Source organism: Mya arenaria, chromosome 5, assembly GCF_026914265.1.
Source record: "Mya arenaria isolate MELC-2E11 chromosome 5, ASM2691426v1".
NCBI lineage: Eukaryota > Metazoa > Mollusca > Bivalvia > Myida > Myidae > Mya > Mya arenaria.
In genome coordinates, this window is record NC_069126.1 from 33815310 (window position 1) to 33887398 (window position 72089).

General features: G+C 34.7%; 5 protein-coding genes across 5 annotated transcripts; 1 reads left to right on the forward strand and 4 right to left on the reverse strand.

The window, feature by feature from the left end:
* Nucleotides 1–10041: 10041 nt before the first annotated feature.
* On the forward strand, nucleotides 10042–15809 carry LOC128234143 (uncharacterized). The gene is made up of 6 exons (XM_052948181.1): nucleotides 10042–10195; nucleotides 11026–11149; nucleotides 12434–12549; nucleotides 13530–13706; nucleotides 13924–14005; nucleotides 14467–15809. Exons 1-6 carry the CDS (start codon nucleotides 10078–10080, stop codon nucleotides 14963–14965), a joined length of 1116 nt encoding a protein of 371 aa, XP_052804141.1. The 5' UTR covers nucleotides 10042–10077; the 3' UTR covers nucleotides 14966–15809.
* Nucleotides 15810–18066: 2257 nt separating this feature from the next.
* On the reverse strand, nucleotides 18067–21213 carry LOC128234139 (toll-like receptor 4). Its single transcript, XM_052948178.1, has one exon. The coding sequence runs from the start codon at nucleotides 21148–21150 to the stop codon at nucleotides 18526–18528; it is 2625 nt and encodes an 874-aa protein (XP_052804138.1). The 5' UTR covers nucleotides 21151–21213; the 3' UTR covers nucleotides 18067–18525.
* Nucleotides 21214–24423: 3210 nt separating this feature from the next.
* On the reverse strand, nucleotides 24424–27384 carry LOC128234141 (toll-like receptor 4). The gene has a single exon (XM_052948179.1). The coding sequence runs from the start codon at nucleotides 27308–27310 to the stop codon at nucleotides 24686–24688; it is 2625 nt and encodes an 874-aa protein (XP_052804139.1). The 5' UTR covers nucleotides 27311–27384; the 3' UTR covers nucleotides 24424–24685.
* A 4391-nt stretch (nucleotides 27385–31775) lies between these two features.
* LOC128234144 (toll-like receptor 4) lies at nucleotides 31776–35518 on the reverse strand. Its single transcript, XM_052948183.1, has 2 exons — nucleotides 35409–35518; nucleotides 31776–32855 (listed from the first exon to the last, which is right to left on the reverse strand). Exons 1-2 carry the CDS (start codon nucleotides 35425–35427, stop codon nucleotides 32476–32478), a joined length of 399 nt encoding a protein of 132 aa, XP_052804143.1. The 5' UTR covers nucleotides 35428–35518; the 3' UTR covers nucleotides 31776–32475.
* On the reverse strand, nucleotides 33027–35277 carry LOC128234142 (toll-like receptor 4). Its single transcript, XM_052948180.1, has one exon. It carries the CDS (start codon nucleotides 35096–35098, stop codon nucleotides 33152–33154), a length of 1947 nt encoding a protein of 648 aa, XP_052804140.1. The 5' UTR covers nucleotides 35099–35277; the 3' UTR covers nucleotides 33027–33151.
* Nucleotides 35519–72089: the final 36571 nt, after the last annotated feature.

Genomic DNA, 72089 nt, shown 5'->3' on the forward strand with positions numbered 1-72089 from the left:
TGTTTAGACAACACAGCTCAAATGCAATCATATTTGTTTTAAAGGCTTTCTAAAGACAAGTCTCTATGAGTTTTTTTACCTCCTAAAGTATGCAAAAAGCTTTCTAAAATTGGTGTGTTGCTGTTTGTTAAAATTCTACCTCTGAATGCTTGTATACAACTTAAAGTTGTGTACATGAGGCAAATATTTTATATCTCACAAATGATGTTGCAATCATGAAATGTTATACATTTTTGCCGATTTTGTGATTTTTTAATCCACTTGTGGAATGGTGAGACCAACATTCACATGATCATTTAGAGTTTCAAGCTCTAGTTCCAATTTCCTCAAACCAGTTTGCACATATCTTCGAACTCTTCTGTTGCTCATAACATTGGTAGTTATATATATGATTTAAAGTGTAACGATATTCCTGGCTTGGTGATTTATTCATGTTATTTAACCTTTATCTTTTGTCCAGCTTAAATCCTCTCTTGCATTTCAGCCAGGAACTTTCAGCGTTTAACAGAGGAGAAAGGCCAACTCCTAAGAAAATGTCGAAGTGTTCAACATTACTATGAGACGGGAACTGAAGATGATAGACTGTATTAATTCAATCAAAAGCCACAAGTGTTTGAATTCTCTGAAGTGGAATTAAATAAAAAACACATTACACAGTTGGATAACGACAGATTGCACACTGAAACAATAATAAGTGTTCAAAGTGCTAGTACATCTTGTACATAGTGTCAAGGTGTCCAAGCATGTCTCTGTAAGCCAATGGTTCACTGCATATGAGGTTAATTTATATCTTACAGTGGATTGCAGCAAAAGGCCAGAGGAAAATATGTTTTGATACTCATCCGTATTTTGAAGAAGAAAAATGGGGCTGAATGGCATGTTTATTTTTTTATTTGACGGGCGGGCTGGGATGAGAATCTAAAATATTTTTTCTCTGGCTTAAGGCTTTATTCTAATATGTATCTATTATTTCATCATGATGAAGTCATCGTTACTATTCTACATTGTTAAAAATTAGATTCAATCATTTTTAGATTTCCGGAGGTTTTGAAGAGCATATTTTTAACAGCCAATGGGATCATAAGCACATTTCGAGTGTTACATGACCCAGCCTTTTTATCAAAAGTTGCTCAGAGTTCATTTTTGCGTGTCAGAGTAAAAGGCCTTGGAAACTTCAAAATGGCTGAAAAGGCTTGTCCAAGCACTTTATTTTCGCTTGCACTGTTTATCATCTAGGTTAATAAATATAATTTCAGTTGATTTGCAGAAAGTTTACCAGGATTAGAATTTGTCGATTGTTTCTATACAATAATAATTTCAATAAATTAACTTTATTTTCAAACAGTTTTGACACAATGACCACAATGAATTTATATTTTGTCACAACTAAAACTGGTACCAAGGTCTACTGCATTGTAAATGAAAAATAGAAGATATGTGTTGACATACGCTCGAACAACAATTTAACAAAATGGGTATGTCATGTACAACACTGATACAATGTTCTCAGTAGTGGTGACATTATGTCATAATAATTTTTGTCACAAATAGATTTTTAGAGTTGCCGATTGTTTTATTCAAACAGTAATTTCTCATTTAGAGTTGCCGATTGTTTTATTCAAACAGTAATTTCTCATTTGAATTTTATGGAGAAGTGTATTTTAATTATACACATTCACAGTTAATGTGTAATTTCATGGTGTCAGTCATTGGTTTGCAGTTCATGTTACTTTGTAGTTTCTCACTTGTATTTTGTGACATATTCTTGACATGTAAAGATGGCAAATGTATGTGATGAATGTGAGAGATTAACATTGTTCATTGCACAATGTATTCACATATGTGCTTGTTAACCTCGTTCACTATTTTATTTCCCTCTGCATGTAACCAAAAATGACTTGTATATAAAATGTCCATGATTTATTTAAAATTCCATAATCATGGCAACTCGACTCAGTCTCTGCAATATTCAAGTGTAGATCAAGGGGCAATCCCCTGGCATTATTAATTATTAAAATATTTAATTTTACTCGTTTTAATCTTCGAAAAAAGGTGAGGGCTCGCTCCACGGCGCTTCTTGTTTGTTTGTTTTTAGATTATTTTTGCTCTGAAGCAAAATGATGACCCCCAATTCTTTTGCTTATATTTTTTAATGAAATGTATAAAATACATGTACTTAAGCGTGAAATAAATTTGCCTTAAAAGGATGCTTTGTTTTACACTGATGGTGAACAAAAAGTTCCTTCACGGAGTTCCACCTACAGAATGGAATGTATACAATGTATTGAGCGATCTATATAATGGACTTGAGGAACAAAATACTACGTCATTATCTTGATGAAACCCTGAAGTGGCTTTAAGGGGGACAGGGAACCCGCTGCTGGGAATTGGCTCTTTGTGCTCTAAATGGTAGCCAAAAAGTTATACTATAAGCCAGTGGCCAACACAGTTCGGGTAACCGTTTAATATTGTGGTCAGTTTGAAACGTTACGTGTGAAATAATGAAGATTTACATTAACAAGAGGACACATTTCAAAACCAAAATAAATTTAGACGTTTTTATGAAGTATATATATTTACTCTAGCACCGCTTATTAGCAGCCAACCTACAAGTCCGAGTTTCCGAATGACAAATATGTCAAATTCTCTTACTCAGTTATTTCCCTTGACAATTATATCATATTTCTTTTGCATCATCGCTTTTAGATTTGACAGCCAACAAATTATACGCAATGTGAATAATAAGATGAAAATAAGCTCCATGGTTACACATAGGTATAAATAAAGGAAGAAACATAAACTTAGGCAAAACTATGCAGGTATCATTTTTAGTTTTAATTTTATTTCCGTCGACTGGGTTTGGTTAGAATAAGGCAAAGGCCGATCAAGGGTTAAGTACAAAGCTCGTCTTTTTTGTTAATTGTGATTAAGTTGATGAAAGAAACACCACTGGAACACGTGTTACATGTCTATCCGGTCTCCGGACAGGTGAACAGTTGGTTAAATCGAAGTCTCGATGTCAAAGTAGTCTGATAGTCCGCCGATACAAAAGAGAAAACGATTTTAGACTCCTGGCGTCTATCATGTACCATTCCAAATGACATTAATGGTGCCGCTTGTTTTTACAATTTGGTTACGAGGTTGTGCGTACGCAAACTAATTAAACCCCAGTAAAATTACATTTTGCTGACGTTCCAAAGTTTTAACCCAACAATCCTTGATAAACAGTTCCCTAGTATTATACATTATATATGTTGGTGTGTCGTTTGTGCATGTTTGTGTTGTTTTTCTGTGTTTCTGGCTTTAACCCTATGTCATTATGTTTTAACTTTCGACTACTGAACTTGTATCTGTACTTTCAAGTCAGTATTAAGATACATTAATGTAGAAATGTTTGCTATGCACCTTTTAAGTCTCAAAATGCGTTTGATATAAGAGCAATAATCAACGATATCACGGCATTGTTCCCAGGTTTGAAGTATTAGTTTAGTTTATTTACTTATTTTTTTTGCAACGATTGTGAAACAAAGTTGTTACGATTAATCACTCAAGTTGTTACGCGATAGTGTGGTGTTGTGTTGTGCGGGAAACCCGAGTGCCAAGAGAAATACCACTAAACCAGCTTGGTGACCACAAACTAAACCAACATGCGCCCAGGCTGGGAACCAAACCCGGGAGTGCGTTAACCGAACAACCTTAAAGGCCTAGTTTAAGCCTTCTATAAGTGCCCCCCCCCAAGTACCCAACTTCTGTTAATTGATCTTAATCTTAATGCCTAATTGGCTTATCAGATCTCCAATCTGAGTATCCTGTTGCGCAGTTTTCATTGTTTTATTATAAAAATTGACCCTAAATGGCCCTGAGCCAATAAACCAATGCACATGATATTGGCCCCTACTGTGGAACCAGTGTGATAAGCAGGAGATGCACAGCATGGGATTATCATGCCAAAGATTCCTTAAACTAGGCCTTTAAGAGCTAAAGAAAGCGGATTCTGACTGGCGCGGTTACACCGCCTCATACGACAGTAACTGGAACAAATCATACACCATGATTGAATTTTGACAAGTTTCCGTGACAGGAAACAAAACAACGCAGTCTGTTTAAATTTCATGGTGTGCGCTCTACCCACCCTCCGGGGCAAAACACGGATAGGTGCAAATATTTTTAGAGTCATCAAACAATTCTGAAAATAATGAAGCGGGAAGAAAAAAGCCGTGTACAATAATGTGTCAAATGCAGCATAATACTTGTTCAAAGTCGTTAATGCCACACACAAAATATACGAACGCAAAATGTTATGGTTAGATGACATGAAGTAAAATCTGTATGATAAGGAATGGGCGGAGCTTACGAATGCTAAATAAATAATAATAATAATAAGAAGAAGGAAACAAAAGGCCCAAGTGGGATAGATTGGGGTTTGCTCTGGAGGAAGAACACTTGAGGTAAAATCCTCCTAGGGGTTAAAACTTCATGATGAGTGCTAGTAAACTCGAGAATTAATGTATGATTTAACACAACGATATTTTACCTCGGTGAGTAAACACGTATTCACTGATCATCAACGTTATGAGTTAAAACAAGTATTCACTAATCATCAACATTATGAGGCAGTTGTGTGTAATATGCAAACGAGGAGATGACAGACACATGTCATACCATATATGGAGATGCCTCTAAATGATGTTGAAAAGTTGAAGAACAAACTATTGATGTTATTTGAATTCTCGACAGCAATTTACAATATATGCCCCATTTACGATATTAATTTGAAAGATGGTTGCTCTATCTTCAACAGAAAGGGCAGACCTCGGTACGTCGGTGTAGCTCTATATAACTCACAAGTATATATAAACGCGTATGTGTGTGTGTGTGTGTGTGTTTGGTAACATTTCACTGTTTTAATCAGTAAAATATCGTTTTTATTTCACTTAAAAACATGTATGAAACACTTAAATATATGAATTTTGTTTATATTAATTTTGAATTTCAGAAGCAGAGATATACTTAAACCGTTTTTTGACAGAAAATATTGAAAAGTCCAGTGTGCAGTCCCGTTCGTATGAAACTGATAAATCTGTTATGAAACTAGTTAAACGAAATGTTAACAATTTGTTATTAAAGTATTTGATACCCCCCAAAATATAGTGATTTTACCTGATTACATTGAGTCGTATTACTTTCAGTTACTGTTTCAAAAGCTTTGTACAGTGCATTTAGAGATGGGCTTCATGACATACAATATGAACATTATCATGAGCTCCCACAAATGTTTTTGTTTAATTGGAAACAATTAGTAATGTATAATCCTTTATGTTTGGGTAATTTATTACTTGTAACTTCTGATCACACCTTTTTCCAGTCACAACCAGTACCAGTACAATGCCAGACAGAATACCAAATGATGAAGTGTCTATGTTTATGTATCAATAACTTAGATAACAAAGACGTTTAACAAATAATAACCATGGCAGAATTCAAACACAACTTTATTTACATTTCACATATTATAAGTGCTGTTTATCTCCAATTAAGATTTTTTATCAAAAGAAGTACACCAGTATATTAAAATCACAAAGTCACATGGGCAAGTACAACAGTAAATGATGATTCACACAGTCACATCTGTAAGAATGTACTTAATGCAACCGCTTTTCTCAAAGTTTTTATACATATAAGGGAAATATTTGCTGACATGTAATTCATACATTTGTTCTTAATGTCTAGCATGTGTGGAAGCTCCTCCCGTAAAAAGGAAGATGGAGGTGAAACGGAAAGGTAGGTATTTTTGTTAGAAGTGTGATCAACCTATAATAATTAATTGCATTTTGTTAAGAATATAATTAACAAGAGCTGTCGTAAGACAGCGCGCTCGACTACGCCGCTTTGACATGAAATGAAATGAATACAATAATGATGTATTTGGTCTCTTTATGTCAAACCTTCCTAAATTTATTCGATACATAAGGTGACTTTGATGCTGCTCGCCCATCAGGCCGCCCGAACAATCACGCAAGTCATTCAAATAAATAGTTTTTTCCTTTTATGAAAATGTGGTTAAGAATATAAAAATATGCCTTTTAAAAGAAATAAAAAATCAAAAAAATCAAGGGCCATAATTTGTATTTAGGGTTAAAATGGAGTTATGTTTCTTGTAAGATGGTCGTAAATAATTTTGAATTTTATTAAGGGCATTGAATGAAAGGTATAAAAGTTTTTTTTATCAAAATCCCAACTTGCCCTAAAACTTTAACCTGGCCGAAAACTTTAACCTAAGCCAATCAGGGGCCATAACTTGTATTAAGGATAATATGGAGTTATGTTACCTCATTGTGTGATGGTCCTGAACCACTGTGTGAAGTATTAAGTAAAATGAACGAAGGTATAGAAGTTATTAATAAATATCCCAACCTGCACTAAAACTTTAACCTAAGTGCCATAGTCAATCAGGGGCCATAATCTGTGTAAATAATAATATTGAGTTATCTAACCTCATCATGTGATGGCCCTGAACAACTGTGTGAAGTATAATGTCAATAGAATGAAGGGTATTGGACTTATAAGTGAAAATCCTAACTTGCCCTAAAACTTTAACCGGACACCGACGCCGACGCTGGGGCGAGTTGTATAACCCTCCTTATTCTTCAAATAGTTGAGCTAAAAATCACCAAAACACTTATGTATCTTTGCATTATTATAAGAAGCTATTTATTTGGGTCCTAAAACATCGTTTTCCCACATTTTTAAAATAACCCGATTTGAAACTTTCTTTTACAGAGAATAACATGGTGAGAAAAAGGCAAAGAGGTATTTACTTTTAGATTATGTGGAATGTTGCATTTTAACTACTCATACAAGAACATCATTTGAATACCTTAAACAGTTTGTGAGTCATAGTCAGGGTTAAATTTTCGAACCATAACTTATTAAAAATGAACTTGTTCTGTAATCATCAGCATGCTTAGTTGTAATTCCATACTTAACTGTAATTACTGTTTGTAAGTCATTTCCAAATCTTGTGCACATAACAGGCAATTTGATTGTATGATTAAACACAGAGTCAAAAACCGTTTCATCTAGTGTGCATTTCTGTTTATTTGTAGCTGCATGTACCTGCAGTGCAGAACTTATGGATGTTGAGAGGGGTATCTTGCATGAGAGCAAGCAGAGAAATGAACTGCTCAAAGAATTGAACTCGAAAACGGACGCCATGCTGACAATGAAACAGGAGAAAATGAGAATTTTAAAGGAGTCACAATTGTTTACTAATGATGACTCTTTTGTTTACAAATAAACACTCAAACTTTTTCATGTTAGTCTGTCTCATTCAGGGTCCATATGCACCCATGTCTCAAGTTTAAAACTAATAAGGCTCTGAATGCTGATTATTCAAAATGACTGTTATGTAACACATTTAGAAAGAATATTTCTTTACAGTAGAACAGATTATCTTGTACAGATGCAATTTTTATCATTTCTTTTCTTGTTATAACATTATTACAACTGAATTTAAACAGAGTATTTAACTTACACTAAATTCCTTATTGAATATAGACCAAAACTCTATCAGTCTGTGATATATATTTGGCTGATGTAATTAAAAAGTTTATCTTTATGTACCTAGATGTTAATTATGTGTGTTTTCTTGTTTTTTATTGCAATTATTGTTAACATTTTATCAAAAAGTTGTCAACAGTTGTTCCTTCAGAAATGTTTGTTTTTGTAAAAATTTATATTTGAAATCAAAATTGACTGATGAACGTATGTATGTATATACAGTCCAATAAACTCCATTGTTTTTGTGAAAAAGTGAACAAAAGGTATAAAGCCTTCGAGTATCTATGTTAGTTAAGGTTGATAAACAACTAAGAAAATAAGCAAACTTTGAGATATATGAATGGTTTTGCTTTGTCCAACAAGGAGTAGCCTAATATGTTATAAGCAGTTAAGAAAGACATTGTTAAAAAAATGTTGACATTGTTAAAAAAATGTTATCTCAAGAAAGGTTGGGTGAGTTCATTTCTTGTATTCCTCCTCGCCCACATTCATGTATGAATTCACCAGGCGTTTGGCTGTCATCATTGTTTGTTGATATGTCCGGAAGAGGCAGCCCTCCTTCCAAGCACAGATTGTGCAGCTTGAAACAACACACTATTATATTTGCCGACTTCTCTGGGGCGAATGGCAGACACCGACTGCTCTTGCTGAGGCATCTGAAATGGCATTAGTTAATCGCTTATAAATGGAATTGTATTCAGGATGTTATGTCTTTATGGGGCTAAACTTTGACATATCAATCAGATTTCAATGTTCAAAGAGCAAAGCTGACGAAATTTAGATATAATGCCCGCTTATTAAATATGTACAAAAGAATGATCCTGTTGTCTGGAGTTCAAATATTAGTTGGTATACAATAACAATAGCGATATCATGACTGCGATAGTGTTACAAATTCGACCCATGCTACAATTAAGACTAATGTTGATGCAAAGATCCCTTTGAGTGAACTCGTCGCATTTTAATGTTTGACTTTCCCCACCAAATTTTCTATTTGGGAAGATCATTGGTCGCAATCTGGTGTCACTGGTAGCAGGCAAAACGTTTCATATATAGCAGTATATTATAAACTATGTACAAACACTAGAGGGGCCAAGGGAACTTTGCATCAAGCATCCTAGGAGCGATTTCGTACTGAGATATCCTAGTATTGCACTGTTTAAGAATATTCTTATGTATAAAATAGTTCATGAATCATTGATGAATCGGCACCTGAGAAATGTATTCCAGTTCTGGCAAAATTGCTAACAAACGTGTACTTTTCTCGTATGGTAAATATAACCACAAGACGATATGCTATCAAAATGCACAATCTTTTTCTTTCAAGTCCTTTTGGTTTCAAAAAAACATGAAAGAAGACAGATCTATGGAATCACAAACATGGAGAAGCATCACGTCGTCTCAAAAGTATATTAAGCGAATAAAAAAGGGCGCAAAAGTCGCTTCGACGTTAAAATAAGGGGTATACTAGCCGTTGCTGATATTTAAAAAAAATGCAGAATATGTGGGGAGTATCCGCAGAGTGTTACAGCATCGTCCGGGCAAGGTGATTTTTGATGTATTATTTAAACAAAACAATTATATTATTAAGCATAACCATTCCTTGCTGAAATATATGTGAACTTCTACATTCATTGTCATTTCACATATAAGTCCATTTGCAAATCCACCAGGCATTAAGGGCTGAGACACTTTGTACAACACCAGGGCCCGTAAACGTTTACGCCTTGAGTATGAGTTCGACTTTGACTTACATGTGAAAGAAAAATAGGCAAAGTACTTATGGTGATTCTTTCAGAATATGTTATACACACACATTGTTTGCTTAACTATTGTTTGATGACCCTTTGTCAATAGGAATTATACTCATAAAGTTTTGTTCAATTCAAAACAAAAAAAAATATTTCTAAGTTTCACACTCAATACGTTAGTAAATGTAAGCCCTGCTTGTTTCGTGCAAACTGTGTCATGCTTATATTTTGCATAGTGTATGATATTATTTCAGTATAATTTCTATTTTAAGGTTATGTAGAATTTAATACTAACCACAAGAGCATGGAACATGGTAGAGAATCACATCTAAGGAATTGTTTTAGTTCAAGAAACAAAGACAATGAATTTATACAAGCATTGACCGGACGGGTTCAATCTTAACCCTTTAATGTTAACACAATTATACATAATTATTTTTTTAATTTAACTACTGATATTGGCTGAAGTTAGAAAATTGCTTAATATGCTTTATGAATACATGTCATGAACATTATAAGAACATAAGCGAAACAATTGCCTTAAAAGCAAATCTTTAAAAGGACTTCACTAATTAAAAAGCAATTAAATATCGGACAAATATAGACCCATGCCGCGGAAAGGCAAAAGATGTCTCCTTTAACAACAAAGGCGTCCACAACAGTTTTAAGTGCCACCACTAGACAAGCTTCCTGCCTTTGTATGGCTTTGTTTTGATGGATTACGAGGTTTATGCGACGTTAATCATACTTACTAAAGTGACACATAATGAATAAGACATTAAGTGCAGTCGTAAATATTGAACACGGGATTTTTAGCTCTATGATGGCGTGTCCTGCTATCAAAATGTGGAAATTACTTTTACATCTTGCACAATTTATTGTTGGTAAGATTTTTTTTTCTTATTTTGAGGTTTGTAATTTATTCAATATAACAATTTGAGCTTTAATTGAAGAAATTGAAGTATACTAAACATTAACACAAACAAACTGACGAAACGATACATTGTATCCGTATTTAATATGTTATAACGAGATTATTTGCATAACCAGACGGTCTTCTCATAGAGGCATCCGGGTATTGATTCTCGGGCCGGTTTTGTGTTCATTTGGATGGTGCTAACCAAGCATGGGAGTTTTCTTCGGGTTCTCCGGTTTCCTCCACAAAACACGACATTACTCTAATTCAACAAAATTTTCACAATTGTTGTATAAAATATACTTCTTTGAATGTTAAAAACACCTTTAATATCTAGTGGGAGTAGAGGGCATATTTTAAGAACAAAGACATGCCTAACAAATTATACGTTCTTTATTGTTATCTGACTGGTAGGTTTTGAGTCTTCCTAACTGAAAACAACAGCAGTTTTCTGGGTCATAATAGAACAAAGAAAACTGCCCATATGAAGCTAAAACAATAGATAAAAAGATAGATAATTAATTTTTTAGTATGTAGGAATATGCAAATGTATAGTTTTTTTCTTTTAGTTTGACGCAGCTAATGTGAGGAAAGGGCAAGAATATAACCTTGGATGCATTTTTAAGTGTTTTTATCTGAACGGTGGCTATGAATCGTTTTCAATTTGCACCTAAAGCTTAACACGCACACTGTTTAGTATGTTTTTAACGCCAACAAAACAAAGAGATACCATAAGCAAATTAACAGTACTTAGTAAAATGATGATGAAGAATCTAAAAACTGAGTACTTTTTGTCAGTGGCTGGTTGTTCAGGTCGAGGCGTGGTGGTACAATGTGGGGATGGAGTCCACCAGTGGATGTTTTGTTCACCTCCGAACATCACCAAGACAGAACGGATCCTTACCGCACAACTAGACGTCAGGTGAGCACGCAGTTTAAGAAACAAAAAAGCTACAGTTTTATTAAATGTTAGGGTACGGCATACACCAGTGAATGTAGAGTGCTTCGCAAAAACTTCATCAAACATCAACATGACAGAACGTGTCCTGAATGCACACTTTGATGACAGGTGAGCATGGTAAAACGCTATGAATTTAAATAAAGCTATATAATGATTTAATGTGAGGATACGGCGTTAACCAGTGGATGAACGGTGTTGCGCCGAAACTCCACCAAACATGACCAAAACGGAGTAGGTCTTGGATGCAACTTGATTTCAGGTGAGTACGGTGACAACGCAATTAAAGATACATAAATATAGTGTGTTATGATATGCATGGGGACAGCGTCCACCAGTGTTTGTTCTGTTCTCCATCAAGCACCACTAATACGGAGCAGATATTGACCGTTCAACTTGAATTAAAGTGAATACTGTGGTAATACTATCAAAAATAAATGAAGCTATACTTTTATGCGGGAACAGGAAACAACCAATGACATCTTTCTGCTGCAACGCTTGTCACCAAGAAATAGCAGTAACTTTCTGTACACAATGATGTCAGGTACGAACCGAGTAAAGGCAGTTAGAGATATGCTAGCTTTACGTCGAAAAATTGAGCGACCATCAGTAGAAGTTTTGTGCTCTGCCAAACATCACCAAGAAAGCACAGAACTTTATGTGAGCATTTGACGACGATATTTAAGATAATTAAAGCTACACTTTCAAAACACGTGTAGGTTCGGCGTCCGCCACTGGATTGTCTGTCCTGTACGAATTATCACTAAAAAGGAGCAGGTATTGAACGTTCTATCAAACTTATAAGCGTGTTCTGAATGACTTTCGAAAATTGATAATGCATTTAATTTTTGACATCTGCAAATTATATTTTGGCTCATATGGCTCCTGATGACAGAATGATTATCTAAGTGCATGCTCTGAGCATTATTCGCTGCGTTATGTAACCCGAGCCTCTTTGACGCCCACATGGCTTAATAAACACCCATTTAACCTTGGCAGGCCCTTTTCTCCTCCTTGTAACAGAACCAGTTGTTTAGAGATACATCTTTCGTATAGGTATTATATCTCTTCCAATACCAAGTTTAACCCCCCGCCCGTCTGCTCTTTAATTCCTCTTTAACGTCACACGGATGGATTAAGTAGGGTTAGGCGGACTTCTAAAAATCAATTCTATATCCCGATAAGACAACAACATAACCAAGTCAAATGTGTAACTGCTTGTAGAAAAAAATTGGCGCATAATTTCAGGTTTGAGAATCGTTACTGCCAGCAGGATGGAGAGGCGACACATTTTGGACTAAAGGATAACGGAAAACAGATGTGGGCCAACAACTGGTGCTTTGGAACATTTTATCTCTGCATTGGTAAGACTTTCTTACCATGATCACACATTAAAAACAATAACATATTATCCAGTGAAGTGTGTTTAACAATATCCTATTAATCCAAGCCACAGTGCAAGGCTGGCTTAATTATTGAATGTATTTAGGATTGATGATGACCCCTCATTTACTAACATATAAATCAATTCAAATTTACAATTTATGTTCTGTTCGATACGTTTACATCTGCTTTGCTACCACGCGCTGTTAAAAGCATGTTTCATAATTTAATTCTATAAAAGAATAAAAAGTTAACATTTTGAAAAGCCACTTATCTTTAAATACTCATTGTCAAGAACCACTGCACTCGGGAGCATGCGAGTGCAAGCGGAAAAATAAGCTTAGTATTGTTTTATCAAGTACATCATAACTGTTAAGACTAAGTCGCTATTGCGAAATATGTGATACTATATAGGTACGTATGTATGTAGTCTAACTGGGTATATACAGAAGACTAAATAAAAAATGCTGGATAAAAAAAAGTTTTCGGGTCAGAAAATGACATAAACTCCAAAGACACAAGTAATCTAGTCTACGTTCATTGGAGGTGGTTATGGATGTTTATACATTGATCATGTACCTAAAGCTACTTTAATATATACGTAGTATTATGTAAAACGTAATGCCTAATACATTTTGCGAAAAAACAACAACAAAGTAAATACTCAGTCTGGCACATGTTAATAACCTTAAACACAGTTCCACTTCGGCAATAACACTAATAGCTAAGACATTATTGAAGCTGGATCATTGGTAAGTCTCGCACACGTAAATAACCTGAAACACAGTTCCACTTCGGCAATAACACTAACCGCTAAGACATTATTGAAGCTGGATCATTGGTAAGTCTCGCACACGTAAATAACCTTAAACACAGTTCCACTTCGGCAATAACACTAACAGCTAAGATATTATTGAAGGGATGTTATAAAAGGTTGGAAACTAATTGTATTTTATTGCAGGTGTTGATAGCACCTCCGAGCAAACACAGGACACAGCTTTACAAGAAACGTCAACCGACCCGACATTATCGGCACATATCCTTAAAACAAGTTCTCAAGCAACTGGTAATGGAACTAGCTCACTCTCAAACCTTCGCCATATTTCCAAGAAAAGAAGGGTCGATTCCAAACTTAAATGTGAGTTTTTCTTTTTCTAACCGATTGTGTTGTATTTCAATCTCATTTCGAACAAGATATAAATTTATAATTTGACTAGGACTGGCCAAGCTTAGTCCAATTATATTAAAGTCTGATCATTACTAGCTCGTATTGAACAAATGTAACTCGGAAACGTTCAAATATGTATATCAATTTATTACCAATTACCCATTGGTTTGTATTTCGGTTTCTTCAGTTTGGCTCATGTTCGGTGTGGTTGCTGGAGGGATCGTCATAATATGCCTTATAGGACTCATCACCTACAATGTTATCAACTGGTAAGGTCACAATATATAATGTATTGTCAATGGATGGTGAATGTTATAAATACAATGCAAACTACAGAGACAAGCTCAGTAGTCAAACATCCAAGTATAAACCCTTTTAAGAGGCACAAGGTAAAGGCCCAAAAGGAAAAGAACGAGATACACAAGACGTGCATACAACACAAACAGACCGCATATGCATCAAAATAGCTTAATCCATAAATAATCTGATTGCCGCTTTCAAGCGGTCTTTGATATGTCATTAAAAATATGACACGGTGGAATTGTGCGTGATAGATAGAATATGTTTATCGTGGAAAATGTTTAAAATTCCTTGTTTCATTATATGCAATCTGAATTCTGGCAATGTATCAATGCTCTATTATGTATTACTTCATCGATATATAACTTAGATTACTTATATAATTTAATTGCGTAATGATAAATTGATTTGATCACATTTTCAATTTTAGTGACTCAAAAGGACATGAAAAGATAAAAGAGTATGGACGATCCAAAGGAAAGGTTCACAATAAGTACTTTCGTGGCGAAAAACCATCCACTTCAACGCTAATATCAGCAGAAGAGGCCTATGAAAGCGTCTATGACACCATTAAAAACGTACAGAAAATAAGAGTTCAGCAACAATCTTCGTCGACTTTTAATATAGATACCAACAACACAAATACAGGGAGTGGCATCCAAAATAACAACCACGATGGATGCAACTTTGATGAAATAAATACCATTAAAAAGAATAGTGTGACTTTTATCGAACAAAACGGTACCGTAACACAAAAGACAAAACCACCAAACACGAGACACAAAACGTGTGTGAAAATAATATCAGGTGAAGCCAAAGTCCTAATAGAGGATGATAGTGACAACACATATGACCATCTTGTGAACACTCCTAGACGTTCTACACGTCTCAGCAGTAATTACAGTCACCTCAGTTTTGAAGATGTGTAGACTATTTGTTTAAATGTGTGGATTTTTGAATGATGATAGTGATCTTATATTTAACAATGTGTGATTTTGTATGCTGATAGTGAAAAGTTTAAATATTCAAGTTTTCGGAAGAATGAATTTCTTAAGAGTTGCCAATGGTATTAAACAGCGGCTCGGTCATTTGACAAAACAGTAGTTTTAAGACAAGCCTGCTTATATTTGTTAAAATGATTTAATCAATTTGAAATTAAAGTTCTCGCCTGACTGCATTGGTCTTCACCACATTTCAATTGAAAAATACACTTTAACGAACATTACCTGTAAATAGTATTTAGTTAATGCTAGTGCAACACGTTTTGTGTTGTAATCCATATGCCAGAGTCTGATTGATTGAAGCTTAATGCTGAAACCAAATGGTCAGGAACGAACTGTTAACAAAGCAGTCATTTAGTAAGTGAAGTTCTTATATAAATTGTTGTGCTTTATACTGTCTTGTCTTAAAAGATGATTCTTCCTCAAGATGATACATTTGATTTTGTTCAATAATGCTGGGATAATACATGCTTAAGTTTGAACACTTAAACACCAATATAAAATGTGACCCCCATCGGCTTTCCCTAATCGTTCGTAGATGGCAACCCAAACGTTTATTGTTAAACGGTATCCTTCTATTTGTGTTTACTGTGTTTGTTTTCCTTGTATACCTCTTGTTGACTGTGCGTTTGGCGTTCCAATTTTATCATGGTTGCATAACAGTATCATATTAACTATATTTCTGTTTTGGTCGTCGATCTCTGTAATTCTTTCCCTTTCTCATGTCAGAAAGAGTGGAAACATGTTTAAACATTAAAATCAGAAATAAGAATGCAGTTAGTTTTCACCTGACACATAAGACCATTTGAATATGGAAGGGATTATCCGCCAGTTAATGCATGCTGCTTTATGACATTTCTCATTTTAAATTGCAAGTGCATTCGTCTAAATAGTAGGTGCCTTCGTGCAATTGCTTCGTGCCTATTTGTTATTGACAAACGCATTTGTCTATGTTTACAAGTTGCCTTCACTTTATTGCTTAGTGTTTACGTCTTAACGACAAATGACATGTATCAAGTTCTTACATTTGAGTAACTTAATAACTGAACTGTGTACAAAACTACAACTTCACTATCAAAACTAAATAACTAATAGTATTTATATACTGTAGTAAGACTATTGAAAGCTAAATTAATATTTACCAATAGTATTATGCATTTGTCAATAAGCCTATAGACGATAGACGAATGCATCTAGACGAACGCATCTAAACGGATGGAATTAGAAGGGAACTAGTAAATATTGGTATCCTGCGACAGCAACATTAAATGTGAAAGGAAACCAAAAGCTGGTACTCTTCTTATACACGGGAGAGCAATCACGCGACTTTTGCGACGGAAGCAGTCAACAGTTTTCGTGCAGGGGCTGTCAAAATTATAACTAGAAGATGCAATGTATGACATTATCTGACCCTCAAACTTTAAAACTGCTAGATGCTATTTTCTGCTGATTATTTTTCCTGGATGTTTTTATTCGGTACTGGTTTAGAAACAAAACCAAATTCTAATCTGCGTTTCGGCCTGAATTTGAAATGATTTGTCTGCTAGGCGGTGAGATTTAAACCAATTTCCGATAAATAACATGCATGTTTTGAAATTTCTGAGGCCATCAAACAAAATCCAAGTGTGAGCATAGTGCTGTCATTCGCAAGAATATATATACGCCTGGCTGTCATGTATAGAAATATATGCCTGTTTCTTTGCCTTCACTGGCTTCAGGACAGCCAAAGCATGTATACTAGAAATCTGTTATCAGCATCACTAGTGAATCCGGGTGTTGGGAGGTTGCCGCACCCCCCCCCCCTCCTATAAATCGTCGAAGTTCACTTTTATTTCAATATCGGAGACAAAAAGTAATAACATACCCCAAAAATGCACCATTTCGGATTAGAAATTGTTAAAATAATCTGCTCTACCTGTCAAACAACCATTTATAACCCTAGCAACTAAAGACCAACATATAACAGAATATCAATGGCATGGTAAGATTTTGAGTTTCTAAATTTGACAGGGAGGGCAGTCAAAGTTTTGGTGAATATCTTTAGGCGTGGGGAGCTGCAAATCAACTGCAATTAAGAAAGTCACACTTTAAATTTTCACCGGGCTTATTTGTCCGGCAATGTCCTCGGGCGCGGATCCAGGATCTGACTTTAGAGGGGGCATAACTTATGGTCGCAACTTTTTTGACATGCGCCCCGCCCTTCCCTCAGAACCATTTTTTTTTTGGTTTAAGGTGTTGGCAGGGGTGTTTAGGGGTACTCCGCAAGATAATTTTAACAATTTCTAGTCCGAAATGGTGCATTTTATTACTTTTTGTCACTATGCTCATACTTGGATTTTGAGGGTCAGATAATGTCATACATTACCTCTTCTAGATATAATTTTGACAGCTCCTGCACGAAAACTGTTTACTGCTCCCGTAGCGAAAGACGCGAGAGTGCTTTCCCGTGGATAAGGATACTAGCCTTTGGTTTCCATTCCCATTTAATATTGCTGTCGCAGGATACCAATATTAACTGGTTCCCTTCTAATTCCATTCGTTTAGTTGCGTTCGTCTAGATGCATTCGTCTATCGTCTATATGATTCTTGACAAATGCGTACTGCTATTGATGAATATTAATTTAGCTTTCAATAGTCTTATTACAGTATATAAATACTATATGTTATTTAGAATTTATAGTTAAGTTGTAGTTTTGTACACAGTTTAGTTATCAAGTTTTTTAAATGTTTGAACTTGATACATGTCATATGTCGTTTAGACGTAAACACTAAGCAATAAAGTGAAGGCAACTTATAGTTGTAAACATAGACAAATGCGTTTGTCAATAACAAATAGGCACGAATCAATTGCACGAAGGCACCTGCCATTTAGACGAGTGTACTTGCAATTTAAAATGTGAAATGTCATAAAGCAGCATGCATTAACTTGCGGATAATCCATATTTGAATCAGTTATGTTCCACTGCCCAAAACACCAACCATAATGTTATAGAAAACCGAACATAGGAGCTCCATTGAACAAAAGGACAGATTCATTCTCTTTTATTACATTCGATTCATATGATCAAACTCATTATATACAAATACGATTTCAAATAAACGCTTTACATTTAAGTACAAACCGTCTTGAATTCAATTATTAGATATATGGGCAATAAATTAATTAAAATTAATGTACATAGCTCTATATTTTGTAAGATTAAGCTGCAATTAAAATCGCACCTTAGTAATGTTATCAATCGTTAGTTTTAAAACAGTTTCATGCCATCATAATATATCCATTTGCACTTTACTATGAATAAAATAATAACAACAAAGTTATTTGCATTTGAAATATAAAGTATCAAGTTGTTAACCATTTGTTCATATTTCGGCTTCTTCAGTATGGCTCATGTTCGGTGTGGTTGCTGGAGGGATCGTCATAATGAGCCAAAATTTTATGTCAAAAGCGCTGGAAATGAGCGGTCAATTTTAATTTATAATGGACATCAACGCTTTATGGCTGTTGTCATATTTTCCCAAAACAATGGCTGGCCGTCCGGGTCGCTTGTATAGGAAATGTACGAATGATTGTCTATCCAGTCAAGAATTTCGAGAGGCATTATTTTGGCGGGAACATTCTCGTACAGTACAATCACTAAACACCCATTCTCGCTCACACGCTTGTCAATGCTTTCCATTCTTGCCATGTTGAATTCAAAAATGCACCATTGTTTCATTACAAAGGTTTTTGAGAGAATCACTACCGTTTTCTTGCTTGTTCGTATCGCATCCACTATGTTATCCTGTATCGGTATACCAGGTAGGAAGTCGCGTTGGTGTACACACAGCTTCATCCCTCTGTCCTCTAGTCTTGGTATAATTTCGCCTCGAATAAAATGTAAGTCATGATCTGAATAAGATATAAACGCATCGTATCGGTAATTTTCAGCATTATAGTCGTTCACTAGTCGCCGGTAGCCAAAGTAATTTTGCTTTGTCATGTAGTACCAATACCGAAGTTTCCATCTCTTTTTGTACGAAATGACTCCAATGATGATTACACATGCTGACAATACACCCAAAGCGGACAATACAATCGCAACTGTATATGATCTACATTGTGCACGCAAGTGGGGCACATCGCGCAGAAATGCATTTGCATCTACAGAGCTTCCATTTAACCTAAAGAAAACCATCTCATAAAAACCTCGTAACCTTTCTTTATGATCAAGCAACCAGTACAAAAACTTTTGATTGGTACAACTGTATTCGATTGAATTGTTCCTCAAGTCCAAAGTAAAATTCTTTCCTATTCGCTCTGAATTATCTTCGAGAAGTTGTCTTACTACATGGTTCAGTTTATGAACAGCGTTACCTCGAAGATTCAAATGAAGCAGATTGTTCAAAGTCTTTACATCGACGTCAAACATTTCGATATTGTTACAGCTTAAATCAATTTCTTCGACATTTTCGAGATGACTAAAGATATTCTTTTGGAGGACTGTTATGCGGTTTGTGGAAAGATTTAGCGTTTTCAAATGTGTTAGATATTCAAACGTGTCTGCTTCTTCTTGCTGTGCAAACATTCCTCCCAAATAATTTTGATCAAGCTGAAGGTTTTCAAGATTTTCCATTGACAAAATGTCTGAACTTATGAATGAACAGTAAGAACGGGAGATTGTAAAAAACTTAAGATTTGGAAATGGACCTATCTTGCCGCTCAAGGAATGATAAGCGTTTCTTGAAAAATCCAATACTTCAAGCGAGTTATTTGAAGGTTTTATATTGATTTGCGTATTGTCAAGGCTGTATGCCATGTTGCAGCCAGAGAAATAAATGCTTTTGAGTAATTTGGGAAAACGTGGTTTCATGTCAGTAACGGTTTCATTTTTTGGGAAGTACGTACAATGGGGAATATATTTCGCAATGGACTTCAAACTTTCTTCCGTCATGAATGGGCATTCCGAATCCCTGCTTCGATCGTTGTCATCTTTTGGTATAGGTTCGGCAAGGTATGTAATAGGTGAATGCATCTTGTTTTGGTTATTTGCATGAATATGTAACATATTTTGAAGACAAGCCAACTGAATGAGATATAACCCAAAAGAGAATTTATTCTCTTGCGCATACATTGTTTCAAATTGCTTCGGAAGTAGCAAATTCGTGTTCTTTTCTATCATTTGAATCTTGTTACCATCAATGGCCATTGCTTTCAGAGAAGTATTCCGTAAGTAACACAAATCTCTATTTAAAAGAATAGTCCCAGTGCCAAATGAAGTATAAACCCGCGAGTAATTCAGAAATTGGATATTTGTAAACTGGAGCGAATATGAAATATTCATCAGGGAGCTAAATCCTAGACGTCTGTTCAAAGAAAGATCCAAAATTTCAAGACTCTTCATGTTTTTGAAGGCATCTCTGTAAATATTTTCAATTCTACACGAGGATACATCAAGGACACGTACATTCTCAAGCGAGTGGAAAGTGGTCGGAAAGATGTCCTTTATGGAACAGAATCCCAAAGGTCCTTTTGATGAAAGAGTTAAATTTCTGACGCCACTGTTTTTATACTGAGGACCGAAAGCTGTATCAACCCCGTCCATCTGCAACAATCCGATGTACCGCAGATAAGTAAAATCTGGATATGCGAAGTTTTTTCCAAGCTTGCTATCCTCTCGAAAGTTGCCAAAGAGTTTGAGGATTGTCAGAGTCGATGGAAGCACATTTGGGTTAAACGCCGTTTTATTGTAAATGTCCAGCATGTTATCGCTCAAATCTAGTGTCAATATGTTCTGAAAATCTTTAAAGACACCATTTGGCAAAGACGATATCTGGTTGTAATTCATGTTCAAACTACTGATGTTTCGACAGTGGTTCAAGTCTTCGACATTAAAGTTACCAATGTTATTTCGTGCAATGTTAAGATCCGACACATTTGAGTATATTCGCGCAATAGTTTCACAAACCTGACGAATGTTTACTTTTCTTCCTTTACAGTCCATGGCAATCATTCCCGGTAAAATATCCGTGCAAGAACATTTCAAGTCGGGACCACATTTATAGCAACACATCGAGAGATTTGGGAGCGCAATTAGCAAAGCAAAAACAACCAGAAAAGTATCCAGTTCCATGATGTTCAAAATGTAATGCGTTCATATGAAATGTGAGTAATCCTTTAAAGAGAACATTTATCATTAAAGCCCTTTGTATTTCATTTGTAGAATATACGCATGAAGTTGAAGGAAATAAAATGTTCAATGAATCAAAAACGTGCAAATATCTGCCGCATTGAAGTTCAATGTACCACCGGAAAATAATGAGCCCACATTGTCTGACAGTTTCAATAAATAAGAACAATAATCATGTGCTTCCGATCTATTTTAGAACTATCTACACGCATCTGGTATAACAATAATGACAATGAAAAGTTGTATTTTCATTTATAAGAATGCTGTTGTATGGAGTGGTAGGGAAAGGTCATTGATTCCCAAAGGGTTTTTCTTATCATAAAACTGATTAAAGTAATAGCTCAATAATTTACCTAACCTATTTAAACCGATAACAGTCTGACATTTATATTAGATATAAATCGTATATTTGATCTGATAGAAAACAAGACTTTCTGTTTTAAAAGAGTAATAGAGGCTAAACGAAATTAGAATTTAGGCTGATAACGTTATCATTGTCATTTTAGGTTCGATATGATATTATATGATATGAATGCACTTCAATAAACAAGTAAATATATTTAAAATGCAAGTATAAATATTGAATTTGATAGAAAATTATAAATATTGCTCCACTCCACTCCACTCCACTTACCTCCCCTCCATTCCCCTCCACTCCACTCCAGTCCACTCCACTCACTCACCCACCAAAACAACCCACCCACCGAACGACCCACCCACCCAAACAACCCACCCACCCACTCACTCACTCACTCACTCACTCACTCACTCACTCACTCACTCACTCACTCACTCACTCACTCACTCACTCACTCACTCACTCACTCACTCACTCACTCACTCACTCACTCACTCACTCACTCACTCACTCACTCACTCACTCACTCACTCACTCACTCACTCACTCACTCACTCACTCACTCACTCACTCACTCACTCACTCACTCACTCACTCACTCACTCACTCACTCACTCACTCACTCACTCACTCACTCACTCACTCACTCACTCACTCACTCACTCACTCACTCACTCACTCACTCACTCACTCACTCACTCACTCACTCACTCACTCACTCACTCACTCACCCCACCCCACCCCACCCCACCCCACCCCATACTTATGGCGAGTCTTCAATATGGCAAGATAATTCGAGTCTTCAATATGGCAAGATAATCCTCACATAAATCATAGTGTGTGGTAATGAGTTGTCTTTGCAAAGTCTGTTCAAACGTATGTCTGAGATGTCTTCACCATCTGTGAAATATTTGTAAGCCATTAATACGTAACTTTACGACTTATTTCGACAATGATACAATAATGCTCCACTATTTATTCGAGACTTTTAAAGGAACGAAAGCAAACGAGGTTGGTTAAACGGTATTGTTCGAATTTATACGATATATCCTTTTTATTTTTAAAAGTGACCGCCCGACAGCATCGGTCCTTGCAACGTTTAAATCAATAAATGCATATAGATAAACACGTACATGTGATAAATTTTCAGTTGTTTTGTCAACTCCCTTTAGTTGTAATCCATACGTCCAAGACTGATTGAACCTTAACGTCATGTGGACAAGAACAAATTGTTGAATAGCGGTAGTTAAGTAAGTAAAGTAATTGTATGAGTTGTTGCGCTTTATACTTTATTGTCTTTAAAATTGATGCTGGATCAAGGCCGTTAGGTTTTTGATTTTATTTTAAAAAAATGATTGGACAAGACAAAGTGTGAAGTTGAGCAATAAATACACTGATCCCAAACCCTGAAATGCTTGGACAAGTGTGAGCGATGTAAACAGTAACCACACACCCTGTTTATGCAATGCTCGAACAAAAGTTAAGTAAGCAGTTACCCCAAACACTGAAATGCTTGGACATGACATAGTGGGAAGTTGAGTAAGCAGTTACCGGAAGCCCTGGATTCATTGGACAAGAGAAAGTGTGAAGTTGGGCGATGTAAACAGTAACCACCAAACACTGCTTCTGCAATGCTTGGACCAGACATATTGTAAATTTAAACGATGTAAGCAGTGACCCCAATCACTGAATTGCTTGAACATGACATAGTTTGAAGTTTAGCGATGTAAGCAGTGACCCCAATATTTATGCAAAAAGCTACAGAAACGAGCTCACAAGCAAAACGTTTAAACATAAACCCGGTTTAGTGGCACTGGGCAAACGCCAAAAACATAGAACACAAAATCACAGACAAGAATCAAACAGCCCAAAACCCCACAAACAGCACAGTGCATACATAATATATATATATATATATATAATAGGTATGTATATCAAGAATTGTTAGGTACCGCCTTGAAACGGTCAGTAAAATGTAAATTGACTGGGGGTTTAAACCAGTTTATGTGCACAAACCTCACTCTTATCACAACAATCCTTAATAAAGATAAAACGCAAAAGGTAAATCTTATCAAAGTATGCATTAATTTGAGGAAACTTATCAATAAAACAAATAATAATAAAAGTATAGGTAAACCCCAAGTACTTCTATGATTAGAGATCCCAACTCTATCTGCAGACGGAGGGAAACAATTCAGAGCACCTAATGCAAAAACTTTTCAAGGGTACGATGCAGTCATTGTTAGAAACTTTAAATATCCCACACAGTCTGCCTTATAAGATAAAAGGTTTAAAACTGTGTGATCATAGAGTTTTATAATAAAAAGCATCATTGTACTAAAACTGGGAACAAATAAAGAAAATATTATTAAAAACAAAAGCGACAAATATTCGCTAAGTCTTTCCTTCCAAATGATTTAAAAATGTAAAATATCTTAAGAAAATGAAGTCACATGCCAAAACACTCCGAGTCAGACAAAAAAGTGTTCGCCAAACACGGTTTTAAAGATAACATGAGTTAGCAAAATCTTCATAAACCATCAAAGGACTGAAAGCTTAGTTATGAAACCCTGCTTTCGCCGATCAATCCAAGGTGGAAACACCGTGTTTTTATAAACGATATTATAGTGTATGTTGGACTGTGTAGTTGTTTTCTTGTGTATCTCCTGTTGGTTGTCTGTTTCGCATTTACATTCGTATCTATGCAACATAAAATTTACATTAAGTAGGTGACTTTTGGAATCGTCAATCCCTGTTCATTTGCATTACTCATATCAGAATGAGCGGAAACAGGCCAATCCAGTTAAGTTCGATCTCTCTAAAGAACAACATGAAAGTTAATATTTTATTACATTCCATTCATATCATCAAACACTTTACATACAAATAAGTTAACATACACGTTCCTTACACTAATGTACGGATGCCATCATGAATACATTATCAGATACATGGGCGAAACATTTTAAAACATACAAATAGGCAATTGGACTATTTTAGCATCAATATTATAAATCAATATGTATTTGTCATTCAACCGAATAGAGATATCGAGAAGCTACTACAATATAAAACCAATTACACTAGCAATGATTGTAAGTATTTAGTTTATAATGGACATCAACGTTCAATGGCTGTGGTCAAATTTTTCCAAAACAATGGCTGCCCGTCTGGATCGCGTGTATAACTAATGTACGAATGATTGTCCATCCAATCCATTATTTCTAACGGTAATTCTTTCGTGGGAACATTCTCGTACAGTACAATTACTAAACACCCATTCTCGCACTCTCGATTGCCAATACTTTCCATTCGTGCCATGTTGAACTCAAATATGCACCACTGCTTCTTTATAAAAGCTTTAGAGAGAATCACCACTGTTTTCTTGCTTGTGCGTATCGCATCCACTATGTTGTCCCGTATCGGTATGCCTGGTAGAAAATCCCGTTGGTGGACACACAGCTTCATCCCTCTGTCTTCCAATCTTGGTATTATATCGTCTCGAATAAAATGTAAGTCATGGTCTGAATAAGATATAAATGCATCATATCGGTAATTTTCATATTCATCGTCGTTTACTAGTCGCCGGTAGCCAAAATAACTTTGCTTTTTCATGTAGTACCAATACCGAAGTTTCCATCTCTTTTTGTACAAAATGACTCCAAATATAATTGCACAGGCTGACAATACACTAAACGCGGACAGTACAATCGCAACTGTATATGATCTGCATTGTGCACGCAAGTGGGGCACATCGCGCAGAAATCCAATTGAATCAACAGAGCTCCCATTTAACCTATAGAAAACCATCTCATGAAAACCTTGTAACCTTTCTTTATGATCAACCAACCAGTACAAAAAATTCTGATTGCTACAGCTGTATTCGATTGAATTGTTTCGCAAATCCAGAGTAAAATTATTTCCTATTCGCTCTGAATTGTCTTCAAGAAGTTGCGTTATATCTTTATTAAGCGTATGAAGTGCGTTACATCGAAATTTCAAATAAAGCAGATTTTTTAAAGGCTGTACATCAATGTCAAAATGTTCGATGCTGTTTCCGCTTAAGTCAATTTCTTCAATCTTTCCGAGACGACTAAATAAACTCCGTTTGAGGTGTGAAATGCGGTTTGTTGACAGATTTAGCGTTTTCAAATTGGTTAGATATTCAAACGTGTCTCCACCTCCCGGATGTGCAAACATTCCTCCCAAATAATTTCGATCTAGCTGAAGATTCTCAAGTTTGTCCATTGACAAACAGTCTGAACTAATGAATGAACAGTAAGAACGTGAGAACGACAGAAACTTTAGATTTGGAAATGGACCAATCCTGCCCCTCAAGGAAGGATAAGTGTTTTTTGAAAAATCCAATACTTCCAATGAGTTATTTTTTGGATTTATAGTGATTTTTGTTTTGTCAAGGTTATAAACCATATTGCAGCCGGAGAAATAAACTCTTTTGAGAGACCTAGAAAACTGTGGTTTCAAATCAGCAGCTGTTTCATTTGGTGGAACATACGTACAGTCAGGGATTTCTTTCGCAATGGTCTTCAAACTTTCTTCCGTCATATATTGACATTCCGAATCCCTGCTTCGATCGTTGTCGTCTTTTGATTTGGGTTCCGCAAGGTATTTAATAGGAGCGTGCACTTTGTTTTGATTATTTGTATCAATACGTAGAACGTTTTCCAGGCAACCAAATTGAAACAGGTATAATCCAAAAGAGAATTTATTCTCTTGCCCGTAAATTGTTTCCAAGTGCTTCGGAAGTAACACAAAGGTGTTCTTTTCTACCATTTGGACCTTGTTGCCATCAAATGCAATTGCTTTCAGAGATGTATTTCGAAGGTAGCATACATCTCTGTTCAGAATTATAGTTCCAACGCCAAATGTTGTATAAACCCGTGAGTAATTCAGAAACTGGATATTTGTAAACTGAAGCGAATAGGAAACGTTCATCAGGGAGCTAAATCCAAGACGTCTGTTCAAAGAAAGGTCTAGGATTTCAAGACTCACCATGTTTTTAAAGGCATCTCTGTAAATATTTTCAATTTTGCACGAGGATATATCTAGAACACGTACATTTACAAGCGAGTAAAATGTGGTCGGAAAGATTTCCTTTATGGAGCAGAAACCCAAAGGTCCTTTTGATGATAGAGTTAAATTCCTGACGCTGCTGTTTTCATATTCCAGACCAATATCTGTTTCAATCCCATCCATCTGCAACACCTCAAGTTTCTGTAATTTAGTGAGATTTGGGTAGTCAAAGCTCCTTTCAATCTCGTTATCCTCTGGAAAATTGCCAAATAGTTTGAGGATTCTTAGAGTTGATGGAAAAACCCCTGGGTCAAACGCCGTCTTGTTGAAAATATCGAGCACGTTATCGCTCAAATCAAGGGCCAATATATTCTGAAAATCCTTAAAGACACCACTATGCAGTGACGAAATCTGGTTGTAATTCATATTCAAACTACTGATGTTTCGACAGCAGTTCACGTCTTCGGCATTAAAGTTACCAATGTTATTTCGTGCAATATTAAGATCCGACACATTTGGGTATATTTGCGCAATGCTTTCGCAGACCTGACGAATGTTAACTTTTCTTGCTTTACAATCCATTGCAATTGTTCCTGATGGACTCGTCATGCAAGAACATTTTAGTTCGGGTCCACATCTAGAAAAGCTCATCGAGATGTTCACGTGTACAATAAGAACTGCTAGAACGAACATATAATTATCCAACTCCATCTTTTTGAGAATGAAATGCGTTTATATAATATGAGTTTTAGCGTTCCATGCGACCATTGTTCATAAAAACTCGTTGGGCTCTGTTCGTAGAATATCCAGATGAATGGATGAAGGAAATAAAATGTACAATGAAAAACAGGCCATTTACCTTCAATGAACCACCGGCAATTAAGCTTTCAACATTGTTTGATAAACAAAGTATCATGCACGTCCGCATTAGTTTAGTGTTAAAAACACGCATCTGGTATAACACAAATGGCGATGAAACAATGGTATTACATTCTAAAGCATGATGCGAGCACGGAAGTTTAATTTAGTGGTAGTATTTGGTTTAAATATAATGCCTTTGATTTAGGCATACATGTAGTTTCACTTGTATACCTGCGTGTTTATATAATAGCAGAGTGTTTGAATTCTAATACTGTCATTGACTGTTAAGCACGATCCATGCACTTTCATTTAATGTTTTAATAAATCAATGATATAGATTCAAACGAAGAAAGAAACACGATAAAACTTGCAAACAAGAAAATGAAAACCATCATGATGTACTACGCAGTGCACGGAGATTATATCCTTCAACATTCGGCAATTGCTGGTTCATTCTGACGTCAATTTCATACAATATATATACATATTTTAAAATATATTTATTTTAAAGAATGATCAGATTTTTGGTGACTCTTAATTAATTGGTTTTGAAGATATGTCGTTTTACGATTGTGTCACACAAACAAACAATTCATTTGAAGAAATTTCATTTGAAAAACAAGGGCAACGAACAGAATCTGTGACTTTTGTTTCTCTTTGAGTTATCTTTCTTTTTAAGCCTATATAAACACGCATACAGGTGTTATCTAATGAAACCATGCTCCCAATTAATCTAAATACATTGTTTGAATGTGTTTTACTTACTAGGACACAATGAGTAGACCATTTTGTTCCTAATCGAAATAGTCAGAATAGGCGAGACAGCATAAGCTAAGATTTATTCACAATTAATTTTAACAATTAGACCAAACACCTGACACTAGACATAATATTTATAAATTTCAACGAATTGATCCGACATCACAATTTAATTAATCTACTCTACAGAAAACAACAGCATGTAATTGGAACATGGCTTGTTATTGGCAGTAAATATCGAGTAAATAAAGATAGAAAATAGCTGTAGAAATCACGTCAAAACTCAATTAACAAATACTTAAAGCAGCAATCTTACAGATTGAACGTTTTGACAACTTTTTTATTATTTGTCTTGGAACGAACCAATTTTTGCAAAATCCATGCAGATTTTTATATTGTAGTTCAAAAGTTGATGTTTTATGCTTTTTTCTTAAACTGTTAGTAACGGTTCATGCCATAAAACATTAATTTTCGATCGGAAATATAAATAACTACGATCTGAGTTTTTGTCAGCAATCTTATATCATTGATTTGCAGATATTTTCGCAAAACAATGTCCTTTCAAAGACAAGACAAGACAATAAAAAAAAGTTGTAAAAATGGTAAATCTGTGAGAGTGCAGCTTTAATACAATGATAAATAAGTAAATAGATAACGTGGAGTGGAGTAAATATGAGTGAGGAGGGTAAGTGAGCGATTTTAAGGGTGAGATATTTGGTTCAGAAAAGCTGAAGTGATGGTGGTTTGCCTTGATTGTATGGATTACCTTTAAGAAATATCCTCTTTTGACAGTTTACAATGTGTGTCAGATAGTCCCTAACACACTTGTGAAGGAGTAAAATAATAAGTACAATGTTTAAATTTGCTTTCATTAACTACAAAAGTTTGCAAAGGTTTATATCTACACATTGTACTCCACATTAATTTGTACGATTTTTTGTTTAAACACCCGTCTCTCTATCACGATATTTCTCGCTTACATGCTGCTTAATGCGGCAATGTATATAAAGCCGGCACGATAAACCTTCCACAATTCACGGCTAGTGTCCATGAGTTGTCTGCGCAACGTTTGTTAAAAACCTATGCATGATAATTATACGTCATAACTATAACATGTAAGGGCCATTGATACGATACTTGACGACTTTTTCCGGCAATATTTAACACAAACATAGGCGGTGCAAGATAGGTTATCACTGTTCAATCTACGTTTTGAAATGAATGCTTAAAACATGAGACTCCTCTACAAGGTTTAATATAACAATCCTACCGAAACTCGTATGCTCGTCAAAGAACGCGCATGCAGTCGTATAGATATCGACGATATTTGAAGAATGGTCGAAGGGAAACCGCCAATACTCCGAACATTTTGTCGCAACAAGTCGTATGTTACCCACCTTGTGTCGTATTTTGTGACAATGCTTTGACGGTGGCTTTTCGGTGTAAGGACTATGCGAGAATACACCACAATAGGCGACATTACAAAGGATCATCAAAACAAAATAATTCCACTGCTGTCACAGTATTTCGTCGATATAAGTACAATACTCATTTAATATTTATGCGACTTAGTGGCACGAGTATGTGTACAGTACAGCACGATTTACTATGTGTGTATACAATTAAATGCACGAGTCGGTGCAATATTGTAATATACACTGCGGAAATTGGTGCAGTATTCTTGAGACTAAAAATGATCTAATGCGAGTTATGAACATTTTTTACCATTAGCACAAAATGTGGTTGAAATTATATATACTGATTTGCATATAGCATTGGAATATAGCTCTCGATACACTCTGCTGTCAGAATGACTGCTTGTCAACGGTGTGGATCCCAGTATACTGTTGATACCACGCTCGTGAAGACGCGCGTACTGTCGTGGAATTGCGATTAATATTCGAAGAAAGGTCGCAGTGAGTCGTTGGTAGCCCTATTGTCTCCGACTCTCGTATTTTGTGGCCCGTGATTTTAACATTGTTTTAGATGGTGAGAACAGGCGATTACATACGGAAAATGCGACAATATTCAGGGTTGTTATACAACAACGTACGACTTACGAAATTTGTGCAAAACAGTTTAACGGGAATAATTTAAAACCCTATTTTTAAATATTGTGGGCAGTTACTAAAAACTATGCTCGATCTTGTCAAAACTGTCGATTCAAATTCCAGCGAATGAAGATCAATTTATTTTAGTTTTATTTTATTCACATTTGGTGAATTTGTGTAGCTAAATGCCTTTTAAAAGAACCAACTGTCGAAACAGAACTTTACAGAAAAAAAAAACTCATTAAATTTTTCAACGTCGAGTGTTTCTCAGAAATATTATAAAATTAATCTCAGATGCAAAACTCATTTGGCTATGAACACAATTGTTACATAGAACCCAAACGCGTGCCAATTTTCCATAAGGGAAAAAATGCTATTTAAAAATATATAATGCTGTAGCTATATGTCAGTGTTCATAAACACAACGGAAACTTGTATGGAAAACTACAAGCCGAGTTGTCAATCAATTCAATATAAACCCTGTTTAGAGACACAAGGTCAAAAAGACAATGGAAGCGAGATATAAAGTACACATACACCACAAAAAGACAATGGAAGCGATATATAAAGTACACATACACCACAAAAAGACAATGAAAGCGAGATATAAAGTACACATACACCACAAAAAGACAATGGAAGGGAGATATAAAGTACACATACACCACAAAAAGACAATGGAAGCGAGATATAAAGTACACATACACCACAAAAAGACAATGGAAGGGAGATATAAAGTACACATACACCACAAAGGGACAATGGAAGGGAGATATAAAGTACACATAAACCACAAAAAGACAATGGAAGCGAGATATAAAGTACACATACACCACAAAAAACAATGGAGGCGATATATAAAGTACACATACACCACAAAAAGACAATGGAAGCGAGATATAAAGTACACATAAACCACAAAAAACAATGGAAGCGATATATAAAGTACACATACACCACAAAAAGACAACACATTCATCAACATTACCTTATCAATAAATTATTTGATTAACTCATTCGTGCAGTCAGTGACATTCAATGTAAAGTCTGATACAGTGGGGTTGCACATGATATAGAATGTATATCATGGGAAGGTATAGTTTTGCAATGCCATGCTCATTGAAATGAAAACTGGATTCTGACAGCGTATCGATAATCTAGTAAATGATATTTTTGTAGGAAAGATAACTTAGATAAGTTGTTGCCTATAATGCTGAATTTGTTGATGGTATTTTCAATTTTGTTTACGTTAAGAAAATGAGTAGATAAACGGACATCGATGATTCAAAAGAAGGTTTCAAAATAAGTACTTTCCATGTGAAAAACTGGGATCCACTTAAACGTTTCTAACAGCAAAAGGAGAAAATGAAAGCATATATGACACCATATGACACGTACAGAAAATAAGAGTTCAGCAACAATCTTCCTCTACTTCTAATATGGATACTTGCAGAACAAATCCAGGGAGACGCATTTAAAACAACAATCAGGGAAGGTGCACTATGACTTTTATCAAACTAAACGGTACCGATGCATCATCATCAAATACAACAAACACAAAAGTGAGTGACAATAATATCAGGTGAAGCCGGAGTCTAAAATAGACGCTTTTAGTGACAACACATATGACCATCATGTGAGCACTCCTAGACGTTCTACACGTATCAGCAGTAATTGTTTACACCTTAATTTTGATGAAATATCGATCATTTCTTGTTAATATCTGAACTGTTGAATGCCGAAAGCGATCTGATCTTTAACTACTTGTTATCAAATTTCAATTTTATATACTGAAAGTCAACTATTTAAATATTCGTGTCTTAGGACTCCCTATATTGATAAAAGATTTCTAGTATAAGTGTGTACTGTGTTTGTTAATTCGTGTGTATCTCTTGTTGAGTGTCTGTTTGGTGTTACTGTTTTATTATTGCAGCATAAAAGGATCATATCAAATGAATGGCTGTTTGACTCGACGATCCATGTAGTTAGTTCATCAACACTGCTCATGTCAGAATGTGTGAATACTTGATTGAATATTGAAATAAGACAAAATGCAGTTATTTTTATCCATTTGAACAATGCTAGCAAGAAAATGATAAACTCACAATGTACTTGTCACTTAACAGTGTAAAGTGTATTAATTTATAATTAATAAACTACCAATAGCGCTATAAATTATTTATATAGTTAGTTGTGAAATAGACATCAACGCTTTATGGCTATTGTCAGATTGTCCCAAAACATTTGCTGTCCGTCCGGGTCCTGTGTATACCTAATGTACGAATGATTGTCTATCCAGTCAAGAATTTCGAGAGGCAATACTTTCGGGGGAACATTCTCGTACAGTACAATTACTAAACACCCATTCTCGCACACTCGCTTGTCAATGCTTTCCAGTCTTGCCATGTTGAATTCAAATATGCACCAATGCTTCTGTATAAAGGTTTTAGAGAGAATCACTACTGTTTTCTTGCTAGTGCGTATCGCATCCACTATGTTGTCCCATATCGATATGCCAGGTAGAAAATCCCGTTCATGGACACACAGCTTCATCCCTCTGTCCTCCAGCCTTGGTATAATTTCGTCTTGAATGAAATGTAAATCATTGTCAGAATAAGATATAAACGCATTATATCGGTAATGTTCAGCTTCATAGTCGTTTGCTAGTCGGCGGTAGCCAAAGTAATTTTGTTTTGTCATGTAGTACCAATACCGAAGTTTCCATCTCTTTTTGTACAAAATGACTCCAAAAATAATTGTACAGGCTGACAATACACCCGAAGCGGACAGTACAATCACAACTGTATATGATCTACACTGTGCACGCAAGTGGGGCACGTCAAGAAGAAATCCACTTGAATTAATAGTGCTTCCATTTAACCTAGAAAACCATTTCATCGAAACCTTGTAGACTTTCTTTATGATCAACCAACCAGTACAAAAATTTCTGATTGCTACAACTGTATTCGATAAAATTGTTGCGTAAATCCAGAGTAAAATTCTTCCCTTTTCGCTCTGAATTGTCTTCGAGGAGTTGTCTTATTATATGATCCAGTTTAGAAACTGCGTTACCTCGAAGATTTAAATGAAGCAGATTTTTCAAAGATTTTACATGGACGTCAAATAGTTCGATGTTGTTGTTGCTTAAATCAATTACTTCAACATTTTTGAGACGACTAAAGATATTCTTTTGGAGGCATGTTATACCATTGGTTGAAAGGTTTAGCGTCTTCAGATTTGTAAGATAATCAAACGTGTCTCCTTCTTCCATCTGTGCAAACATTCCTCCCAAATAATTTTGATCAAGCTGAAGGTTTTCAAGTTTGTCCAGTGACAACATTTCTGAACTTAAGAAAGAACAGTACGAACGGGAGAGCGACAAAAATTTAAGATTTGGAAATGGCCCAATCCTGCCGATTAAAGAGTGAAAAGCATTTTTTGAAAAGTCCAATACTTCAACTGAGTTATTTGATGGATATATATAAATTTGTGTACTGTCAACACTGTATGCCATATTGCAGCCAGAAAAATAAATGCTTTTGAGCGATCTTGGAAAATGTGGAATCATATCAGTGACCGTTCCACTTTTTGGCAAGTACGAACAATTCGGAATATCTTTCGCAATGGACTTCATAATTTCTTCCTTTATGAATGGGCAGCCCGCATCCCTGCTTCGATCATTGTCGTTTTTAGGTGTTGGTTCCGCAAGGTATGCCATAGGTGTATGCATCTTGTTCTGGTTATTTGCATGAATTTGTAAAATGTTTTGAAGACATCCGAATTGAAGCATGTATAATCCAAGAGAGAATTTGTTTCCTTGTGCGTAAATTGTTTCAAGGTGCTCAGGAAGTAACAAATTCGTGTTCTCTTCAATCATTTGAATCTTGTTGTCATCAAAGGCGATTGCTTTCAGAGAAGTATTCCGTAGGTAGCATATATCTCTATTCAAGAGTATTGTTCCAAAGCCAAATGAAGTATAAACCCGTGAGTAATTCAGAAACTGGATATTTGTAAACTGGAGCGAATATGAAACATTCATCAGAGAGCTAAATCCTAGACGCCTGTTCAAAGAAAGGTCCAGAATTTCAAGACTCTTCATGTTTTTGAAGGCATCTCTGTGAATATTTTCAATTCTACACGAGGATATATCAAGAACACGTATATTTACAAGCGAGTGGAAAGTTGTTGCAAATATTTCCGTTATGGAGCAGAAACCCAAAGGTCCTTTTGATGATAGAGTTAAATTCCTAACGCTGCTGTTTTCATATTCCAGACCAAAATCTGTTTCAATGCCATCCATCTGCAACATCTCAAGTTTCTGTAATTTAGAGATATGTGGGTAGGCAAAGCTTTTTCCAAGCCTGCAATCCTCTCGAAAATTGCCGTAGAGTTTGAGGATTCTCAGAGATGATGGTAGCACGCTTGGGTCAAACGCCGTCCTGTTGTAAATGTCCAGCACGTTATCGCTCAAATCAAGGGTCAATATATTTTGAAAATCTTTAAAGACACCACTATGCAGAGACGAAATCTGGTTGTAATTCATATTCAAACTACTGATGTATCTACAGTGGTTCAAGTCCTCGGCATTGAAGTTACCAATGTTATTTCGTGCAATGTTAAGATCCGACACATTTGGGTATATAAGCACAATACTTTCGCAAACTTGACGAAGCTTTAGTTCTCTTGCTTTACAATCCATTCTAACCGTTCCTGACGGAATTGTCGTGCATGAACATTTAAGGTCGGGTCCACATCTAAAATAGCTCATCGAGATATTTGTGTGTAAAATGAGTAAAGCAATAACGAGTAGAGAATTATCTTGCTCCATATTATTAAGAAAGTAATACGTTCACATATTATGTGTGCTAGCGTTTCAACAGATTATTTATCAATAAAGCTCTTTGGATTTCTCTTCTGAAATAACCTTGAGTTTAATACACCAATGGAAAAAAGTAACTAAGCATCGTGTGATAATTTCAAGTACCATGTGCTTCCGTTCATTTCATTTTTTTTAAGTACGCATCCTGTATAACAGTTATGACAATGAAATAATGTCAGTTTTGTTCAAATGATGCTGTGAATCCGGAAAACTTTATGTATCAGTAGGAAGTGGTTTAAATAAAATTATATTTACTCACCCAGGTTTCCACTTGTCATTGAATTGATTTAAAAATTACCACTCCATTCAAGTGACGAATGTGAAGAACACTTGTAAACATGCAACCTCACTAACTATTTCATAAACACCAAACGTCACGCCGCAGTTTTTCAGAAATGACTCAAAAGCATACTCCAGTACTTGAGAATGTTTTAGAAACTTTCACAAGGGTTTTATTTTTATAACATTACCTAACAGTACAAGTATATTGTCGTCTTTAGGCTCGACATATTTTTAAATTATATAAACATATATATATATATTTATATATATATGAATATATATTTCAATAATCTGGCAATATTTCAAATTCATGTATAACTATATACCAAGGTTTTTTTTAAACAAAGGTAATGGTAGTTTAAAATGTCTAAATTAAGTCTGGATGATAGACATGATGAATTTTCCATTAACATACGAGCCTTTTAAAAAACAAATCCAGCATTTGCATTAATATTAAACAAAGGAGAAACATATCAATGTGTCAAACACTTTTACAATTATGCACCAGTCAATTGTAACCACGCCCCCCCCCCCAGGTCCGGGGCTATACCGGGGATAGCCGGGAAAATGGGCCGTGTTTTTACCTTTCAAGTGGCCCCGCAGTGCCGGGTGTATGCGGTGGTTTTGTCTTCGCGCAAAATATAGCGAGGAATAGGCATTACATAGGGTCCCTGGGGTACGGGGGCATTTGGACGGGGACTTTACCATCAGTTCGTCTCCGCAGGGCGGGGATTTTACCAGGGGTTGGCTGGACCGAAAGTCAAAGTCCCCGCTATCACCCGGACCTGGGGGGGGGGGGGGGGCGTGATTACAATTGACTGGTGCATGAATACCACTTGAATCAAAAACATTTATATAACAGCAGTTTTTTTTAGTTGTAATGTTATCATTGACCGTTAAACACAATCCAGTCATTTTCATTGACACATGGTAATTTTATGCTATTTATTAGAAAAGGAAATCAAAGCAAACAAACCAATAACGTTTTAGTGTTTTAGTTTTACATACCTTTATTTATTACAATTTCGTTTAAATAAATCCTTGACTTAGTTGTAAACGAAATAAGTAAAGTGTAACCATTTCAAAACAAGAGACTACAGAACGTTGTTTTGTACGATATAATGATCCAATCCCTAAATAAACAAGGACAAAAGACATCTTCATGACAGGGACTCGTTTACAATTTATATGGTAATCAAAATGCATGTTTGGTTTGTTTGTAGTTTTTTTTGTATGTAACTTGTTATCTTGTATCTCTTTAATATTCAGTGTCTTTGCGCTGTGTTTCAAACATGGTTTAAATTTGTAGTTTTGACGACTCAAGGCAAGTCAATTGTACAATTGATAACAAAAGGCCACGGGCCAAACTACAAAACATACACGATTAATAATTGAGAAGGTATGCCACGGGAGTGCAACCATACAAGCATATTTTATGTATAAATCATGATTACTTCCCTTTAACTGTTAATATAATATAAAAGGTGGTAAACATACTATCTTAATTTGTGCAATGTTTCGAAACGGTTTGATATCGAAAGAGTATGAAAGGCATTTAAATTATGTGACATTAGAATACCAATGAAATAAGTTTTGTTGACGTACATTTCCATATTTTTTACATTATGAAAAAGCATGGTTATAAGTATAAAACAGTGCATATACGCACACACGCACGCACACACGCACGCACACACCTACCAAACCTAACTCATAATTTATGTACGTCGAGATTTACAGAATGATATCATATGTTTAAAGGATATTTCGAATAGGATATACCAAATTGAATCAACATTACAACAGATGTCCAGAGTGAAAAAAATGGTTTCGAATTGTTAATGGAACCGTGCCAGTCCTGATAGATAAAATAATCCATACGTCTGTGTAAAATAATAATGAGAAATTTATGTCATGAAAAACCTTGAAATAGCGATTTACATCCAAAGACATACGTAATAGCATTTCCTTAACATACACACACAGTCGCGCGCGCGCAAATACGTACGCACGCACGCACACTCGCATGAAATGGCGTGCGCACACACCCACACCCACACACACTCACATAACACTATTCATTTTGTAGTGAATAAACGTGTTTATAACACCGGTTATAAATCATTATGTGACAGCCATTTATGTATGCCTGGATGTGAGTTTTTGCTTTTCTTATTTCAAAAGTATTCAACATATATACAGCTACGTTATTCAAGATACTTGCATTATAAGATTTAAAAAAAATGAGCAGTTTTTAACATACTTAGCCTTTCTCTTAAGTCTCTTCATTCAAATAGCAAATCTGTCTTCTTACTTAATACATGTTGTACATAACCGTTTTTCTCTTGGAACTTGTCTTCGTCGCCCGGTCTCAATAGCGAGCCGATGTTAAGACATACATTTTGTCAGTGCCATTCTATATCTCTGAGTATGATATGATTGTATTTTAAAATTTACCAATACTTTATTAAATATTGCTCTAGTTTTAACTCGACACTTAAAGCTGCACTCTCACAGATATTCCATTTTTACAGCTTTTTTTATTTTTTTGTCTTGGTAAGAGCAAGTGTGTGCATAAATATCTGCAAACCAATAATACAAGATTGCTGACAAAAGATCAGATCGTAGATGTTCATACTTCTGTTCGAAAATTAATGTTTTATGGCTTAAACCGTTACTAACGGTTTAAGATAAATGCATAAAACATCTATTTTTGAACTTAAATATAAAAATCTGCAATCTATTTTTGTCAGCAGTCATATATAACTGGTTTCTATAGATTTTCGCAAAAATTGACTCGTTCCAAGACAAAAAATAAAAAAGTTGTCAAAACATTTATTCTGTGAGAGTGCAGCTTTAAATGCTCTTATAAATATTAGATGCTCTTATAAGTATATGTTTGTTACAAACACGCATAAGATATTTTATATCATAACCAAGTTGTTTTTACTAGGGGTATTTTCAGTTTCAAATACTACTGATTTATATATAATATTTTTGTATTTTCATTCACTGCAGTGTAACACCTTTAACACACATTTTGTAAAACTTGTTCACCGCATCGAATACAAATCAATTCTTCCTAGTTCTCCATCGATAAAATTGTTTTGTGTAAAAGTTTTAACCCAATGCAAACTCTTACAAAACATAGTCAAAACTATGTATGTATTCCATCACCATTGTTTGCACGGGAACCCCCCCCCCCCCCCCCGAATTGCACATCCATAAACCAAAATATGCCATATAGGATATTTGTTCAGTTTAAAATGGCTTTATTTGCCTGTCTTGACAATGTTTTCTGATGTTCAATAAAGGAACCTCCAGTAGTAAAAACAATACTTAAATAACAGTGATTTGGTTCAATTTAATTTCTGAATCACCATAGTAAAAATGTTTATTTTCCGCTAATCTACCGCCTTTTCTGAAAACAACAATTTTAGTGTTTTGCTTATTAACAGAAAGCTTTCATCTACTACAGTAGTTTTCTATATGTTTAGATTAGATTGCACTTCCACACTGGTCTTTGTAAAAAATACAATATCATCTGCATACATCAATAAACAAGAGGGCCATGTTGGCCCTAAATCGCTCACCTGAGTAAAAGAGTTTAACCTTTGTAATCAATATTCTAGATTTATATTTGTTCTCAAAGAATATTGAAAAACATACTGATCAAACATGTTGCCTGGATAATCACTGACAGGAATTGTCACAGTTGCCTGCACACTGACAGGACTTGTCACAGTTTCCTGCACACTGACAGAACTTGTCGATTGACTGCATACTGGCAGGATTTCGTTCAGTTGCCTGCACACTGACAGGACTTGATGATTGACTGCACACTGACATAATTTGATTCTCATACCTGCACACTGACAGGAGTCACAGGACTTTGTTCAGTTGCCTACACACTGACCAGAGGCGTAGCCAGGCGTAACCGAATGATACGCACGAAAGGGGGAAATGTGTGGAATGAGGAATATCTCTGTACTCTGTAGCCGGGGGGGGGGGGAGTGGGGGGTGGTTCGGGGTCCTTCCCCAGTGGAAAACAATGGTAAATGGAACTAACATGTTGAGCTCTGAGGTGTATTTGGAGGGATTTATAGGTTCAAGGCCGCCGACTTTGTAGTACCAAGTGATTGATTTCGGCTCAGAAAGCTATCTTACACAGCGAAACAACGTTTACTATGGCTGATATTCCTTTTATGCTGATATCATTTTTTACTTTAGCCCTCGACCTTCATGCTTTAGGCCTGATCTATTTTTCGTGTTTTTTTTTCAAATTGATGTTACGCACATGCGTAACTGCATAACGCTGGCTACGCTATTAACAACAAAAACTTAACCCCCCGAAGAAACTCTTCCATCAGAATGTAACTGTTGTCTGTTGTTTACATGTATGAACATGCAGCAAGTATTTAAGCCATGCATGCATTTCATGTCATACGAACACATGCCAGTTAGTAGGATTTCGACCGATTCCAAACCAGGGGCGGTTCATTGAATTGATGTTAGAGGGGGCGTAGCTTAGGGGAGCAACCTTTTAACATGCTTCCCTCCCTTAAAACGTCAATTATGGCGTAAACTATTTGCATAGGGTTTGGGGTTACTTCCTTTAGACCATTTTAACAATTTTTAGCCAAGAAATGGTGCATTTTTAGCACGTTTTATTACCACCAGAAGAGCCAGTTCATACGCCCTTGGCTGATCGTGTGCATGCAAAGATGGCCTGATATAAAGTATTGGCATTATGAATACTCTCAAATCATTGAACTTCTCCACTGTTTCTTTACTTCCCGGTATGACATTTCCTCAATTTTGTTCACATCAAATTACTCTTCAGTAACGAAAAATTGTTTATATTTCTGTGACGTCGTATTACATTTAAACTGATAATGTAATAACGTCAATTTTAATACACGAGCACATTGTTGCTGTGTAGATAAAATTCCCGGTTCAGGAATATTTCTAATTTAATATTATTGTGAGCATTTTAATTCACAGGTCCTGCTGGACGTGCAGAGCTGAAATAACACTTGTTGGACATATATAAAAGCGTGCTGGCGCTCAGTAGCGTTTATGGAGATATGTTGTTTAGAGCAAGAACGTTCTATTAAAGAAAATCAGGAGAGCAACTAGAAAATATGATGAGCGAATAATACTCTGTTTCGTTCTTCTGGCGAAAATATTTACCAGAATGTATGGAAGCGTGATTTATGTCGACTTGACGAGTTATGTCAACTGTAAGGTTCTTAAGCTAGAGAAGCAAATCGTGTTGTTTCGGGAGTTATTTGATTTAAATGGCTTTTGTTGAAATTATCCGTGCTCTGCAATATACGGCATTGCTGGCAATAATTTATTCACACCATAACAACACCATTCCACACATACTATGACTGGACGCTCTTCAGACGTCCTGTATCCCGTCGAGTTCGGTGTGTAACGCGTATCCGTCGCGATCGCGGATTTCTGTATTCACTACAAAGCAAGTGAATACACTGTTGGCAGTTCTTTCAGAAGCGCGTTTCGTTTTTTTTTTACGCAGCACCAAGTACTGCTATGCAGGGCAATATATATAGCACGACGTGATATGAGAATATTTTGTCATCAAAATATATTATTGAGAAAATCGTATTTGATTATGTTACTATCTAATTTATCAGTAAGTGCACGGTCATGTTATTAATCATATTGAGTCCCCAAATAACATAATTGGCGAACCCTAATGGCCTGGTGGATATGCAACTGCTTTAATACGCATGGTTCGAATCCAAATTTGGATTGCTTTAGTATTGCATTTTGGAACGCAGAAATGCAAAGCCCTGTTACTCCCTAGTAATACATGGTAGTTATTATTTTACTAAGTTTACTGCGTTGACTCAAAACTTCTGCATAACTCTCACTTTGTTGGAAATTCCGTTGCGATATAAAACAGCAATACTAAGTATACAGATGCTTTTAATAGCGCACGCAAAAAGCATTATAAATGTAAATGACTAGGAAGGTCACGAGCCGGATCAAATTACACTTTTTTGTTTAAAACCTATTTGTGTATAACCAGGCATTTCACTTTTACAGTCTTAACGTTATCGTGTGTGTCTTTGTTATATAAAAAGATTTAAATGGTCTAATTACAAAGATTTAGTTTTCAGTAATACCTCATCCACTAAACACTTATTAATCCAAATAGTTTATGCTTTTATGTATTGTCCTGGTAATTAGTGATCTAAGTATGTACAAATGAATTGGAAGGTCACAAACAGTCAATCTCACAGGTCCGTGGAATAGCGGGGACTTTGACTTTCGGTCCAGTCAACCCCGGCTAAAATCCCCACCCTGCGTGGACGAACAGATGGTAAAATCCTCGCCAAATGCCGCCGCACCCCAGGGACCATAGGTAAGGCCTATTCCCGCTATATTTAAAGCGAAGGCAAAACCAACGCATTTACCCGGAACTACGGGGCCACCTGAAAGGTAAAAACACGGCCCATTTCCCCGGCTATCCCCGGTATACCCCCGGACACAAAAAATCACAAACAAGAATCATGGAAGAACAGCTCAAAACTACATAAACAGCACAGTGCCAGGGTTCGAATTTAGACTCGCATACTCGCAAAATGCGAGCGACATTTGGAAATTGCGAGTGACTTTTATTCAAGCTCGCAAAATTCTGCGAGTGGCTTTTTTTAAAAGGAAAGTAGAATAAACATGAACTTAATTCCGCTATGTAGTCGAGTGTAAACAGCATATAAGTGGCATGTTTACACTACCGGTATAAAGAAGACACTACGGAGTCACGCTCTAGTAGGTTTTCAAAAATAGAACAAATACGGAAAAGGCCGAGTTTTATCTCGAATCTTTCCGGGATGCTCCGAGGCGTGCATAATACAAAGTAAATACGAACGACATAATCACCTAGCTCAATCATTGGCTAAATTTAGCGCTTTTGCGCACTATATGTAAACCCCATCATCCTTTGAATATATTTCCGCCCAACTGTCAAAATGAATAGACTTCGTTGATCGATATATTTCATGGTCCAAAGTATCCACGCTACATTTACTGTTGCTTTTTTATTTTAAATGTATTATTTTATTGTTTTTAATACTTATAGGCTAATGAAATCTGTAGCGTGCTTGTCGAATGGGTATTAAATTACCCGATGGCGAGGGTATTAAAATATACAAAGTGAACAATGTCAAATTATTGGACAGCTTTGTTATCAAAAAGCTGCCACCATCAGACGAGTCTTTCTATACCCCCCAAATAGAATAAGCCATCAACAAGTTCTAGTAGTCGAGTCACTCAAGATTGATACTTTTTAATATTCATAATATGTCTTAGGTGTTAATTTCTACTTTAATTAGACAATATTATACGGGAATAAAGCAAATAATAAAATTGCAAGTTGATTTGTCATTTTGCGAGTTGCCTCAAAATGCACTCGCAAAATTTTGCAAGAGCTCCTCAAAGTTAAATTCGAACTCTGAGTGCATACATACTATATATAAAAAAAATCTAGATATGTTTATCAAGGATTGTTAAGTACCGCCTTGGAACGGTCAATAACATATAAATTTACTGGCGGTTTAAAGCAACTGTGCACCAGATGATCAATTTGCAAGAAAAAAAGAAAGTTGTCGAAAACTGACATTAACTTGGCATCGATGTGTACAATGCATTGAAACTTACTAACAGAAGTAACACATAGTTTGCAACTTATTTAAGTATAGCAGTTATTTCGTATTCTTCCATCAAAAAAGATTACTGGGTATGTCTACCTAGTAGAACTCATTCCTTACGCGTGATTGGCTAGTCGGTGTTATCACGTGATATTACCGAGTTAGGTGTATAGCTTAATTATGTCACCCAATAAGAAAAAGCTGTCGTAGCTCAGTGGATACGACGCTGGACTGCAATTTTGGCGACACAGGTTCAACCCCGGTCTCCGACACAATTTTTTTTTTACATTTCGGTACTGTTTTTACAATTATGATATCAAAGCGTAACACATTCTATTAAATAATTGTCCTTAGATTCGTTACAGAAATCTGGTGTACAGTCCCAGTTTACGTGCACAAACCTCACTCCAATACCCTTGTTCCAACAATCCTAAATAAAGAAAAAAACGTGAGTGATAAATCGAGAGTTTCCCTTATAAAGAGGACCGGAAATCATAAGCGGGAAATGTATACTAACAACTCTGTTAAAGGTAGCACACCCCTAATGGGCACCATTTCAAAACGATCAGCTTGATAATTTCTTAATGCGTATCATTTCCTGAATTCAAAAACAACATTTAAAAGAAACTTACTGTCAGTTTTATTACAGTTTTATTTAAATTTGAATTACCCTTCCCCCATATCAGAATTGTCGATAAAAAACGACATTTTCCGAGATATAAGAAAAATTCTTTATTTCATTTATTTTTCAACATTTTGGTAATAATTTGGTATCAGGCTTACAAGAAATATATTTGCATTCAGAAATCATACATTATTGATCACATCACCAACAAATATAATCATACTGTACTGAAATAGCCATATGGTATTTCAATTTTAACATACTGTTTATTCTTTATTAATACGGGCTTGAAGCGTTTGTCTGCACAAGCCCTCTTACGGTTTGTACGTGTACGCAAGGGACTACTTCTTTTAATTATCTTTGATCTTTTTGGAACATTATGCCATAAAATCAAAATGCTTTACCGTCTCATTGAAAAAAAAATAAAGTTTGTAATTCCCAGCCATTTATTTCAGTCGTGCCTGCAAGTTATAAAATCTTCGCAAAAGCTAATATTTATGTGTATAAATGTATTTAATTAGAGGGAGGGAGGGAGGGAGGGAGGGAGGGAGGGAGGGAGGAAGGAAGGAAGGAAGGAAGGAAGGAAGGAAGGAAGGAAGGAAGGAAGGAAGGAAGGAAGGAAGGAAGGAAGGAAGGAAGGAAGGAAGGAAGGGAGGGAGGGAGGGAGGGAGGGAGGGAGGGAGGGAGGGAGGAAAGGAAAGGAATGGAATGGAAGGGAGGGAGGGAGGGAGGGAGGGAGGGAGGGAGGGAGGGAGGGAGGGAGGGAGGGAAGGAAGGAAGGAAGGAAGGAATGGAAGGAAGGAAGGAAGGAATGGAAGGGAGGAAGGAAGGAATGGGAGGGAGGGAGGGAGGGAGGGAGGGGACTATAACAACCCTTGACATATAAGATTATTGAAAGGATTCAATGTTTTCATTTATAATTAGTGCAAATATCTAACCACAGAAGTCATTTTTTCTGTTCAACGTGTTGACAGGTCAGTATTTAACGAATACAACTGACCCAGGCCGTTAAATAATGTCCCTTCGTTCTGTGAAAAATGACCCTCGTAAAAGTTAATCAATGGCTATATTCACTATTTAGCTCCAATCAATTAGTCATACATTGCATTTAACCGCTGGCTATGGATTTTTGTATATTTTTGTGTAGACGGGAGTTAAATTTTCCTGTCTAATTTGTTTCTTTTGGTAAAGTTACCTGGTAATCTTATAATTACTTTCGCGAGCTTTAAATCAGTCACGTGTTTAAAGGTGTTTGGTCATTCTTAGAGGGAAAATTTAAATTGAAAGTCAAGTGTTCAGATTGAAGAATATCTTACTTGCTTTATTTAATCTTCGGAAAGTGAGTGTTTGTTTTTAAATGAGTTATGCCATTGTTTCCAATCGCATTGATATTTTGTTTTTATTTATTAAAAAAATCTCTTCAATGGGACAAGCGATAGCAGGTTTGTATGGTTATAATCGTTTTTCAGATAACTTTGAAAGAAAATCGAGTATTTAAACTTCAAAATTTAGGCTAAGCAGCTATAAACATTTCAAAGTACTTCTTGAACTTTTATTTAGATACGTTTAAGCTTTTTGGTACATTTTATAGCTCTTGTAATGTTAGAGAGAGGAATTTTTCAAAATTGTGTCAATTATTGGAGAATCGCTGTTTAGTTTAAACATTTCCATGAGTATAATCTGTGATTTATTGTAATTTTGAGGGTCTGGTTTAAATTTCTTAGTAGTATTGTCATCCTTTTTTCAGAAGAGCTGGGTATTTCTGCACAAGGGGCACGTTGACGGTAGCAGTGTAAACACAGTGACGTCTGGCGTCCAGTGAAATGTTCTTGCGTGTTAGATATATACAGTTTTCAACAGATATGTGAGTAAAACAGCCTATTGTAATTGATTGGGATTCAGAAATTGCAGTCATCTATGAAATGTTTTTTGTGTGTGTCAATTTTGTTCTTGAAGTACCTGAAGGTTTGTTTTAAATATGATTTATACATGGATTCTGATCTTATTTGAGATATGCAGGACTTTTTCAGAAAGACGAATACGACTATATTGTTTAATAAAACACGTTATGCACATTTCAGGAAGACCAATATTTACATATGTATGTGTTTTGTACTGGTGTACTGGTGTATGTACTCTGATATACTCGCGTTAGTTTTCGATGTCGAAGTGGTGGGACATATTATTTGTTGTGACCAGTCAGCACCAGGTTCGCACCTGGGATCGCTGTACGGACGTATACACCTTGTGTTGTCAACGTGTCGATGCCAAAGACTCACTCACAAGACTTTGGGTTTTTATTCATGCATTTGTGACAAAAAACAGAGAAAGGTGGTGGAAAATTCCATGCGTTTTATACATCAAGTTCGTTATGCTATACAGAGACTGCCATTAGGGCCATATCACAATTTAAGTGGTCACCAGATTCAAACCCGGGCTCGTTGTGCGGACGTTCGACCGACGCATTACCATGGTAACCATGCCGAAGAGATACAAGTACGAGAACATCTCAACAGATATGTGAGCTGAAATACCCATTGTTTAAAATTATTACTTATTAAGAAACTGTCGTTACGTTTTTGCTAGTTTTCAATTATAGTTTTTAGATGTGACTGCAGTTTTCTATCATTTGAACACGGATATAAAATATTTATTACAAAATTTGAGGATATTGTCCATAAAAAGGAAGGCATTTACAGTTGCATGTTTTCTTGGGGCGGGTTATCAACGCCAGTTAAGTCATATGAATTCACGAATTTAGTGTACTGTAGCCCTTTTACAGTTATGCCCCTTAGAAGTGTGAAAAACAGTCTGGAAAAAAGGACACCCGTCTACAAATAATAAGCAAAACACAAGATTAATCGGTAAGTTCACATAGAAAGTTATACTTTGGTATACAAACATAAAGGACTATTATCAGAGTGTCTTTTTTACTTCTATTGTGGTGGTGTTTTTGTTGTTGACCAAAAATAATTATTAGACAATGATTTACAGTTACTTATTGATTGATAAAAAACACTCTGTTTACAGTTTACAACATGTTGGAGGTTAAAAGGGACTATTTATTCTTTCTCAACTAATGGAGGGGATTCAAAATCAGATCATGTGGAACATGACAAATTTGTTAAATACTGGCTACAACACACCAGTTAATTGTTACCTGTGACATCCCCCACAGGTCCGGGGGTATACCGGGAATAGCGGTGGAAATGGGCCATGTTTTTACCAGGTGGATCTGCAGTGCCAGGTGAATGTGGTGGTTTTGTCTTAAATAATAGGGAATGTTCTTTGACTAGCATTTCTAGGGTACAGGGGCATTTGACGGGGATTTTACCTGCAGTTCGTATCCGCAGGGCGGGGATTTTACCAGGGATTGGCCGGACCAAAAGTCAAAGTCCCTGCTATTCCCCGGACATGGGAGGGCTGTGGTTACTATTGACTGGTACATCAGCATAACTTTATAGGTCTTGATATCTCTAAAGCCGTGAACATATATTCAGAAGAATATCAATAATTGACTAAAAGTGATCCAATTGGGGTAAAACTATCATTTTCCATACATTAAAATGGAACCAGTTTTGCTAAATCAAAAATATACCAGTAGTCGTATTACATCAGCCAATTGATTTAAAGGACTCCAATTTTGGTAAATTGCTTGAAAGAACACAACAATTATAAGATCCATGTTTTATGACACAAACATGCCATATCCCATATCAATTGGTCCCCCGGAATTCACAATAAATATGTCTGAGATGAAATATTTTTAATGCAAGCAAAGCATTGACATAATAAGTGTCTCATAGAAAAATATATGCTTTGAAATATACATTTTACTTCAGTTTTCATGATTCAGTTTTGGTTAAAATAATTTTCAGGTAAAAATATATACATGTAGTACTCACATACTGACAAACAACTTGATATAAGAGGTTTAAAATTTACATATATAGTAATTGCAGAAGTGGGTTGTGTCCTTTGTAATAGCTGTACATTGTTTATTCATGTCACATTATATATAATCTATCAAATTTAAACAGGTATTTGGATTAATATTGTTCAATAGCTGAAGATTGGATGCTTTACACAACCAAACAAATGTGTGAGGACTTTTAAGGTTGAAGAACTTCCAAGTTGCAGTTTTAACAGTTTCTGCTTATATTGGAAATTTGAAAAAAACTGTAAGGATGTAAATTAATGAAGTGGAAGTAATTGTTGATTGCTTTTGCTAAATTAATTGAGTTAAAACCACATTATTGTGTGCAAATAGGAACAAGATACTTGTGTAATAATATGTGTATTATAAATTGAATTCTGGTACTTTTACATCTACAAATAACTTGATGTATAAGAGGTTTGGAATTTAAATAGGATTACTGATTGCGTACGGCAGTTTTTATAGTTTCTGCTTAAATCAGGAGTTGGAAGATGAAAAAACTGTTATGTATCAATGAAGTCAAAGCTGTTGATTAATAAATTGATTTGTGGTAGTTATACTAACAAACAACTTGATGTATAAGAGGTTTGGCATTTAAATAGAATTACTGATTGCGGACGGCAGTTTTTATAGTTTTTGCTTATATTGGGATTTGGAAGTTTGAAAAAAACTTTTCTGTATCAATGAAGTGGAAGTTGTTGATTGCTTTTGCTAATTGAGTTAAAAAAAACTTTTTGTGTATACAAATAGGAACATAAAACTTGTGATATGTGTATTATAAATTGAAATGTGGTACTTATGTTGACAAACAACTTCATTTTTATAAAATATTTTGAATTAACATAGTGATTTAGTGACTTAGTGATTATGGACGGCAGTTTTAATAGTTTCTGCTTATATTGGGAGTTGATAGTTTGAAAAAACTGTTTTGTATCAATGAAGTGGAAGTTGTTGACTATTATTACTTTTGCTAATTGAGTTAAACCCCATTATTGAGTACAAATAGGAACATAATAGTAATACTTGTGTTATGTGTTTTATAAATTTAATTGTGGTACTTATACTGAAAAACAACTTGATATAAGAGATTTGGAATTAACATAGTGATTACTGATTGCGGACGGCAGTTTTTATAGTTTCTGCTGATATTGGGAGTTGGAAGATTAAAAAACTGTTACATATCAATGAAGTGGAAGTTGTTGATTAATAACTTGATTTGGGGTACTTATACTGACAAACAACTTGATGGTTATAAGAGGTTAGGAACTAACATAGTGATTTAGTGACTTAGTGATTATGGACGGCAATTTTAATAGTTTCTGCTGATATAGGGAGTTGATAGTTTGAAAAAACTATTCTGTATCAATGAAGTTGAAGTTGTTGATGAATAAATTGATTTGTGGTACTTATACTGAAAAACAACTTGATGTATAAAAGGTTTGGCATTTAAATAGAATTACTGATTGCGGACAGCAGTTTTTATAGTTTCTGCTGATATTGGGAGTTGGAGGTTTGAAAAAACTGTTCTGTATAAATGAAGTGGCAGTTGTTGATTACTTACGCTAAGTGAGTTAAAAAAAACCTTTTTGAATACAAATAGGAACATAATATTTGTTTTATGTGTGTTATAAATTGAATTGTGGTTCTTATGCTGACAAACAACTTGATTTTTATGAAAGATTTGGAATTAACCTAGTGATTTAGTGACTTAGTGATTATGGATGGCAGTTTTAATAGTTTCTGCTGATATTGGGAGTTGATAGTTTGAAAAAAACTGTTCTGTATCAATGAAGTGGAAGTTGTTGATTATAACTTTTGTTAATTGAGTTAAACGCCATTGTTGAGTACAAATAGGAACATAATAGTAATACTTGTGTTATGTGTTTTATAAATTGAATTGTGGTACTTATACTGAAAAACAACTTGATATAAGAGATTTGGAATTAACATAGTGAATACTAATTGCGGACGGCAGTTTTTATAGTTTCTGCTGATATCGGGAGTTGGAAGATTAAAAAACTGTTACATATCAATGAAGTGGAAGTTGTTGATTAATAACTTGATTTGGGGTACTTATACTGACAAACAACTTGATTTTTATGAAAGATTTGGAATTAACCTAGTGATTTAGTGACTTAGTGATTATGGACGGCAGTTTTAATAGTTTCTGCTGATATAGGGAGTTGATAGTTTGAAAAAACTGTTCTGTATCAATGAAATTGAAGTTGTTGATGAATAAATTGATTTGTGGTACTTTATACTGACAAACAACTTGATGTATAAGAGGTTTGGAATTTAAATAGGATTACTAATTGCGGACAGCAGTTTTTATAGTTTCTGCTGATATTGGGAGTTGGAGGTTTGAAAAAACTGTTCTGTATAAATGAAGTGGCAGTTGTTGATAACTTTTGCTAAGTGAGTTAAAAACGCCTTTTTGAATACAAATAGGAACATAATACTTGTGTTATGTGTCTTATAAATTGAATTGTGGTACTTAACGCTGACAAACAACTTGATTTTTATGAAAGATTTGGAATTAACTTAGTGATTTATAGACTTAGTGATTATGGACAGTAGTTTTAATAGTTTCTGCCTATATTACAAGTTGGAGGTTTGAAAAAACTATTCTGTATCAATGAAGTGGAAATTGTTGATTTATTTTGCTAATTGAGTGAAACCAAATTATTAAGTACAAATAGGACCATAAGTAATATACTTATGTGTATTATTAATTGAATTGTGATACTTTAACAGAGAAAAACATAAATGTACATGTATGAGAGGTTTGGAACATAGTGATTTAGTGATTGCTGACCGCAGTTTTAATAGTTTCTGCTTGTATTGTAAAAATGTGTTGTTATGTTTATAGAGTGTGCCTAATGGCCCGGGTTTTGTTGTTTAGTGTTTACAGTATGTGCCCTCGCCGGGATTTTAATTTTAAGTGTTGTTTACTTTTAACCATGTATTGTTATTTTAACAGTATTTGCCCTTGCCGGGATTTTATTTTTAAGTGTTGTTCACTTTTAACCATGTATTGTTTTGTTTACAGAATGTGCCCTCGCCGGGATTTTATTTTTAAGTGTTGTTCACTTTTAACCATGTATTGTTTTGTTTACAGTATGTGCCCTTGCCAGGATTTTATGGTTTAGTGTTGTTCATTTTTAACCATGTATTGTTTTGTTTACAGTATGTGCCCTCGCCAGGATTTTATTTTTAAGTGTTGTTTACTTTTAACCATGTATTGTTTTGTTTACAGAATGTGCCCTGGCCGGAATTTTATAGTTTAGTGTTGTTCACTTTTAACGATGTATTATTATGTTTACAGAATGTGCCCTGGCCGGGATTTTATGGTTTAGTGTTGTTTACTTCTAACCTTGCATTGTTATGTTTACTGTATGTGCCCTCGCTGGGATTTTATTGTTTAGTGTTGTTCACTTCTAACCTTGCATTATTATGTTTACTGTATGTGCCCTTGCCGGGATTTCATTGTTTAGTATTGTTCACTTCTAATCTTGCATTGTTATGTTTACTGTATCAGAGCCCTTGCCAGGATTTTATTGTTTAGTATTGTTTACTTTTAACCATATATTGTTATGTTTACAAAATGTGCCCTCGCTGGGATTTTATTGTTTAGTGTTGTTTAATTTTAACCATGTATTGTTCTGTATACAGTATAGGCCCTGGCCGGGATTTTATTGTTTAGTGTTCTTTACTTTTAACCATGTATTGTTTTGTTTACAGTATGTGCCCTCGCAGGGATTTTATTTTTAAGTGTTGTTTACTTTTAACCATGTTTTGTTTTGTTTACTTTTAACCTTATTTGTTATGTTTACAGAATGTGCCCTCCCCAGGATTTTATTGTTAAGTGTTGTTTACTTCTAACCTTGTATTGTTTTGTTTACAGTATGTGCCCTCGCTGGGAATTTATTGTTTAGTGTTGTTCACTTCTAACCTTGCATTATTATGTTTACTGTATGTGCCCTTGCCGGGATTTCATTGTTTAGTGTTGTTCACTTCTAATCTTGCATTGTTATGTTTACTGTATGAGCCCTTGCCAGGATTTTATTGTTTAGTATTGTTTACTTTTAACCATATATTGTTATGTTTACAGAATGTGCCCTCGCTGGGATTTTATTGTTTAGTGTTGTTTAATTTTAACCATATATTGTTTTGTATACAGTATAGGCCCTGGCCAGGATTTTATTGTTTAGTGTTGTTTACTTTTAACCATGTATTGTTTTGTTTACAGTATGTGCCCTCGCAGGGATTTTATTTTTAAGTGTTGTTTACTTTTAACCATGTTTTGTTTTGTTTACTTTTAACCTTATTTGTTATGTTAACAGAATGTGCCCTCGCCAGGATTTTATTGTTTAGTGTTGTTTACTTTTAACCATGTATTGTTTTGTTTACAGTATGTGCCCTGGCCGGGATTTTATTGTTTAGTGTTGTTTACTTTTAACCATGTTTTGTTTTGTTTACTTTTAACCATGTATTGTTATGTTTACAGTTTGTGCCCTCGCCGGGATTTTATTTTGAAGTGTTGTTTTACTTTTAACCATGTATTGTTTTGTTTACAGTATGTGCCCTCGCCGGGATTTTATTTTTAGTGTTGGTTACTTTTAACCATGTATTGTTTTGTTTTCTTTTAACTATGTATTGTTTTGTTTACAGCATGTGCCCTCGCCAGGATTTTATTTTTAAGTGTTTTTTTTTTTTTAACCATGTATTGTTTTGTTTACATCATGTGCCCTCGCCGGGATTTTATTTTTAAGTGTTGTTTACTTTTTACCATGTATTGTTTTGTTTACAGTATGTGCCCTCGACGGGAGTTTATTTTTAAGTGTTGTTTACTTTTAACCATGTATTGTTTTGTTTACAGTATGTGCCCTCGCCGGGATTTTATTTTTAAGGTGTTGTTTACTTTTAACCATGTATTGTTTTGTTTACAGTATGTTCCCTGGCCGGGATTTTATTGTTTATTGTTGTTTACTTTTTACCATGTATTGTTTTGTTTACAGTATTGTGCCCTCGCCGGGATTTCATTTTTATGTGTTGTTAACTTTTAGCCATGTATTGTTTTGTTTACAGTATGTGCCCTGGCCAGGACTTGATTGTTAAGTGTTGTTTACTTTTAACCATGTATTGTTTTGTTTACAGTAGGTGCCCTAGCCGGGATTTTATTGTTTAGTGTTGTTTACTTTTAACCATGTATTGTTTTGTTTACAGTATGTGCCCTGGCCGGGATTTTATTGTTTAGTGTTGTTTACTTTTAACCATGTATTATTTTGTTTACAGTATGTGCCCGCGCCGGGATTTTATTTTTAAGTGTTGTTTACTTTTAACCATGTATTGTTTTGTAAACAGTATGACTGTGCCCTCGCCGGGATTTTATTTTTAAGTGTTGTTTTCTTTTAACCATGTATTGTTTTTGTTTACAGTATGTGCCCTGGCCTGGATTTTAATGTTTATTGATGTTTACTTTTAACCATGTATTGTTTTGTTTACAGTATGTGCCCTAGCCGGAATTTTATTGTTTAGTGTTGTTTACTTTTAACCATGTATTGTTTTGTTTACAGTATGTGCCCTGGCCGGGATTTTATTGTTTAGTGTTGTTTACTTTTAACCATGTATTGTTTTGTTTACAGTATGTGCCCTGGCCGAGATTTTATTTTTAAGTGTTGTTTACTTTTAACCATGTATTGTTTTGTTAACAGTATGACTGTCCCTCGCCGGGATTTCATTTTTAAGTGTTGTTTACTTTTAACCATGTATTGTTTTGTTTACAGTATGTGTCCTTGCCGAGATTTTAATTTTAAGTGTTGTTTACTTTTAACCATGTATTGTTTTGTTTACAGTATGTGCCCTAGCCGGGATTTTATTGTTTAGTGTTGTTTACTTTTAACCATGTATTGTTTTGTTTACAGTATGTGCCCTGGCCGGGATTTTATTGTTTAGTGTTGTTTACTTTTAACCATGTATTGTTTTGTTTACAGTATGTGCCCGCGCCGGGATTTTATTTTTAAGTGTTGTTTACTTTTAACCATGTATTGTTTTGTTAACAGTATGACTGTGCCCTCGCCGGGATTTTATTTTTAAGTGTTGTTTTCTTTTAACCATGTATTGTTTTGTTTACAGTATGTGCCCTGGCCTGGATTTTAATGTTTAGTGTTGTTTACTTTTAACCATGTATTGTTTTGTTTACAGCATGTGCCCTAGCCGGGATTTTATTGTTTAGTGTTGTTTACTTTTAACAATGTATTGTTTTGTTTACAGTATGTGCCCTGGCCGGGATTTTATTGTTTAGTGTTGTTTACTTTTAACAATGTATTGTTTTGTTTACAGTACGTGCCCTGGCCAGGATTTTATTGTTAAGTGTTGTTTACTTTTAACCATGTATTGTTTTGTTTACAGTATGTGCCCTGGCCAGGATTTTATTGTTTAGTGTTGTTTACTTTTAACCATGTATTGTTTTGTTTACAGTATGTGCCCTGGTCGGGATTTTATTGTTTAGTGTTGTTCACTTTTAACCATGTATTGTTTTGTTTACAGTATGTGCCTTGGCCGGGATTTCATTGTTTAGTGTTGTTTACTTTTAACCATGTATTGTTTTGTTTACAGTATGTGCCCTAGCCGGGATTTTAATTTCAAGTGTTGTTTACTTTTAACCATGTATTGTTATGTTTACAGTATGTGCCCTAGCCGGGATTTTATTGTTTAGTGTTGTTTACTTTTAACCATGTATTGTTTTGTTTACAGTATGTGCCCTGGCCGGGATTTTATTGTTTAGTGTTGTTTACTTTTAACCATGTATTGTTTTGTTTACAGTATGTGCCCGCGCCGGGATTTTATTTTTAAGTGTTGTTTACTTTTAACCATGTATTGTTTTGTTAACAGTATAACTGTGCCCTCGCCGGGATTTTATTTTTAAGTGTTGTTTACTTTTAACCATGTATTGTTTTGTTTACAGTATGTGTCCTTGCCGAGATTTTAATTTTAAGTGTTGTTTACTTTTAACCATGTATTGTTTTGTTTACAGTATGTGCCCTAGCCGGGATTTTATTGTTTAGTGTTGTTTACTTTTAACCATGTATTGTTTTGTTTACAGTATGTGCCCTGGCCGGGATTTTATTGTTTAGTGTTGTTTACTTTTAACCATGTATTGTTTTGTTTACAGTATGTGCCCGCGCCGGGATTTTATTTTTAAGTGTTGTTTACTTTTAACCATGTATTGTTTTGTTAACAGTATGACTGTGCCCTCGCCGGGATTTTATTTTTAAGTGTTGTTCACTTTTAACCATGTATTGTTTTGTTTACAGTATGTGCCTTTGCCGGGATTTCATTGTTTAGTGTTGTTTACTTTTAACCATGTATTGTTTTGATTACAGTATGTGCCCTCGCCGGGATTTTAATTTCAAGTGTTGTTTACTTTTAACCATGTATTGTTTTGTTTACTTTCAACCATGTATTGTTATGTTTACAGAATTTGCCCTGGTCGGGATTTTATTTTTAAGTGTTGTTTACTTTTAACCATGTATTGTTTTGTTTACTTTTAACCATGTATCGTTATGTTTACAGTTTGTGCCCTCGCCGGTATTTTATTTTTAAGTGTTGTTCACTTTAAACCATGTATTGTTTTGTTTACAATATGTGCCCTGGCCGGGATTTTATTGTTTAGTGTTGTTTACTTTAACCATGTATTGTTTTGTTTACAGTATTTACCCTCGCTGGGATTTTATTTTTAAGTGTTGTTCACTTTTAACCATGTATTGTTTTGTTTACAGTATGTGCCCCGGCAGGGATTTTATTGTTTAGTGTTGTTTACTTTAACCATGTATTATTTTGTTTACAGTATGTGCCCTCGCTAGGATTTTATTTTTAAGTGTTGTTTACTTTTAACCATGTATTGTTTTGTTTACTTTTAACCAAGTATTGTTATTTTTACAGTTTGTCCCCTCGCCGGGATTTTATTTTTAAGTGTTGTTTACTTTTAACCATGTATTGTTTTGTTTACTTTTAACCATGTATTGTTATGTTTACAGTTTGTGCCCTCGCCGGGATTTTATTTTTAAGTGTTGTTCACTTTTAACCATGTATTGTTTTGTTTACAGTATGTGCCCCGGCCGGGATTTTATTGTTTAGTGTTGTTTACTTTAACCATGTATTGTTTTGTTTACAGTATGTGCCCTCGCTGGGATTTTATTTTTAAGTGTTGTTTACTTTTAACCATGTATGTTTTGTTTAACCAAGTATTGTTATTTTTACAGTTTGTGCCCTCGCCGGGATTTTATTTTTAAGTGTTGTTTACTTTTAACCATGTATTGTTTTGTTTACAGTATGTGCCCTCGCCGGGATTTTATTTTTAAGTGTTGTTTACTTTTAACCATGTATTGTTTCGTTAACAGTATGACTGTGCCCTCGCCGGGATTTTATTGTTTAGTGTTGTTTACTTTAACCATGTATTGTTTTGTTTACAGTATGTGCCCTTGCTGGGAATTTATTTTTAGTATTGTTTACTTTTAACCATGTATTGTTTTGTTTACAGTTTGTGCCCTCGCCGGGATTTTATTTATAAGTGTTTTTTTACTTTTAACCATGTATTGTTTTGTTTACAGTATGTACCCTCGCCGGGATTTTATTTTTAAGTGTTGTTTACTTTTAACCATGTATTGTTTTGTTTACAGTATGTGCCCTTGCCGAGATTTTTTTTTTAAGTGTTGTTTACTTTTAACCATTTATTGTTTTGTTTACAGTATGTGCCCTCGCTGGAATTTTATTTTTAAGTGTTGTTTACTTTTAACCATGTTTTGTTTTGTTTACTTTTAACCTTATTTGTTATGTTAACAGAATGTGCCCTCGCCAGGATTTTATTGTTTAGTGTTGTTTACTTTTAACCATGTATTGTTTTGTTTACAGCATGTGCCCTAGCCGGGATTTTATTGTTTAGTGTTGTTTACTTTTAACCATGTATTGTTTTGTTTACAGTATGTGCCCTGGTCGGGATTTTATTTTTAAGTGTTGTTTACTTTTAACCATGTATTGTTTTGTTTACAGTATGTGCCTTGGCCGGGATTTCATTGTTTAGTGTTGTTCACTTTTTACCATGTATTGTTTTGTTTACAGTATGCCCTCGCCGGGATTTTAATTTTAAGTGTTGTTTACTTTTAACCATGTATTGTTATGTTTACAGTTTGTGCCCTCGCCAGGATTTTATTTTTAAGTGTTGTTTACTATTAACCATGTATTGTTTTGTTTACAGAATTTGCCCTGTTCAGGATTTTGTTTTTAATTGTTGTTTACTTTTAACCATGTATTGTTTTGTTTACTTTTAACCATGTATTGTTATATTTACAGTTTGTGCCCTCGACGGGATTTTATTTTTAAGTGTCGTTTACTTTTAACCATGTATTGTTTTGTTTACAGTATGTGCCCTCGCCGGGATTTTATTGTTTAGTGTTGTTTACTTTAACCATGTATTGTTTTGTTTACAGTATGTGCCCTGGTCGGGATTTTATTTTTAAGTGTTGTTTACTTTTAACCATGTATTGTTTTGTTAACAGTATGACTGTGCCCTCGCCGGGATTTTATTTTTAAGTGTTGTTTACTTTAACCATGTATTGTTTTGTTTACAGTATGTGCCCTGGCCGGGATTTTAATGTTTAGTGTTGTTTACTTTTAACCATGTATTGTTTTGTTTACTGTATGTGCCCTGGCCGGGATTTTATTGTTTAGTGTTGTTTACTTTTAACCATGTATTGTTTTGTTTACAGTATGTGCCCTGGCCAGGATTTTATTGTTTAGTGTTGTTTACTTTTAACCATGTATTGTTTTTTTTACAGTATGTGCCCTGGTCGGGATTTTATTGTTTAGTGTTGTTCACTTTTAACCATGTATTGTTTTGTTTACAGTATGTGCCTTGGCCGGGATTTCATTGTTTAGTGTTGTTTACTTTTTACCATGTATTGTTTTGTTTACAGTATGTGCCCTCGCCGGGATTTTAATTTTAAGTGTTGTTTACTTTTAACCATGTATTGTTATGTTTACAGTTTGTGCCCTCGCCGGGATTTTATTTTTAAGTGTTGTTCACTTTTAACCATGTATTGTTTTGTTTACAGTATGTGCCCTGGCCGGGATTTTATTGTTTAGTGTTGTTTACTTTAACCATGTATTGTTTTGTTTACAGTATGTGCCCTCGCTGGGATTTTATTTTTAAGTGTTGTTTACTCTTAACCGTGTATTGTTTTGTTCACTTTTAACCATGTATTGTTTTGTTTACAGTATGTGCCCTCGCCGGGATTTTATTGTTTAGTGTTGTTTACTTTTACCATGTATTGTTTTGTTTACAGTATGTGCCCTAGCTGGGATTTTATTTTAAAGTGTTGTTTACTTTTAACCATGTATTGTTTTGTTTACTTTTAACCATGTATTGTTATGTTTACAGAATTTGCCCTGGTCGGGATTTTATTTTTAATTGTTGTTTACTTTTAACCATGTATTGTTTTGTTTACTTTTAACCATGTATTGTTATATTTACAGTTTGTGCCCTCGACGGGATTTTATTTTTAAGTGTTGTTTACTTTTAACCATGTATTGTTTTGTTTACAGTATGTGCCCTTGCCGGGATTTTATTTTTAAGTGTTGTTCACTTTTAACCATGTATTGTTTTGTTTACAGTATGTGCCCTGGCCGGGATTTTATTGTTTAGTGTTGTTTACTTTAACCATGTATTGTTTTGTTTACAGGATGTGCCCTCGCTGGGATTTTATTTTTAAGTGTTGTTTACTCTTAACCGTGTAATGTTTTGTTCACTTTTAACCATGTATTGTTTTGTTTACAGTATGTGCCCTCGCCGGGATTTTATTATTTAGTGTTGTTTACTTTAACCATGTATTGTTTTGTTTACAGTATGTGCCCTAGCTGGGATTTTATTTTTAAGTGTTGTCTACTTTTAACCATGTATTGTTTTGTTTACTTTTAACCATGTTTTGTTATGTTTACAGAATTTGCCCTTGCCAGGATTTTATTTTTAAGTGTTGTTCACTTTTAACCATGTTTTGTTATGTTTACAGAATTTGCCCTTGTCAGGATTTTATTGTTCAGTGTTGTTCACTTTTAACCTTGTATTGTTATGTTTACAGTTTGTGCCCTGGCCGGGATTTTATTGTTTAGTGTTGTTTACTTTCAACCATGTATTGTTATGTTTACAGTATGTGCCCTGGTTGGGATTTTATTGTTTAGTGTTGTTCACTTTTAACTCTGTTTTGTTATGTTTACAGAATGTATCTGGGCAGAGGTTTTGCTGCTTATTTTTGTTCACTTGACCATGTCATGTTTTTGTTAACATAATATGTTAATGGTTGTGTTTTTGTTTACATAATATGCTTGGGACACAGCCTTTTGTTTTCTAACTGTTGTTTATTTATAATCATGTCTTGTTGTTGGTGGGTGTTGTTTATGATCGTGTTTTTGTTTTACATAATTTGCTTGGGTTCTTATGTAAACAAGAACACAGCCTTTTGTTTTCTAACTGTTGTTTATTTATAATCATGTCTTGTTGGTGGTGGGTGTTATTTATGATCGTGTTTTTGTTTTCATAATTTGCTTGGGTTCTTATGTAAACAAGAACACAGCCTTTTGTTTTCTAATTGTTGTTTATTTATAATCATGTCTTGTTGGTGGCGGGTGTTATTTATGATTGTGTTTTTGTTTTCATACTTTGCAGAGCTTGTGGTGCAGCCCTTTAAATACAGTATGTACCCTGGCCGGGATTTTATTGTTTAGTGTTGTTTACTTTTAACCATGTATTGTTTTGTTTACTGTATGTGCCCTGGCCGGGATTTTATTGTTTAGTGTTGTTTACTTTTAACCATGTATTGTTTTGTTTACTGTATGTGCCCTGGCCGGGATTTTATTGTTTAGTGTTGTTTACTTTTAACCATGTATTGTTTTGTTTACTGTATGTGCCCTGGCCGGGATTTTATTGTTTAGTGTTGTTCACTTTTAACTCTGTTTTGTTATGTTTACACTATGTGCCCAGAGTTGCAGGGGATTTATGGTTTAGCGTTGTTCACTTTTAACTATGTATTGTACTTTTAATCATGTATTGTTATGTTTACAGTATTTACCCTCACTGGGATTTTATTGTTTAGTGTTGTTCACTTTCAACCATGTATTGTTTTGTTTACAGTATGTGCCCTCGCCGGGATTTTAATTTTAAGTGTTGTTTACTTTTAACCATGTATTGTTATTTTTACAGTATTTGCCCTTGCCGGGATTTTATTTTTAAGTGTTGTACACTTTTAACCATGTATTGTTATGTTTACAGAATGCGCCCTTGCGGGGATTTTATTGTTCAGTGTTGTTCACTTTTAACCTGTATTGTTATGTTTACAGTATGTGCCCTGGCTGGGATTTTATTGTTTAGTGTTGTTTACTTTCAACCATGTATTGTTATGTTTACGGTATGTGCCCTGGTCGGGATTTTATTGTTTAGTGTTGTTCACTTTTAACTCTGTTTTGTTATGTTTACAGAATGTATCTGGGCAGAGGTTTTGCTGCTTATTTTTGTTCACTTTACCATGTCTTGTTTTTGTTAACATAATATGTTGATGGTTTTGTTTTTGTTTACATAATATGCTTGGGTTATTATGTAAACAAGAACACAACCTTTTGTTTTCTAACTGTTGTTTATTTATAATCATGTCTTGTTGGTGGTGGGTGTTGTTTATGGTTGTGTTTTTGTTTACATAATTTGCTTGGGTTATTATGTAAACAAGAACACAGCCTTTTGTTTTCTAATTGTTGTTTATTTATAATCATGTCTTGTTGGTGGAGGGTGTTGTTTATGGTTCTGTTTTTGTCTACATAATTTGCTTGGGTTATTATGTAAACAAGAACACATCCTTTTGTTTTCTAATTGTTGTTTATTAATAATCATGTCTTGTTGGTGGCGGGTGTTATTTATGATTGTGTTTTTGTTTTCATACTTTGCAGAGCTTGTGGTGCAGCCCTTCAAATATGGATCGAAAATATGGTGTGTGTTTGAACTTGTGAGAGTTTTGTAAAGAGGTGCCTGTTGTGTCCTCTTTGTACAATTGCATAGGCTGTCAAACTTTAACTTAAGGCAGGACTTGTTCAGTCTTTACTATTAAATGCTCAGTATATCACTGACAGGTATTTAGATTCCAACCTTTGGTCAAACATTTCAGAAAAGTCTTAAATGTTATTGTAATGTTTAACTTTTATGTGCACCTCCATTTCATGAATTTCAGAAAAGTCAACAGTCTGTCCAGATAACCCATCTTAAGGGTCCAGACAATAAGCTGATGCAGAGGAAACATAGATAACTGGTACATCTGATGGTAGCTTTGATTGTTACAAATGTCGGTAGCCAAAGTGTTTAAAGTCTCATGCCAGAGAGTCTTTTAAGCCATTCCCTTCACCAAGCTTTTCTGTTGTTTGTTTTGAAGAAAGCTCAGGCTGTTTAAAGATCTATTTGGTGACATCATTGTAGTGAAAAACTTTAGAAACATGATTGTCTGCAGATTTCCACAGAATTGAGTTGCTCTTAGACCCCCCCCCCCCCCAAAAAAAAAAAAACTGGTAGCCTTCTGTTGTTTCTTTAGTTTTGACACACGACAAATATTGAAGTTTGTAAACAGTTGTATCCTATTTCCTTGTGCAGATATTGGATATGTGACGGAAGCGACTTTGTAGAGGTGTTGTTGTGTCAATGGTGGCCTGTAATTATTGAGGACGTCCTCGTGGAAGTGTTCCAGGTACATTTAGGAAGAAAGGCAGATATCAATTGTAGTGCTAGACCACATTAATTTTGTATTTCTCTTATATTTTGTTCTGTCATTTTTGGATTGTATACAGTAACTTGATTTTACAAAAGTAAATGTGAATGTTTTTAGAAAACACGCATTTAAGTACAATTTTTACAATCTGATTTTTTTCATCTTATAATTTTTCACAAATTCTATAATCATTTAACTTTTGAAATTTACTTTTGAAGGAGAGGGAAGACCCGGAAGTGGTCAAGGTCATCCAAGAGGTGGGACCAGGCTGATGGACATTAGCTTTTCCATCTATGGAAAAGTAGGTTAATGAAGATACTACATAATAATTTATAATATTTCCATAACACATTTGCTTAAGATTTTTACCAAAAATATTTACCCAAATAGATGGAAATCTCTAGTCGTCCAGCATGTAAATTACAAGTATTTTGATATTGTGTTGGGGACATGGCACCGTTCAGTAAATATGTTCCATTGCATTGAAGATTATACCACCATGACTCACCATTTCAATTATACAAATGTTTTTGCACAGCAATACGACAGGGTGTGCAGGGCCAACGTCAACATGAATCATCTACGCCACAGGCTTGTACGACAAGGAGGGAAAAGATGGAGGAGAGGGATGTGGACCAGCTTCTCCGAGAGAAGAAACCAGACTGATGGACCACTCACCTAGTAAGATATGATTTTAAGGTCTGTTATGGCACCTCTTTGAAAATACACCATAAGTGGCAATGCCTGATGATGATGCTGATGCTGATGGTGCTGATGATGATGATGATGATGATGATGATGATGATGGTCTACCATTTTCTGTAGTATGTTTTATGTCTGACCTCGACTGTTGCCTTTAAAGACTGATTTTTTTAAGAATATATATCATAATGCATCATCTGTTGTCTGTGAATATGGAATATGTAAATTTTTAATGCATAATTCATTTTTAAATTCCACACACTCCATTACAGTTTGGGACTTGACCCAGCAGTTCTTTTTCCCCCATCATGCCCAGCAGACTGGTCCAACATTTTTCAAGCTCCACAGAAATGTGCAGTCTGGAAATTGGCTACCTTTTGGAGTATGTGCATAAGGCTCAGGTACATTGTAGATCTTAAAAACTGAGTTCATGTATTATTCAACTGTGTAAATAGACATGTTTTTTTCAACTTTTCATTTACCTTGAGTCAATTTTTACTTCCTTCCTGTTGTTCCTAAATTGAGATGAAATACATGTGCGCAGTGCAGTTCAAAAGATTTATGTCGTAATGTTAACATACTTTTAACATTTTATTCACTGTATAGTACCATAGGTCAATGTCATTATCTTAATGTAGTAATGTTTTAATAACTTTTCTAATTGACATGCGCATGTATCTGTTGAAGGACTACATATGCGGATTGAGATATCTAGGAAAGTCATTAGGAGTTTCTTGGCCATTTTCCATCCAAAACAACCTCAGTTGTTTATGGACGGTTTACAAGGTCAGATATCTTGACATTTAACTATCCTGCAGTAAGATCAGACAGTAATTTAAATTTTCAATTTAGCAGTTAAATTTTATGATGTTTCTTATGGGAATCATAATTCTTAATGCAATATTTTTATGCACTTTAATCAATTTAAACGTTGATGTACAAAATACACAGTAAAACACTACAATCCATTTAAACTATTATGTTATTTGTTTACAAACTTCTTCTACAGATGAATGGCAAAATCAAGGTTATTTTTGATTGAAAATGGCCGAGAAGTTCCAAATGCAATGATATCAGGAAATACAAAGTTCCACCTGGATCTTCACTGGGGCACTGCAGTCCATAGTATTAACTTTTGTTTTAGCCTTGGTGTTATTGTTATTAGTGTCATGTAGAAAACTAACCTTGGCCATAACTTAAATACTGTTGAAATTATTTGAATACTATTTTGTTGACAGAGGAATTATGTTGATGTGTAGCAAGAATCGTAATTGTGTTTTAAGTAATTTTTGTGTTAGTTTAATTCTTGAAATGAACAAAATAAGCAAACCCTCGTATGATTTCAGATGGAAAATCAAATGCTGAGATGATAGGAGAAGTGGCTGCGACTGTGACCAGCTCATCAAGGAGTGGCCATAACATTCTCCAACTTGTAGCTGATGCCTGAAAACCAGTCGAGCTCTTCCATCGGAAACACTACCTTCAACTGTTCTTCAAGCCATTGAAAAACATCTCGAAGTAACACCATTTTGTACTTGAAGCTATGATAACATAAATGACATGATATGTCGTATCACCATTTCTTTAAGCATACATTTATAAGCATTCAATATTAGATTTTAATTTCCCAAGAATGTTTAAAGGGACTGTACACCAGATTGGCACCAAAAAAGTTTTTTTCTGTAACATATCTCAGGACAATTATTTAATAAAATGTTTACTCTTTAGTATCATAATAATAGCAAAATGTAAATAAAAAATCAAGTCTGAGAGAGGGTTCGAAACCGGTGTCGCCAAAATTGCAGTCCAGCTTCGTAACCACTGTGCAACGAAGGCTTACCCTAAACAGATGGAATATTTAAGCTACCGGTATATACCTAACTTGGTAATGTCACGAAATAACATCGACTAGCCAATCACGTATAAGGAATGAATTCTACTAGGTAGACATACCTAGTAATCTATGTGGTACTTCAGTTTAATAGTAAGTTTAAATGCATTGTACAAAAAGATACCAAGTTTATGTCAGTTTCCAAAAATTTCTGTTTTTCCGCTATTTCATCATACGGAGTACAGCCCCTTTAAATGTTGGCCATTTATATTGTTCGTTTGTAACGATATACGTCATTTAATGACATTTTTCAATTTCCATCCTGGTTTGTTAGTTACTCGAAACAAATAAACTCAACTCATACTTAAAATAGAGTACTCGTAAATAAACATACTTTGTTTAACATCATTTAATTATAACTAGTCAAGTCATTCCCCACCTGGTTAAAAATAATTCCATGATTTTTGTTTTTTTACCGGTACCTGATTCAGTATATAAATACAAATAAGTAATATTTTACTGTTTTACATTAAAATGATCAAATTGTCTTGAATTGAACTATTCCTAAATCAACAGTATGAGCCATTTTCCTCTCGCCCTAAGACGTCATTGGACCTTCCAAATCTTATTTCAAAACAGCATCTCATTTATGTTTTTTTAACACTTTTTAATAAGATTTGGATCAGCTTGTAAAACAGTTAATATATGCTTTTTTGTTTTGATAAACTTCTTACGAAGTAATAAGACTTACCGATATTTCATGGTAGTTTGGTGTTGGGGGTGACATTCAGCCTATCGGCTTCAGGCAACAGTTCAGATGTCACCCCCTTCACCTCGTGACAATAGTTTTGACTGTTACCCAAATAAACATGAAATTACTGTAAACTAAACACTAGTTTTTGTTATTCTTCTGTGGGTATCTTTGGTTTTAAATATGTTTTATCAATCAATGATTTCAGCAGATGGACCCAGATTTGTGCAGTGCAGAGAGATTGCTGAATCAGATGTTGTGGAGTATAACTAATGTTTCATTGCTGAAAATTGGAGGAGTTGTCTTCCCTGAACTCCCATGTGAAATCTGCACCAAGGGCGTGGACTTTGATAACAGTGATATTTACATGAGAAGATAAGAAAATACTTCAGAATTGACGTTAATAGAGACAAATTAGCTTACATGTACCCTAGACCATCTCAACCAAAGCAGTGAACACACTATCACCTTTTCTTCTTACAATTTGTTTAGATATATCTGTCATACAACTGATGTATGGTAGGGTGAAATATATATTTTCAACTATAATATGTGTTCTCTATTGAAGGTTGTCTATTGTAATCAACAATTGACATTCATTGTATTATTCGCCTGTGATCTTTTTACAAAATTCTCTTGATAGCTTTACATTAAAGATGCTCTCTCACTTCAATATATGATGTACCACAACTAATACAAATGTGTTTATACACCATACAGGACAAATACATGTCAAAAACAGTTATATAGTTCTTATGAAGGATACACAATTAAATTTTAAGGGTACGTGCAGAAAACACGCTTTATACATTATGAGTGAATAGTAGATCACAATCTTTTAGCATTCACCAGTAATTTAGAATTTTTGCTTTTTCAGCTATTAAAGGGACTTTACACCAGATTGGCACCAAAAAAGTTTTTTTCTGTAATGAATCTCAGGACAATTTTTTAATAGAATGTGTTACGCTTTGATATCATAATTTTTAGAAAAAAGTACCAAAATGTAAAAAAAAAATTGTGTTGGAGACCGGGTTCAAACCCGTGTCGCCAAAATTGCAGTCCAGTGTTGTATCCACTGTGCTACGAAGGCTTACTCCAACTGAGTGGTATAGTTAAGCTATATACCTAACTTGGTAATATCATGTGATAACATTGACTTTTATAGCCAATCATGCATAAGGAATTAATTCTACCAGTAATCTTTTTTAATGGAAAAATACGAAATAACTGCTAACTTAAATAAATTGTAAACAACATGTACGTGGTACTTCAGTTAGTAAGTTTCAATGCATTGTACACATTAATACCAAGTTAATGTTAGTTTTCGACAATTTTCTTTTTTTATGCTAATTGATCATCTGGTGCACAGTTGCTTTAATACATGGGTATAATAATGTTGTCAGTAATTATTAGTTTCCATTAATGCATTATGTAGTATACAGTAATTTACATAATAATTATGATATTCATGTGTATGAATAGAGTTTTAATAAGTGTGTCACTTAAAAGTAATTTCTATTAACTGTTAATGTCTGTCTAAATCATCAATTTAAAATTCAATGTTTGACCAGGTTTATAAGAATGCTGAACTGCAATGTCAAAACAAAACATGTAATATATATTTAAATGTGTATTTAGTTTTGTCATGGTAATATTTTGTTTGTTTTCTTTATCAAAAGTATTATTTACTATAATTTTGTATCTTAGTCAAATAGATTATTATACGCTAATTATTTTTTTCTCGCTTCAAATGTCACCATAAACCAGTTTTCACGCACCTTTCAAGAAATAATGCTTCACTCTCCTTAGAACTATTTAGAGACCGATCTGACTATTTACATAATCTGAATCACTGCGCGCATACTCATGACAACCATGAATTATATGGCATATCCATACGCAATTATTTTCACTAAGCACAAAAGAGTTCCAACAAAAAATACATTTTTACTTAATTTTTTTAACTGGTGAGGGAGAAAAAGCATCTACCATAGCCGCTCGTGTAAGATAGGTTCATCCTGACCCTCGAGCAGGGTCGGAATGAACGCCCTTTTTGGGGTTGGAATGAACCTATCTTACACTCTCAGCCATGGGTGATACTTATATTCAGTGAAATAAAATCACCATCTTTATCATTAAATTCATATGCTTTTCTATATTTGTCTTTAAAATTGTTGAAATTTGAGAACTGACTAATTCGGAAAGGTGTTAAGTGTATTGTTATTTTACTAAGTTTGGTAAAAAAATAAATATTGTGTATAATGAGTATAGCTACAAAATGCATAAATACCAGAATAAACCTGTTATTGTATTACTATTTCTGAATATTTTGAATGTATTTTTTTGTGTCGCCTGAAAAGACGACATATAGGGGTTACTTTTGTCGGTGGCGGTGGCGGCGGCGGCCGCGTCCCATTTTCGCTTGTCCGGGGTATATCTCCTAAACTATTAGTGGTATCAACTTGAAATTTCATATGTAGATAGATCTAAGGGCAAGTGCAGTGCACAAAAACTGTAACTCTTGCATCTATATGTTTAGAGTTATTGCCCTTTGTTAATTTTCATGCCTAAAGTTTTGTCCGTGGCATATCTTGTAGAATATAAGAGTTATCAACTTGAATTTTCATATGTAGATAGATCTCATGGAGGGCAAATGCAGTGCACAATAACAGTAACTCTTGCTTTCTTAGTTTTAAAGTTATTGCCCTTTGTTAATTTTCATGCTTAAAGTTTTGTCCGGGGCATATCTTGAAGAATATAAGAGGTATCAACTTGAAACTTCATAGCTAGATATATCTCATTGAGGGCAAGTGCAGTGCACAATAACAGTAACTCTTGCTTTCTTAGTTTCAAAGTTATTGCCCTTTGTTAATTTTCTTGCTTACGTTTTGTCCGTGGCATATCTCGTAAACTATAGGAGGTATCAACTTGAAACTTATTCCGTAGGTATATCTGATTGAGGGAAAGTGCAGTGCACAATAACAGTAACTCTTGCATCTATATGTTTAGAGTTATTGCCCTTTAATTTTCAAGCTTTAATTTTGTCCGGGGCATTTCTCGACTAAAAGAGTTATCAACTTGAAACTTTATAGATAGATAGATCTTATTGAAGGGGATCGCAGTTGACTTCAGTATTTATTGTGCTCATTTTTGCTTATAAAACCAATTGCTTGCTCCTGGCTTAACATTGTTACCTTCAATTCAAATGCCACCTACACTTGAAAGTTAAATGGCAACATCATTGTCTATAAATGAATAAAATGCCAATCTAACAGCTATAATGTCGACAGTAAATAATTTGTCAGGCAACACATCCGACTCACGGAGTTCTAGTTGTGTCATGTGATGTATGGTCAGTCGAGGGGAAAGGCGGGAATATGCACAGGTTTTAATTATATCGATCATTTCTATGCTTGACTGAAGCGGTTAACTTGATTTTATTCAAATTTGAGTCGTTTAATGTTGGCATAAAGATGTTTTATGCATTTTATGTTATTATTATAATCAGAAAATTGTTAAGTTTATTGGGAACATTTATATAATCATGTTAATCATTAATTAGATAAAAGTATTTAGGTCATGAAATTGAAATATTTCAAAAAGTATTGACAAATAATGAATGAAATATGTATACATTTTGATCTCGTGAATTTTGAAGCATTATGGTATTCTGAGGTACAGTTTTCCAGAGTTATTTTACAAACAGTTGAAGTTTTGATCTCTGGTTTTTACCCTGTCTTGGAATATCATAAATTGTACAACATTGTATTATTCAAACATTGTATATAGATGTTGTATTGTAACAATATTCTGTAAATATGTATATTTGTAATGTGTTTAAAGTCTTCCGGAGAAAAATAAATTGACCGCAAGTCTTATGCTTAATGCAAGAAAAGTGTTTGTGTATAGTTGTGTTAAGACATAACCATAACAATATAAGTATTATTACACATGCTCTTACCTTTTAGAAGGTATTTCTGAAATGGCTGCCTATACTTTTGTAACTTGAGCAGATTTTAAATGCCTATACTTTTGTAACTTGAGCAGATTTTTAATGCCTATAACTTTTGTAATTTGAGTGTTTTTTTAAATGCCATTACCTTTGTCTTTTGAGTAGATTTTAGTGGCTATACTTGAGAAATTTGAGTAGTTTTTAATGCCTAGCTAGTCCCAATGTCTTGAAACTTCTTAAGCATAAAAGACTTAAGTAGCTAAAATATTTCAGTTAGCAAAAATGCATACTTTAATTGGATTTTGATACATAAAAAATGGTTTATTGTAATTGACAATTCCTATTTAAAGTATAACGATACTCAAAAGAAGTAAATATGATGCAAATTATTGAAAAACAAAAATAGTGAGCTTAGTCCTGTTGTAAGGGACAAGAAGTTTCGAGAAAATAGGGCGATCATGTTTGTAATTAAAGTATTTTTTTAATGCCTTTATTTTTGTTGAGTAGTTTTTTAAGACGTCTAGTTTGATCCCTAATGTGTTGCATATTGTATTGTATTTTATTGTCGTTGCCATGGTAACATTTTTAATACAATGAAAGGATTGCAATGGTAACATTGTTAATATAAATGAAAGTATTATCATGATATTAATAGAAATTGTCACCACTTAGATTATGTTATTTTGTGTATGATATATAATTATATAAAGTTCTACAAAATATATAAAGACATGAACAAAACATGTTTTCTTGGATTATTATCTCTAAAATTCGCCACACATAAAAAACTTTACATTATTTGTCATAAAGACTATGCCATTATCGTGCCTTCCATCAGCAAGGTTTCCATGTCCAAAACCTTTGGCCAAATCTGGACTCTATTGTGTAAGGCGAAATGATTCATGTTGTCAGCAGGGTTATCTTGGACTAGAGTAGTGTACAAAAACTAATGGCCAATTGTTCTTTTTATTCATGTTTCGGAAAACCCTAGGTTATATGATTTGGTATGATGATCTTGGCCTTCGTATGTTTGCATCTTCGTTCTCGCCTCCATCCACCCATAATTACCCAGCACATATGTTGTGCACTCAAGATAACATGCCATTTTATTAATCAGAATACACGAAAAACGCAATGACGCTAAAAAAGAGGTGTTACACAAATTCAAACTGATATGAGAAGTGACAGCAGGTGTTTTTGGGGCAATAAACTCTTAAAAAAAATAACAGCATTGTTTATGTTAGTTTATCAAGGTCAGTTTTGAGGTCTGTCTGCACCCGCTGGCTGCATTATGGCTTGACCCTACTTTGATGCTATAACGACTTAAATGGTTTTTAAATGCCATATATATATATATATATATATATATATATATATATATATATGTTACATGAAATAGAAATGACAACTATTTGTAGTCAAATCCAGACATTGGAAGACGAGAAGAAACAGAGTGAGATACAAGAGATCAGGGTGCATTATCCTTAATCTGTGCAAAGAGACATCTTGGTTCTTTTACATGCTCGTTGTAAAGCACCAATACACTTGATAAAACTTTCCTGGGTCGAACTAAAATGCAGAGCGCTAGGCAAGGTAGCTACTGGTACCATATTTTGACCTCTTGTGGTTCTACATGGCCAGGGTTTGAACCCCTGACCTTCCACATCCAAAGTGAACACTACCAATCAACTATCTGGGCAGTAAAAATAACAGAGCTTAAGTGGTGTTCAAGTATTATAGTTATACATGTACTTGCACTCGCAAAACCCATTCAGCAATAGCTAAAATAGCATTGTTAGTCATTTCAGTTTCTTTGGACCATAGTGCTCCTGGAGAATGACAAGCATGTATTAGCATTGCACAGGGAGTTGAACCAGGGAGTTGAACCTGGGACAACTGGATTGACAGTCAAGTGTGTTACCACTTAGACCACTGATCCACCACCCCACAGGTGCTCGTCACATGGCCTGAATAAAGTTATATAAAAAAAGTTTATTTCTTTTTCATTTTTAAATTATTCCACAATTTTTTATGAAAGAAAATAAGTACTGTACAGTATATTTTACTTATATTCTTTCATGAAAAATTGTGAAATAATTTAATTTTTTTTTTTTTTTTTTTAAATCATGAAAAATAATGTTATATTTTTCAAAATGACATATATATTCACCATCTCGACCATACATTTTTAAAATGTATTACAGTATCAAGCCGATGTGACGAGCACCTGTGCAGTCAAAACTCCCGGCTTTTTACTTGGCGTGACGTCACAATCAAGATCATTAGATGCTTGTCATGCGTCTATGCGATACAGACTGTGCAACTCCATGCATTTGAACGACAAATATATATAGAGTTTTCTTCGTAAAAACAAAGAGTGAAAACGTAATATTCGGCAAATAAACTAATAAATATCGTATACTTTAAATGGGTTACAAAAAGTATTGAATTTGGGTAGAGAATATGTTGATAGTGGATCATTTAAAACGTGCACTTGCTGAGACATCAAAACACCAAAAAGTCCAACTTTCCAAGTACAGCGGAACAAAAATACAAGCAGATCATAAAATTTCATCCACCGAGGAAAGACAATTCCAGATTCCGAATGGAAAGGTAATTACTGGTTATATTATCTGCTCAATACTCATAATCGTAAAAATATTGTCTCTTAAATTATTTTGTATTATTAATAGAAATAGAACTCGCGGAGTTCATCTGTTTTCAACTGTCATATTTAACATTAAGCTACAGTTCTGAAACAGTTCCAATTAATGTTAAACATAGTTTTTAGACATCAGTTAAAGTTAATATTCATTAAAGAGATAGTAATAATGGCTAAGACACAAACATTTGAAATGTTCAGTGACTGGATAAAATTCTTATCTAAAAGCACTACAGGAATTTTTAGTTTCCTATGTGCCCTGGCATAGGGTAGAACTCACAGAGCACCTGACCACTCACAGAGTCATGGCTTGTACGTTTTAGCGCCAGGTATGGGTGGAACTACAATAAGCATGTGTTGACACACTCTCAGACATCAGGAGATAATGGAGACACAGCACTGTTTGATGGTCTGAAGAAACTGGGTCATGCAAACTAAGGATTGTTTTTTTAATGTCTAGCGTTATATTAAGTATTTTACTTCTGTATATTAGGTATGATATTATTGGTTGAAAAAGATGAATTATCATTTGAAAATGTAATTCCTAATGTTTTCGCTGATCTGGATGTCCATGCGAATCGACTCCTTTCACTAAAATTTATTTTCATTAATTTTCTTTTTAGCTGCCTACTTGGAGAACTAACGTTTTCGAGTAATTGATTTTTAAGAATTGCCAGTTTTAAACATCAGTTTGAAAGAATTCCAACAAACAAACATTGT

What these genes read in the sequence shown, in the direction of transcription:
- LOC128234139 (XM_052948178.1), bottom strand. Translation starts at nt 21,150, where the DNA reads ATGGAACTGGATACTTTTCTGGTTGTTTTTGCTTTGCTAATTGCGCTC.
- LOC128234142 (XM_052948180.1), bottom strand. Translation starts at nt 35,098, where the DNA reads ATGGAGCAAGATAATTCTCTACTCGTTATTGCTTTACTCATTTTACAC.
- LOC128234141 (XM_052948179.1), bottom strand. Translation starts at nt 27,310, where the DNA reads ATGGAGTTGGATAATTATATGTTCGTTCTAGCAGTTCTTATTGTACAC.
- LOC128234143 (XM_052948181.1), top strand. Translation starts at nt 10,078, where the DNA reads ATGAATAAGACATTAAGTGCAGTCGTAAATATTGAACACGGGATTTTT. An exon ending in TCTTGCACAATTTATTGTTG is followed by an intron (nt 10,196 to 11,025) that starts GTAAGATTTTTT and finishes ACTTTTTGTCAG; the next exon opens with TGGCTGGTTGTTCAGGTCGA. An exon ending in ACCTACAATGTTATCAACTG is followed by an intron (nt 14,006 to 14,466) that starts GTAAGGTCACAA and finishes TTTCAATTTTAG; the next exon opens with TGACTCAAAAGGACATGAAA.